The following is a 72089-nucleotide window of genomic DNA, read 5'->3' as shown; positions in this document are numbered from 1 at the left end:
GAGAATGGCGTGTTAATTTATAAACCAATTAATAATTAACTATTTATTTATTATTAATTAATGGCGATTGTTCCACGAATAATTTTTGATATTTTACGTTATTTATAAATTCAATTTTATTCAGAACGGTTTGATTGTTGTGAACACAGGTAAATTAATACAAACAAAATCCTCTTTTTAGATATGAAATCACATCGATAGCGGGATATATTTAGAGATATTAGGAAAAAAAAACAATAAAAATTTCCTGTTGTGATACTTTATCAGTTAATTATAAACAAATATGGAGTGAGAATCTCCAGCCATTTATATTCGGAACGGACTTTAGTAAGCAAAATTTATTTAAATTATTTAGGGAAATAATTTTTAAAGAAATAAAAAGTATTTAAGAAAAAGAGAAAATGAATGAAAAGTTTGATATAAATAAAAGAAAAACATTTGAGTAGAAAAAAATGCACGGATAATTCGATTTAACGCGTAGAAGACGGGAAATGAAGCTGAAGATCATTTCCTTATCATAATGGATTATTTTTAAACAAACCTACATCAGCTTGTGTTCCGAATAAACACTAACCTATTATTATTTTAGCAGCGTTCCATTAATATATCATTAGTTATAAACTGTAAAGTAGTATTTATACTAACAAAATAATATTGTTACATATAAACAAAATCCGACATATACAGTAATAAATAATAATTCCGCCGGATTTTAATCGGGCTATAATATGGCTAATTAATAATAAATATATTACGTAATCCGACATTTTTTAGTCCTTTAAATTTAACACAAGATGGCGGCTTAACCGCTTACCTTTAGTATCATATTGTATATAATAATTATATATAATTATTGTGTTTATAAATAATACAAATTTTTAAATAAAAATATTTGAGATAAATGCTACATTAATAAATTAACAATATTTAAAATACAATATTTAGATTATATATTGTTTAGTTTAGTTATAGGATGTATAATTTGTTTTATTTTGTTTAAAATTTTATAATTTTTAATTATATTAACTTTTTTATTGGTTTTTTTCATAATAATTTAGAACAAACTTCTGTATATAAAAAATGGTGGTGATTACTGAACTGAAATTGTCAATATAGAAAATTTATTTAATGTATAATTAAATAAATCCATCTCAGTAAATGATTAAACTTCAATGTTAACAAAAGCTCTTTATTAAATTCTAAATTTGTTTATAGCATTATGCTAGAAAAATTAGATCTATAAATAGAGTTAAAATTTCAAAATGAATCAAAGTATCAGTTTTCTTTATTTATAAGTAATAAAAAGTGATAAGAATTTTATTAAATATGTATCAAGATTATTTATTATGTTTAAAAAAATTAATATTTCAAAATGAACAGTAGTTAATTAAATAACAGAATTTTCAATATAAATATTTATTTATATAATATCCACACCTATTTATCATTTTATATAATTTGTAAATATGCTAAATTTTCGTATAAATACATTAATCATTTGCTGATTTGTTCTTTATAATCAAACACCGTTTATTGATATTGTATGTGATGAGTGAATGAGTAAAAAATTATCTGTACTTTGGATATTTTTTGATATATTAATTATGTATAATGTATATAATAATGTAATTTATAACTTTGATAACTTTTAAGAGTATTACTTCACATATGTTAATTAATTAAATACATTTTTACTTTATACAAAATCTTAAGGCGTTAAAATGTATTTAATTAAATTTAAATTAACAAGAGAAAAAATTGTTTACAGGTATTAATTTGTGTATTTTTTAAAAGAATATGAAAGCAGAAATGCTTATTTTATAAAGAATTATTGTTGTAGCCTATCAGGAAAATAATCTGCAATTGTCAGATAAGTTATTAGATTTTTTTCGTGCTGTTCGCCTCCCGTTTTCTTCCCCCCTCGTGGCGCACTCGAACAAGAGATTTAGAAGTAGAATTTTGCATACCAATCAGATGTTGGAATCGACCACCTGGCTAAAGGATGTAGTAGCCCCGAAGGCACGGGTTGTTGTGGCAGTGAGCCTGCTGCAGGATTTGATTAAAGGTCCATTCAATTAGATGGGCCGACCGGAGGAAAGAATAACAACTGGAGGGTCATTGTGGTTCCCGTTCTGCCAATTCTGGAGCTGTCCATCATGTCAGGCGAGCTGCCAATATTTTGGTTACGGGGAGGGTGCGAAAACTAGAGGAGAAGGGGCGATCCGGGAGACAGTGGCGCCGTTAGAGTGGCTGCGTTAGAAATCTCGGTTGTGTTTATATATATTTGTACGACGTGACACTAATTTTGTTGTTCCCGCAGGACTTCCTCCTAGGCGATGCCACAAAAGCGAAAAAGAAGTTCGGTTGGTCCCCTAGGATAAAATTCGAGGTTTGTACCGGGGATTTAATCAATTTTTCTATCCGGATTAACTCACGAAATTGTGCGAATCTTAATCTGGTAACCGCAACCACTGAATTGTAATGCTCATTTTTTTCCTTTCTAAATCCCCACAGGAACTGGTACAAGAAATGGTGGACGCAGATATAGCTCTGATGAGAAAGAATCCAGCAGCTTGAGACGATCGTTTATTTATGTTTTACATTCCATTCATCGTAAGAACTGATACGGCCAGTTACCTTCGATCCATCATACAATCTAATTTTTTTGCACGAAGAGGTTTTTGGGGGTGTATTAAATCACATTGGTGAATAAAAGCTTTATAAATTTAACGTATTAGCATCATTTTCATTTTGTGTTTTCTAATTGTCTGCTGCACTAAACTGTAACTAGGAAAAACAGACTTTACAGGAGTTAACTTACTTGTTAGTACAACATACGAAGTAAATAAACATAATATTTTGGAAAATATTCAGACAAATAGAAAAACTAATGTGAAAGGTGTAACTTTTAATAAAACTTTAAGCCATTTTTACATACGAACTCGTTTATAAGATGCGAATTGCGTGTTTGAATTAAAATGTAAAATAAATAAATAAAATAAAAATGAATTTTCATTCGATTCAATGAACAAAATTACGAAGATTTTTGTCTTCGAATTAACGTACTTTAAAGGTTTTAAACGGCAAAGCACATTCTTGATATCAATGTTGTCCCATGTGGTGCTCGAAGTACTCGATTCTTTGAACGACAAAACACCGCCCAACGGTGGTTAGGGGAAATATAAATAAGCTATTGTGAGTGAAGAGCTGTGTCTGGGGACATTGGATGGCGTCCTATCCCACCGTCATTCAATGGATAAATAAACAATGTTGGTAAGACCACCCAAGTCCCGTCCTCCTCTCTCTTAACGGATATCCATCAAGGACATTGACCTTCTATCATGTGTCTTCGAAACTTTACATGTTTAAAAAAAATTAAGCGTTGGCATTAGAAGAATAATCTCAAAAGTATAATTAACGACTAACAAATGTTTAAAATCTTTATTGGATTTTAAATAAACTCGAAAAATGCTAATTGATTTCTAATTGATTCGCTTCAATTGAGTTACTCTACGAGATATAAATTTTATTTTCTCCGATGAACAGAGTTTTAATTTATATTTTATCTAATGAATGCGTATAAGTAACTTGATTACAAGTAGATATCATTGTTATCTATCTATTTTTATACACTATTTTTTTTAAATTTGCACATTGATTCTTCATACGTAAATGTTTTTCGTACCTTTCTGATGTTTCTAACATTTTAATCTAATGCAAACTGAAGGAAATTTTTCAGTTGTTTAACTTGATTTTATATTAATAAATGTTACGAAAGGAACGTCCGAATGCCTGGTCAACGTTTTACTTCCATTTCTAAAACTGACCTACTCACTGTTTCAAGCAAAGTTTAGAAAGTTTCAGTTTTATGACCGATTTCCCACACAACCAAGGACCGAACAACATATCAACTACTTGATATACAACTACTTGATATACAACTGTTTACATTCAACTCTAGTAACCTCTGTCCGAAACGTTTCATCGGCCGGACAACGCGTACAAGTGTGCATTTTGTAAACAACACGTACAACCGAGAAGTCTTCTAAAGGGCATCTATAATTAGTCACTTTTAAAGAAGACCTTGAATTTAAAATATTTAACACGATGAGCGAGATTTATTACAAAATTTTATTTCGATTACACACAAGAAAAACAAACATTTAATAAGATCAACACGGAGACGTCTTTTTATTGGCGATTCTTAAAAGATTAAACAACGAAACACGATAAGAGATGCACGGTTCTAATCAACAAAGTAATAAAAATGATATGATTTAAAGAATTATAAAATTTTGTGACTTTTATTTATGATCTTGTTCGTGAATTACAAACAAATACGAGAAGGAAGATCCGCCATCTTTTTTAAAAGTTCTTGCATTCAAATTATTAATCGGGTCGAATTTTCGTCCGTCGTCTTTCTCGGGTTTTTGTTTTTGTTTTTATAGTTTATTTTTTGGGTTACTTAGAACAGGATTAGGACAGGAACGATGACAGAATGACAATTTATCAAAGTCAGGAAAATTGACGAACTCCAGACTAGAATGAATTACAGTGTATTTTGTGTAATGTTATCTTTAAGATAGACAAACTTCTTTTTATATTTTATTGTATTTTGACGAAGTTTAAACGTGATTTAAAAGCATTTTATAAGAAAAAGTCGTAAAAATCGAAATTTGATAAATTACAACCGTATTTTTCTTCTCTAAATGTACACAATTTAGCGCTTCATCTTAATATAAAGTATAACAATTTCCCATCAGTCTAGTAAATTATCTCGTGTAATAAAACACAATTAAAACTGATACATACAGTATTAGTTTTACTTTTTTTTTTATTAAATCGGTTTAATAATTTTATTACAACAAAATTATCTTGTTTAATATTCATTTGATTCTAATAATCCCTATACCTAAACAACTGGCATTTTAAAGTATCAAAGGGCAATTATTAGAGCCTATCCCTTGCCCCCTTTCTATCTTCAGTATTTTTCATCATAAACAGGTTGTTTTCAATTGGGAAAGATCTACTGTTATCTAATGTAAACAAAAATGGCAAATGGTATTATCGAAATTAATGTCATGCAGCGTAGATTAGCCTGACTCTTATGTCAACATTCAACTATAACTTCCTTTTCTGTTAAATCAGCAAATTTGTTTTAAAATTGATTGCTAGAATCAAGGATCTTTTTTTCTTTTTTAAGCGAAAATTATTCCGGAGAATGTATTTTTTGTTTATTTTCTAGAATAATTCTATATACGAATGTATCCTGCAAGAAACTAACATCAAACCTTAGTTGGCTTTGGACATAATGGTGTGGTGATGATGGTTACTTGTATTTTAAATACGTCCGGAATAAAAAGATGATATAAAATACGATAAATTATTATTTTAAAATCGACTCGAGAAAAATAAATATCTTTATAACTGTAGGCGTTTTTATCGTTAACTGATAGCTTAAAAGATCTTGTCGAAACGTAAACATGTGAAGAGGCAAGTTTTTAACTCTGTAATGAATCTGTATAAACAAATACTAAACTTTCTCTAGCGAGTGTTATAAAATTCTATTTTATAGAATAAAGTGGGGGAAAATTATTTTAATAATTAAAAACAAAACAGGCCTTTTATCTTTCATCAACAAACGATTTTTTCTAGATAATGGTGATCTATTTGATTAGACTTATCAGTTTTAAAACTAAAAAAAGATGTTTGGAGAATTTTATAAAGGTTATCCATTTAGAGGTTATAACGAAGCTTTGTCCGTGTTAAACGGGTTGCTATCGTTTATAAAGTTTCACCTTTTGAATGTTCACGTGTCCTTTCTAGGTTTTTCGTGCTCTTACAGGTGTTTGAGGTTCGTATATATATTTTATTCGAAATTTAAACCCGAAGTCAGAATTTTTGGAGTGTCAAATAGGTCTTTCCCTCTTAAACTCCCGACACTTAGCCACTACTTTCACACGAACTTTTTAACCTCGAGACATTCATCAAGGAAAGCTGTCGATGATACAATACCATTAAGTTTATGTAAAAGAAAACAATATTAAAAAAAATGACATAGGCGTGATTGACAATAAACAAAATGCCGCCGCCGTTGATGATATAAATAGCTAAGATTAAACTGTCTGTCTATCTCGTTTTAGAAAATGGTTTTTGTTTTGACAGACACCATCTGAAGTGTAGAATTATGATAAAGTGGTTGTGTGTGAGAAATGTCCTCTTAGAGAGGTTCCATTAACATTGGCTCCCACAGCACAACAGACAATACACACGACGTTAATGGAAATGTTAAAGGACTGTTTGGACGTTTGTAATTATCAATTTTTCCCCCTCTCTTATTTATTTAAATTTTAAAATCCCACGCTGCAGAGTTTTCTAATTGAGTGTAACAGTTTGCTTCTGATTGGACTTTGCTACATTGCAACAACCATCGAGTGCTAAACAAACATGCCATATCTCTTGAACTTAGATATTATTGTATTTTATTCTTACTGAGATAATTTTTTTAATGTTTAGTTTTCTAGAATGGCTTTGAATAATTAAAAAATGTTAATCTATATAATTTTTTACAGTCAATGGCATTCTGTACTGTACTGAAAATCTTAAATTAATTTAATTCACTGTCTTTACACTTTACACACAAAACAAGCATAAAATACTCCTTATATATATAATGCAAACTGAAGGAAATTTTTCAGTTGTTTAACTTGATTTTATATTAATAAATGTTACGAAAGGAACGTCCGAATGCCTGGTCAACGTTTTACTTCCATTTCTAAAACTGACCTACTCACNTAAACATGTGATTTCTATTTAAAAAAAAAGTTATTAAAATATTTATAAATATTTTTATAAAAATAATCATAAGCAGTTATCGATATAGATAGAGTCGAGGGTGGAGTAAAGTATGTCTGTAGTGTTTGTACCAGTGACATGTGCATGACGAATGCATGATCAAGATATTAAGGTTGTCGTTTCAGTCTAGTTGACCTTGGCCTTCTAGATTATTCTTCGCCTTAATATAATATTTGTAAGCGATAATATGAAATTAGACACTTTTATCTACCATTATTATAATATTTATTATTAGAATGTAATAAATATTATAATTTTTAAATTTAATCTATAGAATTTGTATATTATTTAATAGAGTGAGCTTATGCGGTTGTACTCAATATTTTATATAATTAATATAGAGTGAAATGTAAAAATTATAAGAGAAGATGGTGTAAAGTTTATAATATATTTTCTACTTTGGTGAGTAGCCTATATGAAGTGGAATATTATGTAAATTTTATATAATGCTAATAGGCCCTTTGCAAATTAAATGATAAGATAAGAATGTTTAAAGACAGGAAATCAATTATCAAAATACATTGTTACCTTTATCGATAAGTATAGATATGAAAATAACAAATATATTAATCACTCGGGTGTAACCATAAATATAAAGATGGCGATCGCTCCGATAAATTACATTAGAATTTTTTTTTTCTAGTGAGAAATTTAACACCTACACTCGGAGGTTTTAAATGGTGTGGGTATTAAAGGTAGCCGTTTTTTTCCTTCGAAGAGAGTTGATTTATAAGATGCAATAGGAAAGGCGAGGCTCTCTTTTAAATAATTGGTTAGGTTGAACATATATCTTATAGAATCAACAGTTTTATCAGTTGTGTGTTATATTTACAGTATCTTATTTAGTTTGCCATAACACACCCCGTTGAGTTAATGTCAACAATTAGTTTTGTTTTGAGCTTCGACTTCGTCGGGACGTCTCCCTCTCTCCTCCCACTTGTGGTGAGTTTCAATTTGTTTTTGACTTTTAATCCTGCTACAACGTAACTCAATTTTATAAACGTTTAATTACTTTTTTAATTAAATAATTCTTAAATTAATGCTTAAATTTAAATATCATTCGAGGCGGTATGAAACTTTTGCTGGATCTAAAGCCACTAAAAACTTGACGATTTAATTAAGAGGGTTAGAATATTTATGAAGTTTACAAGCTTATTTTAAACAAAAGTTTGAACTTTGACTCGAATTCTTCGAAGATCTCTTATGCTTTATTTGTAATTAATAGACAGATGCCGAAACTCGGAGAAAAACAAAGGATTTTTTAGCATCAATGTGATAAAATAATTGGGGCATTTACATAAAATAAAATTCATTTCTGGAAGTTTTTGGCTTAGTTTCAATTTTAAGTACAAAAGAATTGCACGTGTTTTGCTTACGAAAAGATTTGGAAGTATATTTAATTATTTTAAAATGTCTACGATAATATTTTGAAGAAATTTCAATCTAAATATTTTAAAAACTCGGTATTTTTCATTCATTTGGGACTATGGGGTGGTCTTCTCCACACTCAAAAAAAAAAGAAAAAGAAAAAAAAACTAACTGGGATTGTAAAAACAAACTTGGACGTCTTGGGTGGGCCTAACCAGATAATCAGCTTCGGTTCATTTATAAATAAACTCAAAGGACGTGATTGGACGAAGGATTGGTCGTCATGACAACGCTGTATTTAATTGACATTTCGTAGAAGCTAAGAGAGGCTTTGGATCCAGCATAATTTGCGACGTGTTGATGTTAAAAAACAATCAAAAACATTAACATTCAATAAAAATTGTATTGTATATAATGCAAGCCAGGACCTATATCTGCTTAGTCGAGCCTTTAATATTGCTTGGTTTGTTTCTGTAGGTACTGTGAGACGACAGCAGTCTGGTGGAAGCAGTAAATACTGTGGTCTAGACATTCCGTGAGCGTCGCAATTTCAAAGACTACTTGAAAACTTGTGGAATAACAGTCGACTGACTTTGTCTTCGGTGTTGAGTACGAACACTCCTTTGCCTTTTGTAGACTGATTTGTGAGACAATACATTAATGCCCAAGTCAATTTCTTGAATGTCGACAAGGGATACCTACCTGTAAGTACTGTGGACAGATTTTCGTAATTTTTATCAAGTAGAGAGTCGAACAACTTAGTTTGTTGTGTAGTGCTAACTAGTGTAAGATCTACATGCATTTGTTTCGATGATGTCATCAACCGGTAATGATTATTACGGTCACTTAACTTCTACTCCAGTTATGTACCCGACAAATATAAATTTCGGAACTTATCCCGAGAAAATTAGATATAGACAGATTAGTAGTTACGAAGTAACTAACAATAGAAGCTTGGAGAATAGAGTACAGAGTGACAAAACGGCTCAGAAACCACCCTTCTCCTACATAGCTCTGATAGCCATGGCTATCAGGCACGCACCCGATCATAAAATCACACTGAACGGCATTTATAAATTTATCATGGATCGCTTTCCATATTATCACGATAATAAGCAGGGGTGGCAGAATTCTATACGTCACAATTTAAGTCTGAATGACTGTTTTCTGAAAGTACCTAGGGAGAAAGGAAAACCAGGTAAAGGTAACTACTGGACTTTGGATCCGAATTCTGAAGAAATGTTCGAAAATGGTAATTTTAGGAGGAGGAAGAAGCGCATTAAAGGTACTACTTGTAAACTTCATAGAAACAATAATGACGACATTAGCAACGAGAAAAATTCGGAAAGATCGGATTCGAATCGGCAGAATTCGTGCCATACTAAAGGTACCTCTTTCACCATCGAAAGACTGATAGGTAGTGATAAAGATCGTGACGAGAAGGCCAAGCATCCGGTCGACTTGCCTCCACTACAGAACGTTCAACCCGCTCGAGGTTTGTTGGGATTCGAACTAGTTCCCTACCATCTCAGAATACCTCCGGGCAAATTTCAGTATTACAGTTGGCCCACCTGGAATTTAACATCTGCACCTGTTTGGTATACAAGTTCCACTTCCGAACTTTTACATAGGTGATTTTTACAAAGTAGCAAACAGGTTTCGAGACTCGATTCTTTTAAAGTAAATATCATCTTGTGTTTATTCTTTCAGTCAACTGTCCATAATTCACAAAGTGACGTTTTATAACGCTGTAAATACGGTTTTTTCAATAGTTACTTGTACTTTGGTAGTGTTTTGTATTGTACGTGAATGTGATAAATAAATATTAGGATTCTGTAACCTTTTTTGTTGTTATGATTTAGATACACAAAAGTTCAATATTTTGATTACTTTTTTTAAACATAAAATAAACTAGATCTAAGCAAAACTATGCATTTCTTTTAATTTTCATTTCGAAGAATTAAAGCTAGCTAAATTAAATGACCGAATCTAAACAAAATAAAAGTATATTTATTGATGTTAAACTTATCAGTAAATCTAACAGGATGAGAATAAATGTGATATTATGAGTTATCGCTTGTATTTATAACAAACTTGTTTACAATTTAAGCCATCTGCTTATATTTTGAAGGCCAACACGGAGAAGGATTACGTTACTTCTAGGCGCAGAACTCAATGTGGTCACTTAAAATAAACATTAAACGAATATATACCCGAGGGTAACGGTCAAGAATTTATAAATAAACATACTTGTTATGAATTTTGCTTAAATAAATAATGAAAAGCATTAATTATTTTTTCTCTAGTATTTAAAGAATAAATTACTGCTTTATGTTAATATCTGTCGTTGATAATTTATCTAAAGTCCACTGTTATGACAACATTATAAGAGAACACACGTGCAAGATTATTAGCTACTGTTCTGTACAGTTCTCACGCGCTTTTATTACATCCCACGATTCGGAATTTATTTAAAAATACCGGGAATTTATATATAAAAATAATTGTAATATTTACCTATTAAAAATTTGCCATTAATACAAATACTAACGCTGTAAAAATCAAGATTGTAAGCGTTTCGTCGCTTTAGAAACGCGCTATTATTGTGAAAACAAAATTAGCTTTGCATCTTATCTCTTGTAAAGATATTCCAAATATAAATATTGGGTCTGCCAAGCTTTATCAAATCAAATCATGTGAATCATATACGATCTTATATTTTATAAACAAATTTTTATGATTCTTATCGACAGATTATGTTTATTGGAAGATATTTAATAGCTTATAAAACTCGAAAATGATCTTAAAATTAAACCAGTCTCGTTCGAATTACCTACATCTTGGTCTTAAGTAGTGTAAAATTCATGTGAATACATTCAAAGCCTTTCCTTATGTTCATAGGTATCGAGAGAATGGCGTGTTAATTTATAAACCAATTAATAATTAACTATTTATTTATTATTAATTAATGGCGATTGTTCCACGAATAATTTTTGATATTTTACGTTATTTATAAATTCAATTTTATTCAGAACGGTTTGATTGTTGTGAACACAGGTAAATTAATACAAACAAAATCCTCTTTTTAGATATGAAATCACATCGATAGCGGGATATATTTAGAGATATTAGGAAAAAAAAACAATAAAAATTTCCTGTTGTGATACTTTATCAGTTAATTATAAACAAATATGGAGTGAGAATCTCCAGCCATTTATATTCGGAACGGACTTTAGTAAGCAAAATTTATTTAAATTATTTAGGGAAATAATTTTTAAAGAAATAAAAAGTATTTAAGAAAAAGAGAAAATGAATGAAAAGTTTGATATAAATAAAAGAAAAACATTTGAGTAGAAAAAAATGCACGGATAATTCGATTTAACGCGTAGAAGACGGGAAATGAAGCTGAAGATCATTTCCTTATCATAATGGATTATTTTTAAACAAACCTACATCAGCTTGTGTTCCGAATAAACACTAACCTATTATTATTTTAGCAGCGTTCCATTAATATATCATTAGTTATAAACTGTAAAGTAGTATTTATACTAACAAAATAATATTGTTACATATAAACAAAATCCGACATATACAGTAATAAATAATAATTCCGCCGGATTTTAATCGGGCTATAATATGGCTAATTAATAATAAATATATTACGTAATCCGACATTTTTTAGTCCTTTAAATTTAACACAAGATGGCGGCTTAACCGCTTACCTTTAGTCCAAATTATTGAATATCGTTATAATTAATTAGCCACATTATAGCCCGATCGAAATTTGACAATATCGTTTATTCTATTTACTTTTTAAATATCTTATGCAAAAGTATTAAAATAAAATAAATCTTTATATAATTTCGAAAATTTAAATAATAAGACATGAATAATTTTATTACTCGTGTCTCACTACACCGCTCTATGCTTCGGTATAATATTCATATCTCAATATACCGTATTCTTACGTCACTGTAGTTCGATATATTGGAAGTAATATACTTTATATCTTCTGTATAAATAATATACCCCATTCATACTTCATTATATTGAGTAATTAATTCATAACTTTACACGAATTAGCCATAAAGGACTTTAATGAGAATTTTTAATTGTTTGATACAAACAAAGCTTCGGTCAAAGATTTTGAATATATTTATTCGAATTTATCTTTTATATTTACTTTTTATTATTAAAGAAAAATATTTTGCAAGTAAAGTCATTCGTGCGTTTCTTGATTTATTTCTCTCGAATCAAATTGCTATAAAAATTGAAGCGAATAATTTAAAAATATTCTAGATTGATATTTACTTTGTTATTATTCATTTACTTACTGTTTACATAAATAATATACGATTTGTAATTGTGCCGTGTTACATTATCGCTTTAAAATTGAATAATCAAAATCTCAACTTTATAAATTAAAAAAAATAAATCTAAATATACAGTATTCAATTGACAAAATAATAACTTTAAATAAATAATGTAAACATTAATTTTTATACATAATTTCTAGGATTTTTAATGGATAATTAAGAGACCTCCATCATTCTTTGTATCCTAATTAAATATATGAAGCATTATTCAAGGGAGAGACTGTTTAATTTTAATTCTTTCCTTCTTATTTTCAAATCATAAATAATTTTATAAAATAAATTTTATACATAAGAACAAATAACAAAATAAATTCCGTTTTAAAATAAAGTTGTTCGAAGTCTATTCGCCAGATGGAGCCAAAGTTAAAATTCCGTTGAATGTATTTTACGCTTCAAGGTTAAAATTAAGAAAAATCGTTTAATGTCGCCCTCTAGTTTTAAAAAATTTAAACTGTACAAATAATCACTGTATTATATTAAAATCAATTTTATTATTATTATTATTATTAATTTTAATTCGTTTAAAATAAAAATTATTTTAGAATATTAAGAATTTTATATACATCATAATTATATTTAGATACTAAGATGAGATCTTATAATTTGAAAAAAAAAAAACGCCGCTAGCCCGTTAAGAACTGTATAGTTGGCTCACATAGGAAAAAATATTCGATATACTAAAACAAGAATTAGCAGATGATGAATGAATTTCTTCTAGGATAGAATGACAATAATCCTGTTTTATTATAGAAAGATTGAAGAATTAGGAGACAGTAAAGCATTGTTCCTGCCTACAGACATTTCCAAGATGGCGAGCGCTTGTTTTTTCTGGAAAACAAAAACCTTAGTATACACATTGAGATAATAGTCTTCATTTTTTTTTATCATCTCTTTTTTTCCGACCGAGATCGAATTACGGATAATAAATCAATTTTTACAGCAGCCATTTAATGTTTAGCGTAGAGTGAGATGTTGTTATCACTGCAAAACAAGAAAATTGTAACCAACTCTTCTTCATAATTTTCTTTTCTAAATAAAAAAGAAAGAAAGAAAGAAAAGAAAAGTTCTTCCCTGCTTTGAGAATTATTCAAATGAAAGGATAAAAGATGGAAGCTTTTTTTTTACGCCGAAAAATAAACAAAATAAATCTGTTTAATATTCTGTAAGAGTATCTTTCTCACACGTGATCAGGCTTCTCAAATTTGCTTCGAATTTTGAAGTTTTTATTATAAACAATCAATAGAAAGAAATATCGAGATTAGGTAAAATATATAACTATTCTATAGTGGTATGAACGATTTATAAAGATTCGAATAAGCGAAAAAATTCAAATGAAAAAGGATCTGGAAAAATATAAAGTCAACATAAAATGGGTTTATAAGCTTACTACAGAGGAAGGTAACTTTTAGATCCCTTAGAATTTCATTAAATATTACCAAAATTCAAGCCAAGAAAACATTTATCATAGAAAAAAAAATGTTTCTTAACATCGAATCCATTTTAAGTATATTTTTATTAATTTGTATAGGCCTACTATATATATATATATATTATTCTGTTATTTTTCCAATTGTTTTCTTCTTGTCACGCTTTCAAATATTAAAGATAAATACGAGAAATTAACAGAATAAATGAAGATAAGGGCCTAGTACACAATTACACAATAGTAAGTTTCTTAATTAAAATGTCTCTAGCATATTGTTATTTTTTCTATAATTTTAAGATATATTTTTAAATTTTTTAACAAATTGCAAGCATTAAAAACTTTCCAATTTGTAAAAGAAAAAAAAATAATAATATAATTTACACAGAATTAAAGATATTTGAGGAAAATGTTATTTTAAACCATGTATTATAGTAAAATACTATATTGATTGATTATATTTAAGCTATCAAGTTTCTTTCTATAATATAAATCGATGTATAAATAAACACAAGTTCTTCTGTTATGTATTTATTATTCATTCGTGGATTGAGATTTATATTATTATTTTTATTTTATTTTATTTTTAAATCGGTGTCTCCATCTGTTGTATTAAAGATGAAATTTATTTTAAAGCAGTTAAGTATCGAATGCAAAATATTATATCGAAAAATAAAGTATATATTTATCTTAATTAACTATTTTAATACATGTCTAGTTTAGATGGATTTATCAATTGATTTTACCAACGTTTCCATCTATTTATATAGTATGAAAATATTGATCGGCTACTATTAAATTTGCTAGTACGTTTCAATTGTCTATAATGGGGGGAGTCTGCAGAATATTTTCCCGGGGAGGAAAGCTTGGAGACAAATAATTACATTAATAAATTATTATTTAATTTGTGGAAATTTTTACTCGATTCCAAGAGGGAAGTGTCCCGTTTTCCCCCCTGAAACACTCTTCCACCTCTTAATACAATATTTTGATATTTAAATATTTTAATTAATTTCTTTAACATGTCGATTTCTACATTAATTTTTCAATTGTTTTCTTTAAATTGTTTATAAACACATACTTAAATCTGAAAACAGTAGGCCTATTCGTTATATATTCTGCTTGGCTCATTACTACAAGACTAAGCATCACTCGAATTTTTAAAACATTTTATATAAGATACATTACAGTATATAAATAGTTTATAAGATCAAGGTTTAAAAAGGGGTAATTCATTTCATTAGGCCTGTACAAGGGGCCTGTAAAATTAGAAAATAGGGGCCTATGCCAGTAGCCGAATATAACAGGTTTATATGAATATTAACCTATATTTAATGAGTATTTTTCGGATACATTACAAAATTTGAAGTATCATTTGTACTAATTCTGATAGGCCTATTGCGAGTCGAAAGTTTTTTAGGTTTTTTTTTCCATAAATCTGGACGACTTTCGAGAGACGAATTATATAGGCCTATATTTTAAATTGTTGATAAATCTGTTACTGTTTTAATTAAAATAAATAAATGATTAAATTCATTAGGAGTAAAAATAAATCATTTGAAAGTATTGGATCAATTAGCAGGGTTTAAGATGGCAGATAAGGAACGAAGTGGAAAAATCTTTGGAAAGTTTGAGAGTAAGCAGGCAGCGATCAGATTTTCACAGCGTGGGGCTGTCACCGAGAAATCCCAAAAAAGGTAATTTGGGGCCTATTGGCATTTAGATATAATGTTACTTCATTACAAAGACTTTACTTTTGTTTCCAGTCGAGTAGGGAAGACTTACGATGTTATAATTTCTCTTAGGTATGTCTCCATGCCATATGGACAATATCCTTTCTGTCACCCTCGGCTCCTTGTTATACATCTTATTACACTACTTAAATTTTGTTTATTAATACATAAATTTGATATTAATCGCTATAAACGTTACGGCTTCAAACAGAGAATATAAATTTTATCGAGTGCCAAATTTTCTCGCGCTTTACGTAACCATTACGCAAGTTTACAGTCTACACAAGGGGGAAAAATAAATAAATAAACGATAATAAACTTAACACTTAAAAAAATAAATTTATAATATTTTAAAATGTTATTTTTTTTTATCCGGTAAAAGCGAAATTTTCGGGTAAATTGGCGTAGAATATTATTAATCTGTCCAAACAAACAAGAAGGGAATTGTGCAAAGTACGCACCAGATGGCGACAGATGACTGTGGCACATGCAATTAGCTAAGCGTTAATAAGGTTTAAAGGTTGTCACCTAATTAAATTTCGCATGTGTTACAGGGGATCGACTAATTATCATCTTTAATTAACAGTTTTAATTAAAGTTTTCCAAGGCGCGCTCACACGCACGCGGATGCATTGACATCTTCAGAGAAATTTTTTTAAAGGGGATTAGCCACGTAATGAAGTTTTAAACCGCAAAAAGTCTTTAATTGAAATTCTTAAAATTAATTTTACTAATTTATTTTTGACTCGAAGAGATTAATTTCTTAAGAGTTGAAAAATACTTAAATTTATTTTTCTCCCTTAATATCTAATTGGAGATGTTTATGTTGCACGAAACTTTTAAAGAATTAATATTTTTAATAAAAAAAAAGAGCGGATATTAATAAAATTAATTCTTTTTTTACATTCCTTTTAAGTTAATATTAAGTATTATTTTTTATCCAGATTAATTTGATACGGAAACTGTTTTTTTAATGATTTTTTTCCATAGAAACGTAGTTAAACTGGACTTTTCGGTGTAGATTTTCGTATAATTTAACTCTTCTAGTACAATTTTAATAGCATAGTTTAGAGTAAAGCATGATTTAATGGCGAAAAATACAAGCGTTTTATAGAGTAATTTATGTCTAGAATCGTCTTTAAATTTGTTGAAAATGTAGAGCCGCTTACAAGAGGATGGAAGAGTTTTTGTCTCTAGAAACAGCTCGATGATGGAGTGAGGCAATTCGCTAACATATCTACGCGTAATACCTCCTGTCTTCGCTGGAATTCTGTGACGAGGCGGGAGACCTAAAGTAACAAGCCATAACAAATCGTCTACGAGGTTGTTTTCTCGGGATCTTGTCCAAACGACGTGCCAAGAAATCTTAGATTTCCTCCCTCCCCTCTCCGTTTTTTTCTACTCGCCAATGGTTAAAACATTCATAACTTTCTTTTTTTCTTGTTTAAATATTCGTTAATTCTCACAAGTGTATCATAAAATTCAAACGAAAGGGCATACCAGATTGAAATATATGATATTTTTTATTTCCAATAATGATACTACACAGAACATTTACATTAATGATGTGGTAGTAGTTAACACGTCACTGGCACAAAGACACAAAATTTACGGCATTTTGAAGCTAATTTTTTTGAAAAATAATTGGAATGGCAAAAATTTTCTTGGAAAGTCTACAATATGTCCAAACGTCGTCTAATTCTCCAGATGTCTTTATAACACTGCAAAGGAGAAGAAACAAAAGAATTAGTTATAATATATTATATAAAGGTTAGTATACTATTAAAAATTTAGTATGTATATAACAGAATAACGTCAGTAGACAGTGAAATACGATTGCATTCACATAGTCATCCGTCATTTCTGTCCAGAATGTCGCATTGGAGCTCCCGTACAGTCAGCACATCTGGTGTCAGTGATAGATCTCTTGCACGGTGCTGGATTATGTCATTCCATTACAAACCCGAGTAAATAACTTTATATACTGTTGCAAACCATGTTTTAACATCGTCGTAATTCAAAATGGAAACATTAGCTACCGTTCTAGTCTCTCGATTTAGCTTAAGAGAATCTCGTACTCATATAAATCAATTTCTAAATAATAATTATAATACAAGAAAACAAGATGGCGTTTCGGGTAGTTGTTTATGCCAATGAGTTTGTTTTTTAATTCGATTTTTTTATAATGAATATATATATAAATAAGTTATTTGATAAATGCCTAAGACGAGATTAGTTTTCTAACTTTAGACCGGGCTGGAGCTCGTGACAAATTGACTTTTTCTGTCTGTCCTGGGGCGTCGACGAAACACTCTGTCACTTCATCTTCGGCATTTACCGTAAACTTCAAAATCGGTTTACTGTACAACTTTTAACTATGGAGGCTTTTTTTTTTATTATTTTTTTGTAAGGAGTAGCTGGGTAAAATTCTATAATCTGTGTGGCCTAATATAAAGGAGACTAAACTGTATTAATTTGTACATTTTTTAATACTTCCAATTTAAAAAAAAAATGGAGGAAGGAATATAGAAAAGCCTGTAAGATTATAGATTTTAAGAATTCTCTAAAAAACTGTCAGATTTTCGGGCATTTTAAAGACTTGACAAGCGATTGGGGGAGTGATTTCTGCATTTAAAAGTTAAGCGGAATTAAAGTAATATGTCAAAGAAAAGAAAAATTAAATCTGATTAGATTTATTTATATTTTAAGAATCTGAAAAAATTGGGTCTGTTTAAAGTGGAAGTAATTTACGATTACAGCGGTTTTAAACAGCTTTACTCATTGTTTCCTACACAAAATTCTCCAACAAGCAATTAAAAGAGGCAACAGATGTTTCAGACCACTAAATAGCTTGCTTAGCCGAAAACAAGAAACGACGATTGGACTCAGCTACAAACATTAAAAAGTTATATATAGTTAGTTATGAGTAAGTCGTAAACACCTTGAATATCAAGCGAGTTTCCAACTATTTTTAATTGTTTTTCTTATAACCGAAAAATGACCTTGCTTTTTGGCAAAAATGATGTTAGAACGTCAGAAATTTCCTCTCCCGGGTCCTACCCTAAAATAGTCGAATATACAAGCGAGACACAGGTGAAGTGGACATTTATAGATTGGCATGCTTTACCCCCTTACTCACGACGTGGCTAAGTTAAACGACTCACAATGTTAGCAGGAAGTAGTAAACTTGTCGACAGACACAGAAACAATAGCTTTTTCTACTGTCGTCGACTAACAATTACAATCTGCATTCAATTTATCACGTCCTTTCTCGATAATGATCCTTTCCAGAAACGTTTTCTCCAATTCTAAAGAAAGAATTTCTGTTAAGTTAATGAACGTTTGTAGACTTTTTTTATTTTCTTTAATAAAAAAAAACATTCTAAATATTATTTTATTCGTAATTTATCATCGTATACCGAGACAAAGAGACGAGATGAAGCATGAACTAGTCATAAATGGGGCCTGACCTTTTCCGAAAGCCATAAAGAAGTATGAATAAAAATCAATAGAACAGGTTTTTTTTAACACGTGGTATNTAATATTTTTTTTATAAAAGATTAAATTTTTGAGGCCTCTGTGCGTCTAAGGCCTGAGCTAAATGCCCTACTGAAGGGCCTAATTGTATTTTATTTTTCTGTAGTTTTCTTTACTTTTTTTATAATATAAATTATAAAAGAAGTAAAGAAATTTTCTATAATTTAAATATAATAATTAATCACTTAATTAATTTTAATAGACATTTTATAATTAAAATTGCGACATTTCTAGTATATTTGTTTAAAATTTTATTTTAAGAATTTACATTATTTTAATAATAATCATTACATTAATTATATTAACTTTATATTTATCTTTAAAACTTTTAATTAATGTAAATTAACTTTAAAATTTTCTCTTTAATTTCATTATTATAGTTGGATTCAATACTCATTAAGAATATTAGAAAGTTAATTAAGCTCCTAATCAGATTTATCATTATAATAATTTTTCTTTATAGATTAATCATAGGGCCTTTATAAATTATTCATAGATTAGGATAAATTTTATATTAAATTCTGTAGATGATAAGAAGGGAGAAGGCCATCTTCTTACGTGGATCCCCCCCAAAATAGGGTTTGGGGTAGGACAAGGTGAGCGTCAGCTCGATGTTAGTTCACAGCTAGTTAAGATAACAGCACGAACGACATGACAAATTTACCGGAGCGTGTTAACACCACATTTCTCGCTTCTGATCTTTATGACAAAGATTTTCTGAAAGATTTAGCGCCCCTCGTTTCCAAGATGGAAGATTTTGGCTTAGCGTTATACACGGGAATTAAGAGAAGACGACTTAATTTTCCTCGGTTTCCCTACCTTCTCACGGTGAATTTGTGTCCACTATTTATAGATAAGAGGGAATATCTTAAATGTAAAGAAGGAAGTTAAAGTAAAAAGCTAGGATTTAGAAACGAGAAAGTTGATGGCCGATCCATCATATGGTATTTTAAAGCGCCTTTTCCTTTTGGTAGTTCAGATCGATGCTGGTGTCAAAGGTCGGCCACGTGCATGCCACACTTCATACAATTGACGTGTTTTTTTTAGACACCTCCGTTAGAGGGCGTATTGTCAGACAAGGACTTTTATTCATATGAATCTACCAATAGGCTGCACCTTAACGAAGTGGACGACTTGTCACCAGTCCGCTAGAGCTAAGCCCATAATTGATAACTATTGAGTAAGACGTTGCAACCACTGCTGACAGATGACGTCACGATGCAGGGATGTGGTATCTGGTCACGTGACGGTTCAGACCACTCCCTTATCGGCGAACAAGGAACACTTGTCAGACTTCCATTGCATTATCGCTCGGCTTGAAGCGCAAGGACCCAAAAAAAGTTTGCCTTATAATCCGCAATTTCTTTTAAGAAAGATTGCCAAATTTAGTGAAATTAATAGAAAAATATATTTAAAAAATAATAATAAAAGTAAGTTGCAAAATATATTTCAAAAAGTTACGAAAAGTAAATAAACAGCGAAGTAAAAGATAAATTATAATTACGATAAACTTTTGCAAGTTACAAAATTTTCTTCAGTTTGTTGTAATGTTTCGGGTTGCATAAACATGTGTACTGCTAGTCTGAAAATTCACTTAACTTTAATGTAAACAATATTCATTAAAATATTACATGCAACAATAATTAATTAAAATTGTCACCCAGCTTTGCTGTAAAATAATAATGTCTCGAGGAAGAGACGTAACTACAGGGGTTAAGCTAACTCGTTCCGTCTTTAACAAAGTTTTAAAATTAATTTTTCTATCAGAAAATATAGAAAATTTAATATAATTTCAATCTATAAATTAATTACATTCATTTAATAAGGTTATAAAAGATAAAAATCAATTAATTTGAATGCATTTTTTAGTATAAAAAGAAGAATGTTTATAAGGTAAAACGTTTTAAAATATTCAATAAAAACGAATATAATGCGATATTTATAATTCAGAGAAGGAGCTATTTACATAAAATGATTTATATCTTAAAGATTAAAAATGCGATTGTTCAACAAGTTGTTTGTACTTAGTTTTAGTATATTTTTTTGTTTATGGAATATGCAGATTTTAAAAATTGTTTATAGAAAAGATTTAAAATGAATTACTTGTTTCCATTTATCAAGAAAACAAAATATTTTCCTTTCGATATACATCAAATAAAAGCACTTAAACAGATGTAAGCAAGATATTTTCATCCTTACTTTTATTTTAAAACTATTAAATCGTGGAGTAAGGTAAAGGATTAAGAGATTTCGTTCATTTTTATTAAAATTTCCTTTAAAATTTACGTCAATTTTAAAGATAATATTGTGTTAATTATTTTTAAAAAAACAACACTAATTAAAGAGTAATAAATATTCTCATTGCTTTTATCAGAAATTAAGTTAAAAATTCAATTTCTTAGAATTAATTAAAAAGTTTCTACTCTTCCGATACTTGTTTTAATTATTTCTGTAATATAATAATAAGGAATAAAGCTTGATGAATTAAAAATTCATTAAGCTTTTTTTACTTAAAAGTATTAAAGGCCTAATGATTTTTATAAATGTGTTAAACACAGCTTATAAAAGTCTCCATTTTCTAGACTTTTAGAGAGAATTTAATAAATAAAATGAATATAAAACTTTTATAAATGTTTAAATTAATAAAAATTTAATTATTTTTGTTTCAGGCAGGCTCGAAGTGTTCAACTAACGAGTGAATTTCGGATCAGATCTACCGAACACACTGAGAAAGTCAGTAGAAAATCTTATATACAGTAGATGTAACTCAGTAGTTGGTCTTTTAAACATTAAATTGTTTCAAATTTCACTCTAGAAGCGTAAAGAAACGATAGATGCGATTGGAAATTGACAGTTAGACCGGGTGTCAATTTTCCATCCACTCCGAATTTCTATTGTGTATGGGTTTAACGAAGATTTAGCGGGGCCACAACCGAGTTATTGTATCAGTTATTGAACCCAAAGCAAACATGGGACCCAGTCTCCACTTGACCACAAGGGTTTGCTCCCAACAGCCCTTTTGTGCAGCAGGTGTGAGATCTTTTTTCCACGCAGCTTTTTTAACTCGAACAATTTACAATAGAGGAGTGGTCAGGAATGTTAATGCTAAAGAAGGGCCTCGATTTAAAGCTACCAACCGTCTGAATGACGTTTCCCACATAATTTGTGTATAAAAAGGAAATTTAGAATGACAATATGATTAGCCGTGTTTGGTAGTTTTGGATTAACTCTATAGAGAATTGCATGTGATACAAACTACCTTTCTTATATATCTGTTGTTGACAGGAAATTGGGGGTCTTACTTACATTAAGATAGGACTTGTTTCGTTAGAAACGGAGAAATCACTCCCGTGTTATTCACCTACCCTTTTGAAGGCTCAGTGTTGAGTCTTTTAAGTTTTCTTTCAATAAAATGAATAGCTGTTCCCTTTCGGATATGGGTGTTCTGTCTCATCATAAAATAATTCTGTTTAAATTCGGGGCAAGCTCGAGTTAATTTTCAATTTTAGATAGAAAAAATCGTCAATTTTTTATCGATAAATCTTGAATTTTTTCAAAAATTTATAAAGATGTACGGCCTAATAGAGCCATAAACAGAGACAATTGAGAAAACTGCAAATTTTACACGTTAATGAGTTTACTATCATATTTTAAAATATTACGGCAGTTATTTAACGTTATAGATATATCTCCTATTCTAGAATCAACTTAATAATCAATTCTATCAATTTAATTTCTTAAAATATGTCTATACTTTCCTCCCATAGCGCTGTGGTGGATGCTATCGAAAGGTTAGGAGCGTAGCCTAAAATCTAAGGTTTATCAAATAAAAACTGGAAGAATATTTATGAGACCTTTTTCGCATATTTAACAATATATAATTCAGCCAATCCCACACAAATTACCATAAAATTTGATAAAATTATCAATAGACTTTAGTAAACCTCTATAACAAGGTATCCGATCGGATTCATTCCAGAATATGGAAGAGAATTATTATATTTTTATTAATGTAAAAACAATAAAGATAAGTTAATTTAGTTCTAGAAGCTGTAATTTAATTATATTTAATTTTTGTTTTAGGATATGTTTAATTTAAAAGTTAGAAATTCGTTACTTTCTAGCAAAGAATCTGAGTACTTTGCGATACTTCTACTGAACGTCTCATACATTTTTTTCATATTTTATATGTTTTATATATTATATTATATAAGGCATAAAATTTCTATTTATTAACCAATTATAAACTGTTAATAATAATAATATACAGACAAATTATATCAGAAGTTAAAACAACATCCGAGTTTAAGTGTACTTTAAGATTACTGCTGGAGCTTATTTACGCTGTAAACTTTTAAAAAATCTTCTAAATTCATTTTTAAATATTAAACATTAAAATATAATAGGAATTTTCGTTTTTTAATTATCTAAATATACATTCAAACTCGCAAACAACGGCCACTGACCATTGTTCGGAGGTGGCCGTTATTTAAAGGTTATTTTTATATGCACTTTTGTTAAGAAAGGTTCCTGAAAAGTGGAGGTGGCCGTTATAGGAAGGTTACTGTGTTAAAATACCTTTGATCCTATACTTTAATTATGTTAAATACCGGTGAAATATTTTATATAAATGATGAATTATACGAAGATATTAGCAATTAATGATTTAAATTTAAATAAAAACTGGTTTACTTACAATACTAAAACTAAAATAAAGATTAAAAAAAAATAATCAAATATCATCATAAATTTCATAATAAAATGTAAGTTTTTAAAATATTTAATTTATTAGATATAATTAGTTCATTAAATAGAGTTTGAATCAAAAATATGAATACAATTCAATTTGCAACGCAAGTATTCTAATTTATTATGCTACGAGTCATAATATATTTATTTTTTCATAAATGTATATTAATTTAAAATAAAAATTAATTTAACATTCTTTAGTAATACTGTTAGAATAAATAGAGAAGAATAAAGACAAAAGAAAAAAGATAAGGAAAGGATGAAGAAAGATGTCATCCGAGATGAGGAAAAGTGAATAAATGCGATCTGAAATGAGGAAAAGAGAAAAAATATGGTCTGAAATGAGGAATGAACAAAATGATGTGTTAGAAGATGAGGAAAAGAGAAAAAAGATGTGGTCGGAGATGAGGAAATGGAATAAATTGTGATCTGAAATGAGGAAAGGAAAAAGGCTCTGGCTTAAGATGAGGAAAGGAAAAAGGCTCTGGCTTAAGATGAGGAAAGGAAAAAGGCTCTGATTAAGACGAGGAAAGGAAAAAGGCTCTGATTAAGATGAGGAAAGGAAAAAGGCTCTGATTAAGATGGGGAAAGGAAAAGGGCTCTGGCTTAAGATGAGAAAAGGAAAAAGGCTCTGGTTTAAGATGAAGAAAGGATAAAAGATGTGGTATAACATAAGTAAATGGAAAAGATGTAATCTGAAATGAGGGAAAAAAGAAAAATCAAGGAAAATATTCAATATTTTACCTAATCAAATAACTTTCTGTTAAAGTCATAGCATTAAAACATTGAAAATTTTGATTATAAAGAAACATTCCAAAAAAATACTGAAAAAGTAATTAATGTAAGCTTTTATATTTATTAGAAGTTAACGAAGATTAAAATTTAAAAAATTTCTATTTTTAAAATTCATTTTTAATCTACAGTACTATAATAAAGAAATTATTATACAGTAAAACCTGTGTGTAAACCGGAATCGCGGGTTAGCGGATTCTTTTCGTTTCATTCAGGTTCCATTTTAGACAAGTTTTACTGTAATTTTAATTTATAATAATAATAATAATAATTTAATTTAATTTATTGGAAAGTTTGCCATAGAGTTTCATTGACTTTATATTCATTGTATAAGATGAAAAATATTTTGATAAGAAAAATTTTTATGAAATTATCCATTGAAACGATTATAATTTATAGGCCTCGACTAAAGAGAAGTGCTGTGTAGAATGATTTAAATCGTAAATATTTAAATAATTATGAGGATATAAATAAATAAGAGTTTGTAAATAATTATTTTTTTTGAATTAATATAAGAGGATAGAGAGTTAGTGAACGAGGAGAGGGGGTGCGAATTTGTGTATAGAAGTAAATGGATAAAATATGGTACTTCATCAATACATAAAGTAAATAAATATTGAACATTTGGAACGAGAAGAGACGAAAAGCAGACCGAAATCAATAGAAATTTTGATAAGAAGATTGGAAAAAATTAGAGGAAAAAAGTAATTTCTGTAATCAAATCTGTTTACACGTCAGAATTTAGTCCGTCTGTTAACATCACAACCTTCCGAAAAAGTCATAAACCAAAGTCTTAAAACAGGCCGCTGTCATCATTTCTTCCGACCTAGGCAGCAGCTGGGCCTTTCGTCAAATGCTACTTTCCCAGGACCATTGTCTGTTCTTTGAGGAAAATCGCGCTTAAGACTATTGATAAGTATTTGGTGGCGTTCAAAATAGGTTGGAATCTCCTGGAACACCTTCTATATATAGGTTTTTGGGTTAAAACTCCGTCCCTCTTCTATGGGTAATGTTAACGCAGTCCGCTAGACTATGTGCAAAGCTGCAAATGCGTTCGTAAGACTTCATTGACATAAAATAAGATAGGGGTGCCCATTATGGCCCATCAAGTTTGGATTGTTCCAAAGCCTACACAAAGTTATCACCTAAAGCCTAAGTGTAGGTTTGAAATAGTGGGCCATAATGGGCTTTCGTACAATATTAAATAAGGTAAACAAGCCCTTTATGGCCCACCAAGTTTGGACTATTTCAAGCTATCACCTAGGCTATTGGTGATAGCTTGGTTTAGGCTTTGGAATAGTTCAAACTTGGTGGGCCTTAATGGACTACCCTATCCCATTTGATATTCTTATAACCCGAAAACTAAATAAACAATAATATAATTATTAAAACCCGATTTACTCGATGAATTGAATGATATCGGCCTATACGAATAGGCCTACTCTTTGTTTTCCTACACCAAATTTTACGAAATAAACACTATAAAATATTATTATATAAATATTTAAATTGCTAGGATGAAATATAGAGTAATCGTAGTTTATTCATTATCTTTTCACATAAGAAAAGTGAAATTTCCGATTATCTGTTCTATGTTTAATTCATCAAAACCTAGAATAAAGTGCATTTACATTAAAGTACTGGATGTTTTTAGCAATTTAAATTCGAAATTTATAATCTATAATGCCGAATAAAGTTAATATACTTATAGAAGAATCAAATCACATCCGTATTGTTTTCAATTGCTTAATTTTAAACCTATAAAGCAATAGTTTCAATTGGAAGTTTAAGGTCAATTGAGAACGATTCTACACAGGGAAACAGATTCTAAGAGGCAAATTTTTTTAAAAAAAACCTTGTTGATTATGCATATTTTTGATTTGGAGAGAATTAGAGAGAAATATTTTCGAATTTCCTCGTTGTATCTCAGCTTGTTTTCTCGTTTTCTCGTTTCTGTTGCTACCTATTTACTCAAAATTTGCTTATCTGTTCATCTCTTTCTTTGAATCGCTTTGTTTTCGTTTAGTTTTAAATGGCGAATTCAGCTCGTTATTTGAATTACTATATTTATTTGATGAATTATACAATAAGTTCTTCACCTCTTAACTTCTTTGTTTTTTCCTGCTTTAAACTCTTTTCTTCGAATTGCGTTTAATTTATCTCCTGTCAAAAGACTTATTTTCAAAAATTAAAGGAATAATTATCCAATTTCTAACATTTCTATGCAATTTTTAGTAAACTAAACGTTGTTTTACACAATATAATTTCTCTATAACTTCAAATCGAAGTAAACAATACGTTTCTAGTTTAAGGAGATTTAATATGCTTCTAACATTAAAAAATCTTGTAAATTTACACGTAAAGACACGATAACTAAGGCCTACGCATAACGATGCCCGTTAACAGTAAAATATTCGAATTTATTACGTTTAAATAGCATTTTTTTAAAGTTTAAAAGTCGCTATTTTGGCAAAAGATCAAAACCAAGCGTTTATATGGTCCTAGAGAAAACTCATATTTCTAATCTGTAGTCGGACTCGTTAATCAAATTTAAAAAAAGCTTAGTGGCATCTGGAAAGAGACGATGGCTTTCCTTTAACAATATTGAAGCATTAACTTCCTTAAGATGCTTTACTTATCTACCTTCAGCAAGGCTTTTGTTGAGCGCCAAATGCTTAATCTCCTTTCTATATTTAGAAGCAGTCATAATCCGCCAGCTTTTTATCACTATTTATATTAAAAAAAAAGTCGTAGTTTGTCCCAAATTTAAAAAGAAAAAAACAATTTTTGCTTACAATCTTCTAAAGCTCTTCAATCTAAACTCTGTTAAGAAAGAATTATTACTTATCGCCAAATCCCAATATTAAATAAAGATTTCTAGTTTGGATATTTTAATAAAACAAATTTCGAATTTAAGTATATCTAAGAGCATCTACAGGCCTGTAGATTTTAATATTTTAACATTTTATAGTTTATTTTTAAAGGATAAGAAGGAAGATTTTGTCCATCGAGCAGCGCTTCTTAATTCTAAAGCGTATTTGTGGAGGATGATATCATATTCCTCCAGTCTTCAGGAATAAAATTTAAACTAAATAATCATTTTAAACAATAAATTTAATCGAATTGTAATGATATCTTTTGTTTATAAATAAACAGTTTAATTTTTCTTCATTTTGATTGTACTTTTGCAGAACGCCACTGTTAAACTTGAATATAACTGTATGGGATTTTTATTTTAAACAGTTGAATCGTTGGCAGGCCATCAAGATATATTAATTTCTACTAAATCTTAAGATCTAAACTATAAACGGAAAAGTTCTGTTTATAGTTTAGAACAGTTACGCGTTTGACTTGGTATTATTTTCGCTGTTTTCTTCCAATTTTGGCTCCATTGTTCGCATCAAGACAAAAGAACGAATGTATTTTTGTGTAGGAAGACAGAATCAATGTCGAATTTTCAAGAGTTTCAAATGAAATTCTTAAAAATAACTGTTAAAAAAGAAAGAAAAGAAAAGAAAAACGCTAGGATAATCCATAATAGATTGATAAGTGCAACTATTATGAGAAATAAAGAATTTTGTAATAGGATCGGACGGAATGAAATGCAGATCGACAAGTCAAAGTGTTACAAATTGGTTGTTTGCCTTATATCGAGTTACAACTAATGTGAATGACATCATCACGTGTCGTTGTTCTGTTTGATAAGATGGATTGCGTTTGGCCCAGTTTAAATAAGAAAAGTTGACACTTTGATATTTTATAATTAAGACTTAAATTGTACGCAATCTGATTCTTTATGATTTATTTTACGTTTACTTTTTTTTACGTTACACCAAAGAAAAACTATAAATTTTCATAGCAAACTGCTTGTTTGCTGGTCCCATTTCTTATCCTAATAACAATAAGGATATGACGAAAATTCAGTGTTAAATTATGATATTATTAACCAATGAAATTTAATAAGCCAAAAATTTTTAAATTTCTCAACTCATAACTTATATATTTTTAAAAATTAAAATTTCTAATTAAGTTTACAAGAAGTCAAACAGTGCCATTTACATTAACGCAATATAAACTTGTAAATAACCCAGAGATGACTTCATATTATTTTAGATAATTATAAATATTTTTTGCATATATTCAGATTCTACTCGTAGAATATTGCTATATTGCTTTATTATAAGAGGCCATGGAAACTAAGTTTAGGCCTGCGAAAAGTAATAAAAAAAATAAAACAGTTCTTGTAAAACTGTATTACGATTTTTGCTCTTGATGTTTTTAGATTAAGAAGAAAGATTAGGGCAGATGGGAATTCTTATAGATAGACGATATTCTATAAAGGGAACTTATGTTTATCAGTATGTCTGGTAAGGAAATTCTATTCTATTTATTTTATGTCAGTTGAGGGAACCGTGTTTACTTTTTCATTCGCACATTAATCGGTTGGGACAGTATACATTGAATTTGCGGTGTTCTAACCTCAAAAACACGTTGAAATTCTTTAGAAAAGGCTTAATAACATCATAAACATATTTAAAAATATGTAAGAAAGGCATTTTTAATAAAATCTGTAAAAATTTATCTCAAAAAATTATCATAATCTTGTTGAAAGGAGTCGGTTTTCATACTGAATCACTAGGAAATTTATGATTTATAGTGATATAATGTATGATATTTCTATAATAAATTAAAAAAATTGAAAGCCGTATGTAGTTTTTATGGTTTCGAATGCGATAAAGTTAAATTTATTTAGTAATAAATTTAAGAAAAATGATTGAATGATTCTTTATTAATGCAAAATTATCGAAAGCGGAACGTAAACAATGGTACAAGGACATCCAGATGTTCCGGAATCCTCCATGTTGGAGAATATGGTTGGCAGAATGTCTTGTTTATAATAGTATAACTTACTACCGATGGGATAATAAAATTTGTAAATTTCTTTTTTATAAAACTATACCCTTTGCTCTTGATACTTACGCAGCAGTTTTCGAACGAGTTATGTTTCTGGGAACATCTGTTAAGACATCCTCTGTAATACGGGAAATACTGTTTTAGATAAGGAAAACATTGTTTAAATTAACGCTATGCTTGAATGGTTCTTCCGGTTACCCCATGTAAGCCTTCTAATAATAATTAATAGAAAAAGGGGGTTAAAAGCTTCTTCGTCCAGCGTGTATATTGTAAAAATCTCTTTCTAAGTATCAAAAAACTAGCATTGATACTTCGAAAGTTTCAAGTAATATATAATTTTAATAGTTTGCGATTAAAAGATAATGTTTAAAGATGTATTTTATCTATTTCTCTTTTAAAATAAACAAGAAATTATATGATTGATGATCTGAAATGATGAGAAACACACTCGTAACATACGATACTATGAAGTTCTTAATTAAAAAGTACTAAGAAACTACGATTTCGATGGGGTAGGCCTATAAAAACAAAGAAAATTTCACCAATTACAAATGAAATTTTAATTAAATAGATGTTATTTTAAAATTTAATTAGATTATTAAGAAAATCGAATTTCAAAATAAAATTTTTGTAAGATTTCTTACAGTAGGAATGAACGGATCGTTGGGTCAAGTCTAATTTCGACAAGAAAACTGCAGCGTATAGTTTGATAATTAATCTAGAATCAGATTAAAAGATTTTTTAAAAATGTAATTAAATTATTCACGATTAATAGAAAAAAATCTACTTCGAAATGGTAAAAATTTAAGAAGAAAATCAGGCCATGGATGGCGTTAGAAAGATTCGCAAGATCAACACTACGCAAGCAGCATTTCCAAAACACGAAATCCTCCTTAAGAAGAATCTTGTTGCACTTGAAAGTACATCCTAAATCCTAAGATTTATCTAAGGATCAACCTTCCTACAAGTTAGGAAGTCTTCTTTACCTTCTATGATCTTTTCCTGTAAAATCTCCAGAGAGAAACGATTTTGCTAAGCGCAGATTCGGATAATCAAACACCAAGATTCTCAAGAAAAGAGGGATAAAATTGATTCGATAACATAGAAAACCAAGCTATTAATAGCCTCTTCAACGAATAGACGATTCATCATTTGATTAAGATTATTAGAAATCACTGAATTCGTTGGAAGTTCGAAAAACGTATTTTAGAAATGGCGTAAACCGCTTTCTAAGAAACCTTAAAATTAACATCTGTGCGTCATTTTACACGGATACAGTAAGTTTAACGATACGTAACGACTCTTACAACACTTAAATAATCATGGAAACCCATTTTTAGCTACCTTTTTTATTCATATTTTTAATCCAAACAACTTCATTGCCTAATAATTATGGTGAGCCGACATATTTGTTTCCATAGTTCTTAGATAGAATTCGATAGCGTCTTTAAATAGATTGATTGAAAAGAAAATACAGAATGGTTTATTTAGAAGCTGTTTTATTTGTTTAAAATGTAAAGAAACTGCTTTATTTTATTAATCTGGATGATAAGACCCTACCCCAGTCAGATTTATACGCTGAAAACTTTCATTTTACTGACCTTTATAAAATGGACTTATATAGATATTTTTATGAAAAAAAAAAACTACCTTCTGCACTTATTTCCCCTATTTAAACACGTATAATTAACCTTATAAATTAGAAGGGAAAAAAACAAGAATTAGAAATGAGTAATCTGTCAAACGTAATCAACTTTAGCAATGAGTAGAGAGGATCATAAGTTAGTAATTTGCTATTTCTAAGTTTGATGCGATGATATTCTTGGGAATGGCATTCTTAAAATAGAATTTCTCTTTTTTTTTGGACGCGTACAAAAAAAGTATTCATCATTTAATTAAGTTTGAAAAATGCGACATTTAATTTTGAAGTGAAATTTTATTTTAAAATTAGCTTATTTTATAAAATCCATTATTTAAAATTAATTATTAATTATTTAAGTTAAGAATTCAGATAAGTTTTATACAATTCCTGCCATTATTTACACGGTACGAATTGTAGAAATTTTCGATTTTAACATCCGAATAAGGTTGTAAATTATATAGCCTATATTTTTTTAAAATTAATAACTAAATTAACCTTTAATTATTTAAATTTTAAACATTTTTACTTCAGATTTTCACAACAAAAATAAGCGCTTAAATATTCGTTCGAGTGTAGGCCTTAGTCTAAATTAACTTAAGCACACAAGAGTATAGTGTATTAATTAAAGAATTAAATTTCAGTAGAAGAAATGCGAGTAAAATGAATGAAAAATTCTTATTTTTCTTGTTTTAATTGCCAAATTTTCAACCGAAACTAAGTTGATAAAAATTAATCTTAGATGATGTAGAAGGCTTCCATCATCATATTTAACCAACTATAACAGATGATTAAGAAAGGTAGAAGTAAATTATTTATTAAAATCGATCAAAATTCTTAATAGAAGTTATGTAGTTGTGCAAACATTGTTGATTGCTGATCAAATATTTGACAATGGTCTGATGTAGTAAAGCCGATCCAAACGGTTATTTAACTTTTAAGTTATCACATCCAAAGTCGATTAGCACGTTTCTGATTACAGGCAACATATCACATTCCAATAAACTGATGCTGTAATATTATCTTAGTTTACAAGCGTTAAAATAAGAAACAGGATAGTATGAATGCACTCTTACGAATTCTTAACCTATATTAACCATATTAACCAACAGAATTCATCGCTATTATAAGGTATAATATAATACAATTGATATTCTACACCAGTTATTATGTTATACCTGCCACTATTTACATTTATTATACTGTATCTGGTTCTTTAAATTGCGAGGAATCGAACATTGAAATGCCTTCAATTGTTTCTGTTTTTCGTAGCCAATCACCTTACATAATCTATGTTTATATCGTTAATTCTCTCGCTATTTATATACGTTTTTAAAATGATAAATATTTAAAAGCTGTTAAATACTTTTATTTAATTTTAAAGTTCGGTACGGGAGGGATTTAATTGGTTATTTTGGTATTAGAAACTCGTACGTGATACGTATTATTATTGTTTTCAGTATCTGGGACGGTTAAGCGTACACACGTTATGAAAACGACTATAATTAGACTAGATGACAGCTGATATTCTGTTATTATCTTAATTTTTCCGAGTTCAGGTTACATGTTAATGTATTCATCAAGCCTTAGTCTAATTTAACTACATGCAGTCAAGGATAAAAGACACAATTAGTGCGCAAGATTAATTGATATAACAAAGTACTGTACTCCTATTTACATTCATAACTTTTTATTATGGTTGTTATTATTATGATGTTATCCCAGCTCATGCATACAAATCCTACCGAGACCTACTACAATTTCCATTTTAAAACTGTGTAGAATAGATTTAAACTAACAGGACACATAAAATTTACTTACATAATAAATTTAAGATCGTCTCTCTCACATCCATCATCTTGATTGTCCATACATGTCTATCCTTATTTTTTTTATGTATAATTATTACACGATACATCAACTTAGATGATTATTCTTTTCACAAGAAACATCGAAGAACTGTTTCCTCAAATTCAGTTTATTTTGTTCAGCTACAGGAACAAATTGGAATCAAAGGCAAAATAAGGCATTGTTAATGAATTAAATTAAACAAAAATGGCCATCGAAGGAGCCCAAGAGACGTCTCTAGGGGAATGAAGCTTTAATATCTATTTGAATCGTAAGCATAGTATGAAGTTTGTGCCCTATAAGTATCGCTTCCCATCTGACAACTGGAAGTGACTGTTACTGCAGAGGAAGGTGAGATCAAACGTTGAGACTCGAACATTTCTCTGATGCACGGAAAAACGTTATCTGTGTTCAGGTTTCCGTTACTTTCCTGGGGAAGAGCGTACCAGGATTGTCTATTGTTATACTGTTGACCCAAAACGGCATTAGCAAGACATGTTTGGTTGTCCGTCTGTCTCTCTCCACCGTATAAACAGTTAATATCGAGTGGCGATGAAGAACAGGAAGATAAAGGACTAGAACAAGCAGGTAGGTTACAGGTATACATACCATTGCCCGGTCGTACGTAAGAGCTTCCACATACACTGTCGTTGATGACACCCAAAGCGGGCGAGTCCGGTCTAGTAGACACTAACGTATCTACTGTGAAATTAGTAATGGTTGCCGGTTCTAAATTAGTATCATTTATAGGTGTGGAGAGTATTGAATTAGTTGTAGTAGTCGAGAGAAGGTTGGGTGCTAACGAAGCGGCCGCCGGACTTGTCTTGCATTCGTATTTGCAGTCAGTAGTCGACACTTGCATGCAAGGTGCTAAAGTAGGAGGATCACTGGGTTCTAGTTTTGTAACCACGCTGCAAGGTGTATGGGAGGTTCCATTTGTTTTAACATAAACCTTTTCCTTTCTTTGGCAAGATTTGACGTTATCCGATCCTTCTTTCTTCTTGTTTTCGTCTTCCTTATCTCGATTAGTATCCTTTTTCTTAAATCTCCTCCTCCTACGTAAATAGCTTCCATTGTCGAACATATTAAGACTATCGGGATCCAGAGCCCAATAACTACCTTTACCTGGCTTTTTATCGTCCCTTGGCACCTTCACAAAACACTCGTTTAGGCTGAGATTGTGACGTATCGAATTCTGCCAACCTTGCTTATTTTCACGATAGAATGGAAATCTATCCATAATAAACTGATAAATGCCATTTAAGGTGATTTTCTTATCCGGAGCATTCTGTATAGCCATAGCGATAAGTGCTATATAACTATAAGGTGGCTTTACCATGTCTTTAGCAGGAGGTTGAGATCCCTGAGCTGGTAGAGCGTTGTAAGGTGGTCCGCAGGGCGACGGTCTGACAATTCGGTTGTTGTGGCCATACTGGTTGTAAGCCTGACTATACGCAGGTAATACGTTATTCGTACTATTCATGCCGACCGCCGAATATCCCGTGTATCTGTAGTAGTTTTGATGATCTCCGTAAAGGGGATGCATCTCGAACCGCTCGTTTAACTCTCAAATATACATAAACAGCCAGCAATTCTTTCGGTATCACCTCAGACGAGCTGTGAATATCCAGAACGAACGTTCGACTGCCGGCTTAGGCTTAACACTAGGCCTAACGACAGTCGCTTCCTTTGACTGGCTATAGTAGACCACCTTGTGCAGCTCTCCACCCAACTCTGCTCTGGGTCATGTGCAGCGACCAATCATCGTTCACAACGTTTCCCAGACGTCCGACCAAATGACGGTACAAGAAGATGTGACAAGTCGATATATGATGTGACAGCGTCACAAATAGTTCTAGCTGTCGGCACTGGTCCTCAAACTTCCTGGTAGGTGCGATTTTTTTCCCTTTTTTTTTTTATTTCTCCCTCCTCGCTAGCAGGTGGCAATATTTTTTTATTCTCCTAAATATTCTATAGAAAATTGAGCTTTAAAGTCTTTCCATCTTTAATTAAGTTCGATAGAAATAAAAATTCATATTTAAATAATTAATTAAATATTTATTTTTTTAATTTACTCTTAATTCATTTTTATATAGGATAGGCCTACTTCAATTTCTTATTTATTTATTTTTTAATTAAAGGAAAGTACTATAAAGTTACGTTATTTTTTAAGAAATATTTTCTCTATTTTTTATAACAAAAATACAAATTTTATTTAAAAAAGTCGAACGTATTTGCGACAATTGACCTTCTAAATTTAGCAGCGAGTTGTTTAAAGGGGGATCCACAAACCATCTGGACAAAGTATGGGAACTGACATTCGCAAACTGCTACTTGTATACACAACCGTCAGATTTTCTACTGTTTATTGGTATTTATTCGATGCTAATTAGAATAGAAAAACTTTTCTTACATAAGCGCACGTTTCGGATAGAAAATTACACACAAATAGATGGATTACGTTCAAAAATTCCAAATATACTCCTCGACTATCGCAAGTTTCGCTTAAAATTTGCATACGATTTATTATTTTAACACGATCCTATATAATATTTATTCGTGCCTTAGACTCTAAAATGAAAGCAGCCAAGCTTATTTTAACCGAATACTTTAATTATACTACCGTAGACTTACTTAAACCATTGATAGTCGGGATAACAATATAGGAATTGTCACTAAGACTTGGCTTGTAATAACGTGTCAGTCGGTAGTTTAAATTCTTTTAAGCTTCGCCGTGTTAATTTTTATATAAATTAAAGTAGAAATAATTATTTAGGCCAGTTATTAAGCTACACGGTAATACTACAACGCACTCATTAGCGTATCATTTGAACTGTTCTAGTCTCATCAACGTCTCCACAAATAGGGAGACATTTTTAGGACCTGAGTTATACTACAAATTTAACTTTACTCTTTCGATCTTTGCCTTTCTAAACTGTTAATGTCAGTTTACTAAGCTCTATTCTAATTTATTCGCCGATAAAAGTGCGGCTCGTTAAGGAAGAAGGAATGGCGTGGACGAAAATATCTTTACAGTTCTATAGCGTTTGTAATGAAGCGAATCGGGCACCCAGTGCCCCACATACAGTTTATTTATAGTTAAGCCAAAATTCCCAAAAGGTTGATGCTGAAATGGAGGAAAAAATCATCCTGTCACTTTCTCTGGCTTCTATCAAGTATATTGGAATCGGTTGCTGAGAATTAATGATGAAAATGTCATACCTGTGATAGATTAGAAGCGTACTGGATGAAGGCCAACTTATCTTGGATGCACAGAGCTTGGCTGAAAAGAGATATTTTTTAAGTTTCTTCTGTGTGTATGTGTGTGTGTATAGCTTATATATAAACTTATTTTAATTCGAATTTCTCTTAATAATATTTATTAAATTACCTTTACGAAATTTTAATTAAAATTTTGCAAAAAAATATCAAATTAGATTATTTGAAGGATGTAAAAATCGGTAAAAATGTCATGGAAACGTCGAATTGTAAGGCGTGTCTGTTGACAACCAATCATACGATGCTTTATGTCGAGGGATGGGTCTTTGTATTGAGCGGTTATAACATAGAATAACAGAAGTTCTCCCTTTTTTTTTTAAAATTATAACTTAATAATTTACGTAAGTTTACGTAGACTATCTTCTAGTACTAATACTAATTCAGTCTTTCCTGTCTTACTTAACTGCATTGTTGTATTGCCAATCCTTGCATAATTCGCCCAGCAACGTGAACTATTGTGTCTCATTTTAGATAATTATATCAAATTTTACTTATTTTAAACAAATTTTTCTAGTAATTCATCATTAAATGATAATAGAATGTACGAAAACTAAATTAAAATACAAAGAACGAGTTAGGATTTTTATGTTGATCATTTGCCAACTTTTGTATTCTTGTTCAATCAAATATATAATTTACAAAGTTNGCTGCCCTACTATAATAAATATGCCTCAAAGAGCTACAAGTCTTGGAGACGTTCCAGATGAATTCTTCTAATTTGCTAGAAGGATAATTAGTAGCAGTGGTTTGGCTGTAACGAGACTCTTCATTAATCTTATCCGGTAAGAAAAAAACCAACAATTAATAGCTTTTAAACGAATATTTCCATCTTAAAAATTCCATCTTCTCGATAAAACTGTCCACTATCATCTTAAATATCATTTCGTAAGACAGAAACTAATGACAATTATGGAATTTCGATTTATATATCTTAGAAGAAAGTCCAATTTTATATAGGCTAGGCATTTTTCTTGACTTCCATATTTTAGTTTTAGTTGTTTTTTGGCACTTATAGAATGTTTTTCAATTTCTAAAAACTTTCTCACAGTTGTCAAACGATGATTAACCCAATAGGGGTTATTTGACAGGAGGCAAAGTAAAGGATGTACACAGGTCGCTCGACCTCTCCTCTTATCATCCTCACACCGTCCAATATGGCAGCTCCACCTCCTTCGCCAAAGACTTTGTTGTGTTCAACTTATCAGCATATCTGTCACCGATAGATATCGTTGTTATATACAAAACATAAATAGCGACTAGTTAGCCTTCTCGCTACACAACTTGTGAATTTTTTCCTCTTTTTATATAACTATAATTTCAAAATTTCCGAATCTAAAATTTAGTTTTTCCGTTTCAGGTAATGAATATCAAATCCTTCAAGCAGAAATTTCTAGGTAAGATTTTGTTTATTGTTGCTTCAAAAATTCAAAATTTACATTACGTTAGAGTTTATTCTAGAATTTTTTTAAAAGAAAATTCAAGCTTTAATTCATTAAATTTAATACAATAAGTCCAGTAATTTAGTAAGTAAAAGAAGCGAATTGCTCTCGAAATAGTCTAAATAATATTACTTAAAAAGTCGTAAAATTTATATAAATTACAGTTATAGATAATATTATTTATATTTAGATTTATTTCTTTTTCTCTTCCTTTTTTTTATTCGTGTAAATTCGATAAATTAGATCACTCGTCTAATGCTCAAAAGTATTATAGGCCTAAGCTTTTTAACCTTAATAACCTTCATGTTTAGTAGAAAGTATATATCCTTTATTAGTTAGAAAATATCTTAAATAAAAGAAAAAAAGGGAAGAAAAACAAAGACAGTTCTTTTTCTTAACTTTAAATTCCATATGAGATAGAATTTGGAAGTTTCCAAGATAAAAGAGCTGAGCTAAAGACAAGAAAGAAAGTGTGAAAATTTATTTGTGCATTGAAGCTTTCAAGCTCAACTTGTCAAATGTCCGATCCAGCTGCCGTTCGAAGTATTAATCCATTCCCACTGTCTTCTGTCAATCCTTGTTAGACTTTTGTCTTAGCCCCACCCAATCCAGCTGGGACCTTGGCCACTTTGGATTCGTATTACACGAAACGCCTCCATGTCACGTGGCGGGTGGTCTTCGGGTTGCAAGAACTAAACTATTACCCATGGGTCAGATCATACTCTCTTTCGTACTGTTAGATGGGAAACTTCGATGCTACATATAGCCTTTGTTCCAATTTTACTCTTTTTTCACACAGGCTGCATTTGTACAGATCTGAAATTTGGCCTATTTACTTAATAAAATTCGATATTTTAAAATATAAAAATATTGTTTAATTTAAGCATTTTTCATATTTTCGATTTAATAAATAAATTTATAATTTAATAAATTAAAATTAATGCGAGAAACCTACCAAGTGAACAGTTCAAGAACTGAAAGATTAAGCATGCTTTGAGTTAAAACACGGAAAACTCAAAGATTATTATTACAAAAGAAAAAATAATAATAACAATAAAATATTTTATGATTTTTTAACTGAAATTTTCAGAATATTTTAATATTTAAGGAAGATTTTTTAAATTTCTTTAATAAGACAAGCCTATAAAAATAAGTTACACTAGTCATTTGATAGGCCTTTACAATTGTTTAGCATTTGCTAAGCAATAGCTGTATATAACTCGAATTTTTTGCATACAAATTTTAAAATCAAGCATTAAAAAATGCAGTTGTTAAATAGAATAATTAAACTCTACAAAGTTATCTTCTAGCCTAATAAAAATAAATTATAATGTACTAGTGGAATTTTATATTTTAAAATAATTTTAATTTATATTTACAGAAATATATACATATAAAATAACAGTTAATTAGGCCTACATTAATTTAATTAATGATGTACTGTACATAATAAGCCGATTAAACTTAAATTTATGTTTATAACATAAATATTTAGTAACACATAACTCTAACATTAAGAGTAAAGTCGAGTATTTTAAATAAATATCCATTAGCTAATGTGAAATAAATACAGGATAGATGATAATGTAGGAAAAGTTGGCCTAACCGCTGCCCTACTATAATAAATATGCCTCAAAGAGCTACAAGTCTTGGAGACGTTCCAGATGAATTCTTCTAATTTGCTAGAAGGATAATTAGTAGCAGTGGTTTGGCTGTAACGAGACTCTTCATTAATCTTATCCGGTAAGAAAAAAACCAACAATTAATAGCTTTTAAACGAATATTTCCATCTTAAAAATTCCATCTTCTCGATAAAACTGTCCACTATCAAGTACTAAACATCATTGTAATTAGTATTAGTAGATTAATTTGTCGTAGATTTTAAAATTTAGTGAGAAATTTTAAACAAAATTCTTTTTTTTTTGCTGAATCAAATATCGATTTTTAACCAAGAAAGTCCCACTTTCTTTTCTGTTTACAGTTGAGACAGAGTGGCGAGCTGAGTCACGATCGACCCCCGAGGACTATTCTTTGACGTCATCAGCAGGATTTGAAGTTTCAATTAATTGCAGCAAATGACATTTTCCGAGTAATCTTTCGAACAGAAATAGCAATAAATTTTGAGCAGATTGATCTAACATTTTTTTTTTTTAAATTTATTTTTTAATATAAGAAGCAAAACTCATATAACATTTATTGCAATGGGGTGAACAACATAAGACATTTAATTACAATTAATAAATATGTATTGAGAATAATTAAGTTATTTTTTTTATATAACATTCTATAAAGGATATTTGACTAAATCAATACTCTTTATAACACTTTTACCATGAATTTTGCTAATTCAGTTAGTTATAGATGATTAAATTACATTAAAACATAAATTAATTATGTTTAAGCATATTTTTTATGGTTTTAAAATGATTTAAAATATATATCTATATATACAGACTTAAATCCTATATTAAAAGATTTATAGATGTATACAATTTATTTATTTTTCATCCTATTTGTGTTACATATTTAAATATGAATTTTTAAAGATTTTGTTACAATAATTTTGAAATTTGAATTTAATAAAATAAATATAAACATTAGGCTATTATATTTATATTTAAAGTAATTTTAGTATGTATAAATCATCTCTCAACATTTATTTTAAAGATTACAAAATGACTTTTTTGTTTTTTTTTTTTTTGTTTTTATGAATGGAAAAATTCAATAACTATTGATTTTTCATTAAATTATATAAGCCCTGATGAAATCTGAATAAATTTAAATGTAAATAAAATACAATTTAAACAATTTTTTTATATAATTTCAAAAGTACAATTGAAACATGAGAGATTCTATTATTGAAAGGAAGTTTTTTAAATTGTTATACATTGAATAGTATATTTATCTATATTAAAAGTTGAATTAGATGAATAAAGAAGAATTGAATAATTGAATTTTAAAAATATTTTTGTAATTTATGAAAAAATAACATTTATAAAAAGAATTTTTATTAATTTTTCTATTTTTTTAAACTAAATAAATCTCTCATTTCTTGTTGTGTAATCATCATTCTTTAAAGAATTTCTTATAATTAATCTTTCATGCAGATACTAGGAAATGTTCATTTATTTTTATTTTAAACTGTGATATTATGTAAGAAAATTAAATAATGATTTATCATTTATAATAATTTATATGATAAAATACATTTTTCCTTCTCCTTTTTGGGTTTTTTTTTTAATAAGGAATTTTAGATGATGAAGCAAATCACAGCTTGAAAAACTAAAATAAACAATAAAAATGGTTTAAAAATGAGAAAGATTTATGAACATAATTAAAATGAATGTAAAATATTTTCATTTTAAATTCAACATTAAGTAATATTTATATGTAATAAATTATGGATGTATGCTTTTAAATTGAGAACAGAAGTGAGAATATTGTTTACATCATCAAAAATTATTAATTTTAATATTATATTTAATTAAAATTTAAGAAAATAAGATTTAAGATGNTAAAAATTATGAGACTTAAAATATAATTTTATTAATTTAATTTTCAATAAAAAATAATAATTGCATTCATATTAAAAACAATTCAATTAAATAGCAAATTTGAAGTCTCTAGTTCTTAAATATATTAATATTTTTCACATAAAACAATAATTCATATTATTTTTTTTTTTTGCTCTCATTAATGGCAGTAGATTAATAAGAGCAATGTTTTATATGTAAGCAATGTGTAATGAGAAGAAAGAAGTTTATAAATAAATAAATTACACACACACTTTCAAGATATATAGGCTAAAAAACCATATTTATATCATAAACATGGACAATATTTGAAAAATTACTGATTGATAGTTTATTTATAAATTTATTGAACCATAAAATAGTTTACATTCTTGTTTGTAATCATTATTTTTCTTATATAAACAAGGAAATAATCTACCTGATCCTTCTAAACACATTGATATACGCTCACGTAACTACTGTTTTCATTTCAACCGTGCATTAAAGGGAAAAATAAATAATTCTTAATTGTTTCATACAATTCAAACACAAATTATTGTTAATGTTATCACACTAGAATAGTAATATGTCAATTGTAATTGTGTGTATTATGGAACCAATGAGAATTTAGTGGAAAAGAAGATAATCTATCTTTTATTCGTTGTTTAAAGCTTGAAAGTTTCAGTATAGAAAAGTACTGTACTTAGTATGCTATGGAGCTAACTTGGCTTTTCTCATTTGCCATACAATTATTAGAATAATTCTTCGCTTCTGTAAACAAATAAAGAAGAAATGAGAGTGGAAAGAAAGAAAGCAGTCCAACACGATCTTTACTATTCTGCACAGTATGGCGATGACAGAATGACAAAAGGAACTTTAGCTGATCAACCCCTCGGACCTCCAACAGGGAAGGGAAAGCACACGTGCTGCACAGCGCCACCTGCAGGTGCGAGAAATTAGCCGACAAAGTCTCTACACAAGATCTTAGCTGTCGTCAGAAAAACACGTCTCCCTCTTACAGACACAAGTGCTTCCAAATAAAGCCTATAGGCTAAGGCAATAAAATATATGTCTGACTTTTGACTTCTTTTTTTTTCTTGTAAATTAAATGCACAGAATATTTTAAATAAAGGAAATTCTTTATTTTGGGGGTATTAACACTCAAAATAAAATAAAAAATATAAAGATAAATGTCGCAAAACTCCCAAATTCTATAGGAGTAGGCAGGCTACTTAATGAGGAAAATGTAGTGTAATAACAGCCTTATTTCAGAGAAAAAAAGAGAGAATTTTGTGGTTAAATATGCGAAATTTTACATTAAAAAAAGTAATTTACATTTATTCCAATACTTAAATTGCTAAGTGCATAAAATAAGGCAATTTCTGTAAAGCACAACGAATATTCAGCCGAAAAAAACACGTGTAAAGGCTTAGAAAACGAGAATAATCGCAGGTTTGCAACGTCCCAGTGAAATTTGAAAATGTTCCAAACACATAATCGAAATCTAAACATGTTTCGCAGTTTACAAGAATTAATTGGTTAAAATAAAAATAAATAGCAATCAAAGAGTAATTAAATAAAACACATTTCTAAAACAATTTTGATTTGTGAGTTTGTTTATTCAGTAACGAAAATTTCCTTTTTAAGACTGTAAATCAAAGTGGACAATCTCGGAAGAACACCTGGCAAATAGGTTCTGTGACAACCTACGCCATGTTTGTGCACGTGCAAGAAGAACACCCTCTCTCTCTCTCTCGATGACGTCATCATTTATCGTATTTGCAACTTGGGTACATTCTTTAAAATTTTCACGTGTTTACTATGAAAGAACAGTGCCACAATTATACTGTACGGGGGAGAAATTTAATCGGTTGAAATGCGGCGAGTTCAGGTGTGGAAGATGGAATGGTGACAGAATCGTCAGTCGCTGTGTTGACTTTGCTCCTTCGTAACTGGACACTCCCCGAGGGAGAGGTCTCACTACCTGACACGGATATGTAAGGAAAGAAATTCCCATCCGCTATTGGAATGCCTAACATCAAATGCCATGTGAAGAAAAACATCGAAAAGACATGGCTTCAAAATAATCGAAAAAATTCTTATATATTATTATTATTGTTATTGTTTTTATTTTTTTACGTTACACGTTTCATTGTAAATAAAATACAGATGCGAAAATTACAAAAATGGGGATAAGCGCACAACGCCATCTGTTATTTAAAAATAAAAATTCCGTTTTTTTTAATGGAGTTTAATAAAATTAAATTTTTAAATATATATAAATTTTATTTTTATTTCTTATCTTATTATATATTTGTGTAAACAAAATTAAATAATTAATTATTGTTATATTATTTTATGTACAAAACAATTAATTTTTAAAACAATTGACTGTAAATATGACCGGTAGATGACAGCACACGTATGGTAAAAAATATATAAATACAGTATACATTTTATATGTCACGATTATTTAATATTATTCTGTTTTATATATTATTTATATATAAAATACGTTGATGTTTAAATTTAACTTTGTCAGAAATTTAAAAATGTATTAGTAATGTTAATTATCATATAAATATATTAAAATGTATTTATTTACTAATGTTAAATCAAGTAAAAGATGCGTAATTTTCACTAACGCAAATAATTAAATTAATATAATTCTTAATTATTCTCACTCTTAATTTAAAATTTATTAAATACTGTTTATAAAATAAACCTTCGCTAGATGGCGCCAATTAATAAAATTAACATTGTTCATTCTTCGTACAATCAGATGGCAGCACATGATTATCTCGGTTTCTATCGCATTCGATTATTGCACTAAAATTTGGTTTACATAATTTAAATGAATGTACCATAATTAATTTTCATAAATCAAGTTTAATTAATTCTCATACTATTAATTTTACATTCGTATTAATTAATTGATTTCTATCATTTTAATTATAAACAAGAAAACAAATGGCATAACAGTGCCAGATATTAATGTATTCAGGAAAATAGTTTAATAAAAATTGCAAATATTATGTATTTTTTAAAAAATTAAATATTAGTGATTCAGGCCAAATGGTATTGCCTCTGGATTCATGCGTAAAAATTTATTTGGTTTCCAATATAAATGTCATTTAAATACTTAAATCAAATCTCTAAACAACGACCACTTACGGAACATAAATATGTTTGGAAATTACTTTTTATGATTTTAAAAAGAAGCGTTCGTGAAAAATGGTCGTTGTTGGAAGGTGGCCGTCATTGGAGGTTCAATTTATATGTTCGAGTCTTTTGTATATTTGTTTACATCATAATAGCCCTATAAGTTATAGGAAGTAAGTCGAGAGGAAGGGACTATTTCTAAGCCCAGGAACCGAACAAGAGCCCGTATCGGAATCTATAAAAATAATTTCAGTTAAGAAATGTACTGTACATAATATATTTATGTAATTTTAAGTGTATAAGAAATATATGACAACCTATTACGTCAGAAGGTATGGAGAGGCCCTCGAGATTTTAACCTTAGGGCCCGTGATCTCTTTCCTTAGAATCTCGTGTCCATATTGGTCTAACTAAATTCTACAAATGTATTTAAATTTAATAAAATAATTTAATTACTTTAAAACGTAAATCGTGTTTATGTGCTCAATCAATTTACAAATTTAAGCAAATAAATATATGATGTTTACAGTAAAACACCCCCGTAAATTATTATACACTCATAACTTACACATATAACTTAAGTCTGTAATATGTATAAATATTTCATATTATGTAATATCTTTATTATAATATAATATAAATTATAATATGTGTATAAATATATTTAAAGACGTATTCGAGAGGGAAGAGGAAACAGGAGAGGACATTAAAGTTATTTATTTACTATCGATGACCTGAATGCTTGAATTTCTTTAGAAAAGATTTAAATAAATTAATTTTATTTGCCTCAATCTTACAATTAGCAAATATTAAACAGTATATGTCGAACCTTCAATAACGGCCACCTCTAAATGGCGGCCATATTTTCAGGTATGCTCCTTTTAAATGCATACAGAATAATCTATAAATAAGGGTAATTTTTTATGTTGTCGTCAGTGCCGTTGTTCAGATGTTTGACTATGTTTACATTAAATTCTGTTTATACGGCCTAATTGGTCGTTAAGCGGGCAGTCGTAAAGCGAGCCATGCTATATCTTAAAGTTTGTATCTTAAATTGAGATCGTGTTCGTTTTTAAGAGGATTAAATCAAGCGATTCATATATTAAAATCACAGAATACAACTTACAGGGCCTTAAAACAGAAAAAAAAAAAATCCGGTAAGATACAAAAGAAAATGTATCGAATTTGAATTTAACAACAGTATGATGGTGGTTTAATTTAATTTATGTTGAATTCTGATAATAATATTGATTTACAGAGAAATTATAAATAAATTTTAATTAGTAGATCCCGCAGAATGAATGAATGGTGACTAGTCGCGTGGACAGATAATCGCATAAAGAAATAATTGTAACTACAATATAATAAAAGATTTCTTTGTATTCAATTGTTAAATAAATCGATTATTTCGAACTGTATTTATAAATACAATTTGAATTTCAAAAGTCTCTTTATATAAATTCTAATTTTAATACAGCCCTATGTAGACTCCCTGTGTTGTGTATTTGTGTTGTGTTTTGTGTGTGTGTGTGTGTGTTGTGTATAAATACAAAATTCCAGCTTTTTGAATTAGAAAACAATTAAGTTTTATTGTATTTTACTATCCTACAACATTTTAATGCGGCTTGAGTGTTTATACAAGTGTTTTCTAAGCATTTTTAGTTGGCAATGTGTGTTTTATGTTGGAAAAATGTCACATTAATTCGCGATTTACTAATAAAAGTATACTAATAACATTCGACATCTATATTAATAATTCTATTAATTCTTTTTTTTATTAAGCCAATAAATAACTTATATTTTAAAATGTCTAGAACTTATACATAAGATGCGTTTCAGTATTTAGGCCCTATCATATATATACTGTACAGTACTGTAAACAGTAGCGTAACTAAAACCGATATCGGGTGGCCGAATTAGAACGTGAAAACCTATATTTATTCCTGTACCACTGGATATAGCCACTAATGCTGTGGATAGAGTATAAACTCTGAAATATTGTACGTACATACATGCAGTGCAGGCCCGAGGAAAGCTTTAGGATGGAGCGAGATCCTATTATGGCGCCCCCTTGGTTGCCCCTAATTTGTACCATTTAATTTTCTTTACCACTAGGCGCCCCCTAGGACTTAGCGCCTGGAACGGCTGCTCCGTTCGCCCTATGGTAGGGCCGGCTCTGCATACATGTATAGCCTATAAGTACGTTTATCACATTCATATTCAAATAAGTATAGGAAAAAGATATGAATGTTTATTTATTTACAAATGTAAAGAAACACGGGCCCTCTAGGCCCTTCTTGGATATATTACTGTATGTACAGTACAGTACAAGACTGCTTTTGTACGTATTTTTAATCATATTATAGGGCCTAAATACAGTAACTACGCTTCGAGATAATAAAATCCACAGTTTTTATATGTGAAAGTTCACAAAAACATTTACAGGAAGCCGAGAAGATGGAGAAAATCGATTGGTTGACAGATAATTTCATCAGTTTTTTTTGTTTTTGTTGTTGACAGCGATTTGTTCTTTATCTAGCCAGCGGTCAGAATATACATCTGAGAACTTGTTAAGAACAAAGGAAACTTGATAGAACTGATAAATACCAAGGATAGATAGATCCGAAAGAAAGGAGGATAAAACATCCCTACAGAAGTCACTATTCTGATAAAATATCCCTGATATCGCTATTCTGATGGACTTCTGGAGGGATATTTTTTATCCTTTCTTTCTAGCATTCTTAAATTCGTAAATGTTAAGAAAATATAAAATATCAACAATTGATAGAAAGTAATCAGACATTGTATCACAGATTTGGAGTTATATAAAATACAATAAATTTTAAGTTCTCTAAAGATATTTTAGAGCAATAATTGATAAGATTTAAATTAATTTTTATTATTAAATTTGATGCGTTGGTCTTAACAATTAGAATATAAAATTTAATTAATTTAACACACGTAACACCAAACCTTATTCAAGGAGCCCATTTAAGGTTTGGTGTTGGACTTGGAAGTCTTAGATTTTAAGGATTTTTCTTCATTCTGATTGTACTTTTTAGATCATCCCCTCAATCATCTCATAGCAAAACCTTATTTATGCAACTGTTATCGAAAGTCCCGGTTGGTTTTTCATTCTTTTATCCGTATAGATCAACAATAAAATAAATACTTAATGTATAAAAAAAATTAATTAAGATTTAAATTTGTATCTTTTAATAACTTATAGCAGAATATAATACATATTTAATTATGTACGTATATTGTATGCGGTCCTGCTCGTGTGCATATAATTTTAATTATATGTATACGAGCAGGATTGCATTAGTGCTATTGCCTACCTTATTATGGGTGGGTGCTTTACTTTCTTTGGGGCTTTATCTTACTGCCCATTACTACTATTTTCGTTTTACGTGTCTATATTACTTTGGGCAGAGATCTAAAAAGTGAATAAAGTGACCCTATATACGATTACGTACAGAATTACTTAGGTTACGTTAAAAATAACCATAACATAGTAAATGTTATATTAAATAATATTAATATTTAAAAAAATAACACTAGAAAAGTAAGTCGGGCAGATGGTCGCGTGGTAAAGCATTAGGATACCGCCATGGGGAATTTGATCCGGACCAACGTCATTTATCGTTCCTCGTCTCTCACTAATAAGTCTGTTCGATCGAGTCTGGCCCATACCAAAAATGAGTAAACATTAAAGCCGGCTTTACAGCCCGTAATGTAAGTTGGAGAACGTCAAACATCAAAATTGAACAGCTTAAAACTATGTCTACACATTTACATGTAAATTAGTTTTAAATATTTATTATTTTTAAGTTATATCTTTTTTTCATCTATAAATATAAAATTCTGTCTGTTCGTTTGTTCGAGTATCACGGCTGTATTTGTATGAAACTTTGTACTGTACAGTACATTACAGTACATATTGAATAAATATGCAGTACAAGGAGCTTGCTAACAGAAAAAGTATGATGTACAGGGGCAAGCCACTGCTAATTTGAGGTGGATAGCATATATTTAATTAAAAATATATGCTCTCCACCTCAAATTAGTAGTATTTTGTCTCTTTATATTATACTTTTCCTGTTAGCAATAGAGTCGTGCCAGTCATCTACCTAACATCAATCGGGGCCTCCTGCCCCTATGGTTTCCATATACTGTATAGTCTCGTCTTCTATCTAACTCCATTCTCGAGATTAAGGAAAGACAGACAGACGGACGAGAGTGGGAATTTATAGGTCTACAATTTTTTCAAATTGCAGCCCAATAACTGTTAATTTAAACTGAGTAAGGCCTATAAATTTAAAATATGTGTGTTAATCGTTGGCATATTTGGCTGCAACGTAATCATTCTTACTTTTTTCACATGTTTCAGATTGGCAAATAAGGCAAACATAAGGATTATTGTTGGTATAGTTCACGTAAGTCTAATAGCATCAGTATATTAGACGTTTATGAACAACGAACACGTTTAAAGTGTTTTAGGAAAAGCAAAAATCTGATGCTGTTATCCAGCCACTTGGATTAGCACTTCCTATGCAACTTGAGGGTCCATCACGTATAAAGCACTTTTTGTAGAACTATTGAACATAGAAGATATGAAATTACTTAATGAGTTCATCGCACAAACCATAGTGATAACACAATATCTATAATGTCAAAAAAAGGGTTGTTACATTTTGCCTGTTGAAACCGGTGCTTCTGCTTAAACTTGTAGGCTCAAGTACTTTCAAAGATGTTTTTGTGGTATTTCTTGAAAGCAATGAACCAAATTCTTCTTGCAGATCTGTTCTCCTTAAAGCTCATAGGAAATGTAATATTATTGGCTGATGCAAACTCAAACGATTTTAACTCACGGGGGCTATTCCTAAAAAATATCTCGTAAGCTCTCACTACATAATTCTTCTTGAAATTTTGTAAATACCATAAGCAGCTTGTTGTATCCCAGTTTTGCAGCCATTTCTGATTTGGTTTTATTCTTTATAGATCAAAGTAGAGACATTCTACAGACATTGAAGGATTCATCTTCCTAACTCTACTTCTTTAGCCGCTTTTTTATAGTCTTGTAGATTGTAAGATTTCTTTTACTCTCTCCATTTTCTTCTTGTAATTACGTACCATCTCTGAAGAAGAAGAATATAAAATAAACTTAAGATCAACGGGGTAAGTTGTGGCATTGTCACAGTGTTTCCCCCATCACAAAAATAAAAATAAATAGAAAATAGAAACGGCGGTACCGGAAATCGATCAATCGTCACGATATTTTCTTTACGAATAGTGGAATAAGAGGGCAAAGCTACCCTCTTATTTCACTATTCGTATATTAAGGCTTAAGTGCTGTATGTAGGCATACTATAATTAGATTTTTTTAAAGTGGTAAATTATTATGTAAATTTTCTGTAAATAATTCTAGTAGATTTACACTTATTTTAAAAAACAAAAATAGCTAGGAATGTGTAAGTGATGCATAAAGTAGCCCCATCCAACAAGTACGGTTTTTGATTTCATGTTTTACTAACTAAATAAACAATCGTGTTTTTTATCAATAAATTTCAAAATCACGTGTAAATACTTTATTTATTTATTTAACCTGTGCGTACGCTCATTACGTCCAAACCAATTAAAATGTATGTTGATGAATAGACATCAGCATACATTCATTGACTGTGTGCAAATTATTAAATAGAAAAAAAGTCAAAATTTAAATTTGGGCTTTAATTATTTACGTAAATTCAAGAAAATTGAATTATAAAAGAAATTAAAACAGTACAGGGTGGTCCAAAAGTCAGCTAACTGCATTATAGTATTATGTACTGTACAGTACTATACCTACCTACGTTTAAAATTATATTTTGATGCTCTAAATTTTAGTTTTTTTAATATATAAATTCAATATTCAGTTAGGAGAAGTACAAGAAAATAAATAATAAAACTTTTAAAATATTTTATAAATTAAAAGAAAAAAATATTTGTGACGATTGAAAAATATTTTTTTTAGTAAACTTGTGAATGGTGCAAATTATTGTTAAATTTCTTATTTAATTACAAATAAGCATAAGAAATTTAGAAAATATTTCGGAATGTTTTATCCTTAAAATTCCAGAATCTATTTTTTGACTCGTTTGACTCATCTTGTATAATTTTCCTTGCACCAAATGAATTCGAGTTTATAAACAAATTTAAAATTCGTCAAATTCCTAAAATTTTCTTTAAATAAACAACATGTAGCGGGCATAAAACCATATTAAATTGATAAAAGATTCTAGGTTATCTCAATATGCCTTTGTGATATAAGTTTAATTCAATTTAGACAGTTTTAAAAATAAAATAACTGATTTAAAGTGAATTTATAGCGAATAAAATTGAATAAAATTCAATAATGTTTGCATTAATTTAGAAAAAACAACATAATCTATAACAGAGATGACAAGCCTATTGCTTAACACGTAAGCTATCACACTACTTTTGCCTATTTTTACTGTAAATATTCTTATAAATCGATTAAAAATTATAGAATTTAATTAATCAAAACTAGAACATATAATTTACACCAAGAATATTTAAATAATTCACTTTAATTTATTAAATAATACTACTGCCTATTTAGGTGAGAAATTAGCCGACAAAGTCTCTACACAAGATCTTAGCTGTCGTCAGAAAAACACGTCTCCCTCTTACAGACACAAGTGCTTCCAAATAAAGCCTATAGGCTAAGGCAATAAAATATATGTCTGACTTTTGACTTCTTTTTTTTTCTTGTAAATTAAATGCACAGAATATTTTAAATAAAGGAAATTCTTTATTTTGGGGGTATTAACACTCAAAATAAAATAAAAAATATAAAGATAAATGTCGCAAAACTCCCAAATTCTATAGGAGTAGGCAGGCTACTTAATGAGGAAAATGTAGTGTAATAACAGCCTTATTTCAGAGAAAAAAAGAGAGAATTTTGTGGTTAAATATGCGAAATTTTACATTAAAAAAAGTAATTTACATTTATTCCAATACTTAAATTGCTAAGTGCATAAAATAAGGCAATTTCTGTAAAGCACAACGAATATTCAGCNTATTTTCTCAGACTTAATTACTGTAATAGGATATGCATGAAATTCAGCTAGAATTTATAATGAAAAATATTTTATAAATAGCTGTAAATAGTGATAAAATAAAGGAAATACACGGACAAGAAATAAATTGAGATATTTCATTTTAATTAATAATTTTAATCAATAAGGAATGGTTATTTTAGATATTTTCCTTTAAAAGTCTTAGTCCATAGAAAATTTCTTTAAATTATTTATAACTAATTGTGTAGGCAAAAAGGCTTATCAGATTATTTTCTCTTACCTTGAAATAAACTGGTTAAAATATTGTTTCTTAATCCGAAATACAGCAAGCAGAGAAAGAAAATGATAGATTATCTTCGGGCCTCCTTCCGATCATTGAAACGTTTTATTTAGTCTTTCTTTATTTAATTCCTTGTCTAATATTTATGAGGTCAATGTGTCTAGAAGTCGTAATACATAGAAAAATTTAACACATTAGAAAAATGTGATTTTATTTATAAAATTACCTGTACAGTACAGTACATATTGGCCATTTCTGCCTAAACACATATAAATGCATCCATTAGGGGATCCGGAATTCCTTAGAGTGAAGTGCAGAAAGGGATATATACCTTACAAAATTTTTTACTACCTGAAATGCTTGTTTTTACTGGAGAAAACACCCAAAAAAGAAGTTCAAATGCGCCCTATGTACTCGCTTAAATCCGTTCCTTGATGTGTTTCTTCTACTCAAGCTAAACTCGTGTTAACGCAACAGATGTTATGCACCTAACTGAACTTTGAAAGCGCTCCTTTAAGTCATATATGTTTTGAATCTTTTCCTGATATACTAAAGCCTTCAACTGATAAAATTTAACAGATCTCAGAGATCAATTCGTAGAACCATAACAATTAATCTATGAAGCTGAAAACTGATGATCTAATTTTCCTATATATTGCGACTTTTAGGACACCCTGTAGATTTATTCATTAACAATTTATCCTATATAAATAACCGGCAAACACAAGAAAATTGTTTTTCTAATTATAAAAGTTAAATAAATAAATGAATAAAGAAAACTTATTCAAATAGGCCTATATAAAATTACTTCTCAGGACGTGTAAGAATAGCTAAATTTGAAGGTAAGCATTGCAAATAGGACATTTATATATACAGAAAATATAAAAATATAAGTGGAAAGAAGGAATATGTGGCTTATCGGATGCAATCAAGCTATTGCTTTGTAAATAAATGATCAAGACAAGATCTTTGAAGAAGCATTAAAGATTTAGTTAAGCATATCAAACTTTAAATAAAATCGTTTACGCTTTCATTTATTATAATTTAACTGAGGCAGAGTTAGTTTTGTTAGTTTTAAATTGTATATAATCATTTTTTTTGATAAACTTACTCTTGATCTGTAAGCAAATTGTTCCTATGGTTTTACACTTGTAAAGAGACTAATCTTCTTTATTTTCTAAGTATAATTACGATTTATCATATATGATTTTAAATTTATTAGATTCTGTATTTTGTAGCTTATTATGCATTTTTTAAAAATACGAATTTAGAATAATATAATAGATTCTAAACTTGTATAACCCATTACTCGCGTGCCTATAGCATAACCATTAAGAAGATAGAAATAATCAAGTAAAGTTAAAAAAATTACTGAAAATTTAAGCTTAATTAAGTATTGCGAATATAGAATATAGAATTTTTTAATATACCATTAAAAATTCGATTATATTTTATTATAAATAATAGAGAGATCAATGAGATTGAGTAAACCTTAAAATGTTTTTCTCTATGAACAAAATTTATCCAAGGCTAACGTAACCTCAATTTATGTTTAATAATTTCGTTTTATAATAAAAAAAATATAAAATGCTATTCAATAGATCCTGTTCTATTTATAAATTTTTAAATTGTCTCTGGAGTGAGGTCATCGAAGATAAAAGTGAAGTGTTTCACGTAATCAAGTTATCTACTACACACTTCGTTAAGAGTTATAATAGTCTCTTTATAGTTATAATTTTTATATAATATAAAGTCGATTATTCGGAAAATTCTCCACGAGATTATAATTAAAGATCGTTAAATAATTTTAATAAAAATAATGTTTATTTTAACAGTAATTTCTTTATAACTTATTGGGTTTCGAGTTCGATATAAAATGCTTATAAATTAGCTGAGATTTATTAAATGAATAGAGATAAAGCTTGCTTATTATATCCTATTTTCTTTCTTTAAAATATTATTTTTAATGATATAATTCTATATTTAAGTTTACTTGATTGTTTACTACTTCTTCCTACTGAATTAAATATCGAGATGATTTTCTTAATATATAATTATCAATTAATTAATTAACAAATATAATTTTATAGTCGTTAAATTGATAAATATCGTATTAAAATAGAATTTTTAATTATATATTTTTCAAAAATTCCATTGGTATATTATAACAATTATAAAGATATTTGGAATGATTTGTTATTTTTAACCGATCGAAACGTTTAATGTAGCAAAGTGACATATTTGGGTCAGAGTTTTCGTGTGAAAATCTCCTTCCATTAGGCAATCCATTCATTTCTCACCTTCTACAGACTGGTTGACGAGAGTGTGACGTCAATGCCCGAACGAAACGATTGGACCCGAGTGAAGCACGAGCTGTGGCGAGTATAACATGTGACAAGTGAAGTTGTCTCTTCACTGGACTTTAATTGCTGCATGGCGATCAGGTTAGTGCCTTATACAATAATTATTACACACTTTATTCCTACTTATCAATGTTTGATCTCTCGGATAAATAAACACATACAATTCGATTTTCTTTTAGTTTTTAATTATAAAAACACATTTAATCCTTAATAGTTTATTCGGATAATAAAAATTCGATTTATAAGCTAATTATTTATTTATTTTTTACTCCGTTTCCATTATTTAACTTAATGGAGACGTAGAGTCTGCATTAAATTGGCCTAAAAATACAAGTTTAGTCTGAGAAGAAAAAAAAAACATGTATTTACATAAGAAGTGGGTGGAAGAGGTTGCAGAATTGTTAAATTTATTCTGTAAAATTAATTATTTTCTATTTAATTTATTAATTAGATATTTGAAAAAATGAAGATCGAAACAGAAAGCGAAGAGACGAGAAAATCGGCAAATTCTCGAAGACACGAGAAACCTCCCTATTCTTACATAGCATTGATAGTGATGGCCATTCAGAATTCGCCAAACAAGAGATTAACTCTGAGTGAGATCTATCACTTTCTTCAACAGCGTTTTACCTTTTTCAGAGGTAGTTACCAAGGTTGGAAGAACTCCATACGTCATAATCTTTCTCTTAACGAATGCTTCGTGAAGTTACCTAAAGGTTTAGGAAGACCAGGTAAAGGACATTACTGGACTATAAATCCTTCCAGCGAAATATTATTCGAGGAAGGTTCCTATCGAAGAAGACCCCGAGGATTTCGAAGAAAATGCCTCAAACCTTATCCTTCGTCTCAAATGAACTTCAATTCTGCACCCGTTCAAGCCGTCAACGGTGCACAGAATTGTTATCAGTCTCATTCTTTTTATGATTCCAAGCAGAAAGAAGATGTGAATTATTATTCCGTCCAAGAATATTATCCGGAATCCAATATATATCCAATTGGAAGCCAGAATTCGGATGTGACTTGGCAAAATTATGCTCCTTTAGAAGCGACTGGATATCAGGCAGAAATTGTAGGACAATACAACGGAGAGGACTATATCAGTGGTAAGAATGTCGCAGTGAATTCGCTAATTAACAATATTAAATTATATTTTAGTGGCCTTATATGCTTTATTGTCTACGAAATATTTTTCTTAAATTTCAAGCTAATGCCTTTCTCCCGTATATCCTATTTGATAAACTGTACAACGATAATTAGAGCATCAAAAATTAATTAAAATGGAAAACATAATCTTACCGACTGTTAAATTTAGCAGAGAATTTTCTACTAAACTTACTTTTAGATAAATTATAGAAGAGTGAATTATTACAGAGTATGAGTATAGTATTTATCGTTAACAGTTTAAAATGGCGGTGATAATGGACTCAAATCTAAAATATAGAGGAAATAAATTACCTAAATTTGATGTTTTCACAGTTAATCCATAAGTTAGTCGAAGCAGACTTCACTTAGATAGTTCTAGCCAAAATGCACGCTTATGTCTAATTTACAACGGTAAATACTGACAGACAATACTTGTGTGGGCGGTCATGTAATTGCGATATGCGATCTTCTGTTTACTCGAATACAAAATTATTCAGTTTCTACTTTCTAACTAAACTTTAAACTGTAATGGAGGACTAAAATAGATTCCGTTACATTGTCTTTCTTCGTTATATCCCGTTTCACTCTTGAGAATTTTAATCTTTGTTAAAGATAGAACGAGAAATATTAAATTATCTTCTATATTTTTGCGATTTTTTTCGTCGAAATTTATTTTATTTTTCGATTATTTAAAATAAGTTTGAAGAGATGGAAAAAAACCTCTCATCTACGCGCAAATTTTGTAAATATTTGAAGTACTTTAAACATATTAAAAACTTCTTGTTGTTAAGAAGTTTTTGAAATTATCAACCAGACCTCCTTCTTAGAAATTCTTATCCTGGTGTTTGTCAACCTTCCTGACAATCGTTCGATGACCTGACAGAGTTTTGTACAAAATCCCAACTTACTCAAAAATCTTTTTTTTTTTTAACTTCTAAAACATCGCTCGAAAATACTCAAGAGGGGATTAAAAACAATATTTAACTGTTTAAATTAAGTAGTCAAAGTTGCCGAGAAGATTTAAATCCCATTGTGTAAGACATAGAAGTCATTTGACTTCAAATAGTAAAATGTATTTGCTTCACAGAATGAATTGTCTGAACGACTTTTAAAAGAAAAAAATAAAAAGTATCTTCATAGCAACGTTGGCTTCGAGTTTAGTTATGCTTCTATAAGTTAAAATTTCCCATAAAATATGTTATATCCTGACATAATTTACAATAAGTACACGCCGAAGACGGGTTATATTTAGTTTTGAGGAAGGAAAAGTGGAGAAAAAATTTTTTTCGAATACAATGTTGCACTGGAGCCAGAGCTGTGTTGTGTTTCACATACATCCGGTTTTTAAGTAAAGCAAAAGAGAGTAAGCTAAAACGGAGACAGTATGAGAAATGAGAGAGAACTTTTAAAGCGACTACTAGCTACTGTAAGCTTATATCTTTCAGACTTAAGCCATACATCTTTCCTTTATGACTTCCATTTTCAGTCTATGACAAATTAATAACACAGCTGCAACCCCTTATTACTCCGAAATTTGGGGACTTTACCCATTGAATCATAACAAATTAGTTCCAATAACATTTACTTTCTTTCCAATTCTCATAGCCTGCTTTTATATATATAAACTTACATCTAATCATAACAAAGAATTTAAGAAAAAAATCTTATATTTTTATTCTCTTCCAGAGTCTATATTTTATTTTATTAAATATTATTTTTGAAAAATAAATTTTTTTTATATCTTAATTGTTTTTTTTCTTTGTTTAATACTGGAAAAAAAGGGTGGAAATATAAATATTTGCATTAAAATACTCATTTTTTTAAAGTAGGAACGACGTTTGCACTTAAGTTAATTTACGCTTACGCATTTAAATATTTAAGTGCGGATTGATTTAATTTCCAGAATTAATTTAGGAAATTGTTATCTGAGTATTTTTTGGCAAAGATTTCTGATGACAATTTAAAATTCGGCAAACCTTTCGTCACTTGTGTAGGCAGTTCTTACCACTCGATGTGTTCCTTCCTCTTTATTCATTACAAACAATCATTCGGGAGCAAAAAAAATCCGCATATTTAATCGAATTTAAATATATTTTAACCATAAAAAAATTCAAATTTCGATTGAACAATCCGTTCTGTCCGACAGAAGCTAGGAAATTTTGACTTTTTTATAAAAATTCTGGCTTAAATTTTAACTTTCTACTGGCTTCTAAAAGTGGATAAATGAATTCTTGCCCTTGATTCTTTTTTTATAATCAAGAAACTGCTTACTTTTAACATTATAAAGTTGTTTAGTGGTGCTAGCAAAAATACACACTTGGCCCTTGGGTGGTCTGACTTTCCTAATTAAAAACAATTTTTTTTTTTAATAAAATAGTAGTAATATTTACTTATTTAAAAATAGAATTTGTTAATTAGTCTTTCACACGGAAGCATTTTGGCATTGTTTTCTCCCTTCTCGATATCAGCTATCCATCAAATGATTTAACACTGTCAGTCTTATTAGAACTATTAGCAGAAGTATTATCGCTGGGAAACTATCCAACTGACATTTTGTAATGTGATCTTTACCAAACTCCACACTCCAACTGGATACTCCAATTACAACATTGCTTCGCAAATAACATAATAGATAGATGCCCCCAACCTTACATTATAATTTCTTGCCAGAAAAGTGCGATTAATTTTGTTACATCTCATTTATACGTCTATCAATTATTTTGTCACACTTAAAGTCTGTAAAAACTTTATGTAGAATATCGAAAATAATATTTTTAACTATCGAGGAATTTGATAATTAACTTCAGTTTTCAGATTCCTCTCTTGTGGTTTTCAGAAAATAAGTCGTTTATATTTAAAATTTTACGTGAAAAATTCGAAGAAATGCTTTCTTTTAAGTATAAGACATGTTTTTTATCCGATTATTCTTTAATCATTGATGGGTAACACATGCGGTAGCGCGTTATAGCTTAATAGGGCCCAAGCAGATTTGAATTAGGGGGACATTATGTACAGTACGGTGTTGACTTCAGACATTTCTCTTCAAGGGAATTTTTTGGGGAAATTATCTTCTTATGAAAGATTGTATTGAGGTTTCCTGTTGTGGTGCCCCGGGCAACTTTGCTTTTTGCCCATAGGATAACGCGCCACTGAACATATGGGCGATCTCCCAAGGGAAGGATGGCTTTAGGAAGCACTTCCTATGTGAACTGGTTCCTGTTTAGGTGTTAGACACGTGCAGAAAGCCGGAAAACTCTACCGTTGGTCGGGTACGAACCCACGACCGCTGCTCGGTAGTGTTATCCATTCGGCTCCAGTAATTGAGAAGTAGATCATTGGCAAGTCTATAAAATCTTATAATCTTTTAATACTTTTAATTAATTAATTATAATTTATCTTTCAGGTGTTTGTCAACCTTCCTGACAATCGTTCGATGACCTGACAGAGTTTTGTCCAAAATCCCAACTTTCTCAAAAATCTTTTTTTTTTTTTAACTTCTAAAACATCGCTCGAAAATACTCAAGAGGGGATTAAAAACAATATTTAACTGTTTAAATTAAGTAGTCAAAGTTGCCGAGAAGATNCAATTTTTCATAAACATGCGACAATAAAATAAAAAATAATTACTTTTCTAATATAATTACATATAAATGAATTTTTTACACGAAAAAAACGGATCTTAATACTTTTATGCATATTCAATAATTATTAAAATATTTTATAAGAATTTAGTAAACTTATTTAACAAGCAAAAGCGCTTTTTAATACTCTTTTTGGACACTAACGGGGCCTTTTTTCCAAACCCATGGTGAGTTAGGCAGGCCCACAATAGAGAAGTAGTAGGCCCAACATCCGAGATCCATGAAAAATTCTAGAGAGTTGCTGGCCGGATTTGATTTCGGGTCCCCAAAATAGTGGGTTTTTCTCTTTAATACCTTCTGTCATACGGTCGTCAACAAAAATATAACTTATATAGGTTAACTTGTTTATAAGGTGAATAATAAGGTGAAAATGATGTATAAATCCTAGACTTTTTTTATGCAATCAACTGCTAGAGTGAGTCTTCTTGTAGCTAAATTTTCATATTGTTTCCATCATAATAAAAAATATTCTTTAGTTTTTAAGGAATAATCTCTCGCGTATCTCTTATATAAGTTAATAAAATATCTTAAATTTTGTAATTTATTTTTTAAAACTTATTTTAATTTATAAATCGATTAAATTGAATTAAAAATGGCGGAATATTTATTAATCAACGTTATTTTCTTGATCTAAATTATGTTAATTAGACTATATATTAATTTAATTATAATTAAAATTTTTAATGGCTTACAGTGATTAAAATATTTTTAAGATATTGTAAATTTGTATTAGAATCCTTTAAAATCGAAGGCAGATTTCTTGAAGGATTCTTACGACACATTTAAGAGTATGTTTTACATTTTGAGAAAACAGTAGGAGGTGGAACTTGTTATCGATGTGAGAGCACATTGTTCGAATTATATTCGGTGTGACTATCTGAAATAACTCGGCCACTACACCAAAGATCGTGTTACTCGATAACAATGCTCTTCAGTTCTCTACCTGTATTAAGCTTTGTTGAACTCTTTCTATGTATCATTTTCCTTCAACAGCACGCTGCTGCTGTTGTAACCATCAGCATTTATGGCGTAAGTTTCATACACAATTTATCAAAAATATCCGACAACATAAGTTATTTTATAGCTGCCACGCTGGTTATTTTGTCTTCCACGTGAAATTTTAGTGTTTGAAAGAAAAAAGCTCGCCTAAATTTAACAATTACTTGGTCTTAAATGCGCTTTTTTTTTTCTCCCTTAGTAAAACAGCGTGTATTTCAATGAAAAGAATTTATTTCCGGTGTTACTTGAAAGAATCCGTGGTAGAGTTTGTAAGGAACTGTTTGATAGAAAAACTTATTCCCCTCTGCTTCAATCAAAAGACAGATGGTTAAGGAAAAAATAATTTACGGGCCCATTTCAAGCATATCGTGTGTCAAACGTGTTTTTTAACTTAGTTTTTTTCAGAAAGATTTCTTTCATCTTTTAACTTATCTTGTTCTGATCTCAATAAAAAGTAGATAAAACTTGACGAATATGTTGATAGAAAATTATTTTATACACCTGTCTTTCCTGTTTTCCAATTTAAGACGGTAAGAAAAACAAAGCGCCATTTTTCTTCCATTTTCAATGATGTAATTCACAATTGTTACGTAAATTTATACTCGTTAACTTCATTAATTATAAACGTTTTTGTTCTGTTTGAAAAATTATATTTTAATTGCTGTAGTAAAATTTAATATTGTTAAAACTGAATACATCTTTGATTAGACAGCATTATACACGTATATAAAGGCCTTAACTTCTCATACAAAGCCTGCAAATGTGAGAAAATATAGAGATATTAAACTATCTTTATTCATATAAATCTATATAGAAGGCTTTATATGTGATTTATAAGAATGGAGAGTGTATAATTTTATTAAGATTTAATTATAATATTTTATAAATTAAAAAAACAATTTACACTTTTTCAGGTCCTTCATGGCAAGGGAATCGAATGATGCACAATGCTGGAAACAGAAATACCAACACAACTTCGTTCGCTACTCCTCTGACGTCACCGACAGTGCCGTTTTACGATCTGAGATATGCATCATGACCTCATAAAATTCGTGTACAGATTAAGTTGAAGTTTTTATCTTTGGTGTAGAGGATATGTCTAGATTTGAGGGCTCGTGTAGTTCTAGTCAGTTAAGCACCCGTATTTATTTTCTGTAGATATAGTAGTATCTATATGATTAAAAAAGAAACAGCATTATCTGATAAATAAATGGTGGTTTAGTTCTGTTTAATTTAAATAAATTTAAGAAATGGTTGGGATAAATAGTGTTGTCGTTCTGCTATCTGCCTCTAAGTTGCGGTCCATTACCTAGGCTACTACTGTGTCGCTTCTCGTGTATCTTCACCTTCTTTCTGTCTGAACAACGATTAATGCGCATGATCCGAATATAGTGATGTAATTCATCCCATCTGTTCCTTCTCCACCACGTGATCTACACAGGAAGTGAATTTTTTTTCTTATTTTAATTTTTTCTTTCTTTCTTTGTCAACTTTAATTTTTGTACCGACCCCTTAAAAAGGGCTCAAAATAAATAAACACTTGAAGTTCATAAGTGCTTATGTGATTCAATTCTGTTAAAACACAAACTTTTCATTTTTATATTCTCAATAGGAATGTTCTAATACAAGTCTATTTTTAGACATTAAAAATCGGTGTTTAGAATACTTCCTAAAGCATATAATTGTAGAAAATAAATAATAAATCGCTATTACTTCTATTAAAACGTGTAAAAAAAATAAAATTTTACGGTTTATTTTTTAAGGTAAATCCATAAAATATTTGCTAATTACTATCAAATATAAGAAGCGAATTGGACAAGGCACATTCACTTGTATTAATTCGCTACATTAATAGAAATTTCATAAATAAAATATATATTTTTTAGTATATATATCGTTGCTTAAAAACCTGGATTTTCCAATGGGGTTTGGTATTGATCCCTTTAAGGTTCGATGAAGCTTTCAATATAAAAATTTATTTAAAAATATTAAAAGTTTGCATGTTTTTTGCTCTTAAATTACTTAGAGATTATAACATTAATTAATTAATATTGTATAAAATATAGTAACTTATATGGGGGTCGATACATGAAAGAGGTTGGAATCCCCTACTCTTTATGTATTAATTAAATATTAAATTATAAATGCTCAAAAATAAGTTATAAATTCACAAAAGGTTTGCAATAAGTTATAAGGAATTGTGATACAAATTAAGCAAACTATTACACAATATACATTCATTCGGTCTTTTTAAATCTCCGTTCTAGGAAAATAACCTATTAAAATTCATTGTTACTAAATCTAGAAATTATGAAATTAGTTCCGGTCATTGCGTTGGAATTTTTAAGTAGTTTTACTAGAAAACTGTTAACAGATTCTTAATAATAAGTTTGTCCCGTTTTCATCTCGACTCTCTTGATAAGAGACAGATATAATTACTGGAAAAGTGTAGGTGTAAGCAATCTATATTTTTAAACATAAATGTCAGAAATAATATATATATAAGGAGCCGTGGTGATTGTGTGCCCAAGGTTAATACAAGGTCCATTCATAATTACCGCTTTAACAACTGAAAATAAATGTGGCGTACATAATCGTTTATTAAATCCCGTGGTGCTAATATTGGAAACAGTCTGACTGAACTTAATAACAGTTCCGTGCCGAAAGTATCGCTTTTCCATTACAAAAAGAGCCTAAGATACTATAGACATCGCTGACTCTCCACTTTACAATGATAAATAATCGCGTGACATAATGTTCGCTTACGTTTTTTTTTATCCGAGTTCTATGCTTAGAATAACACTAATTTTGGAATAAACTGATGAATTTATTCCATGAGTTTCACATGGAATAAACTCATCAGTTTTCATTTTCATTTTTAAGGGGTCTTCCATTAATTGCGTGTACAGTTTAAGGGAGGGAGGAGTCACGAAAAGTGCTTACGGATGGGTAGGGAAGTTGTCCAGGCACTTTTTAAATGGTATTAGTGGCATACGACTTTGTTCTTACAAGCCTACTTACTACTCGTGTGAATAAATTACTATAAAAGATTTGTAGAACTGTTTTAAGTTAATTTTTCAATGTTGGAGGACCCACGAACTACCGTATACCTAATTGGGGTGGGGCTTGTCTAAAGTACATCATTATACAGTACACGACACGGAGGGAGGGGCCAAAAATGATTCAAAAAGTGCACACGTAATTAATGAACGGCCCCTATTTTCTAAATGCAGAAAATGTTTCTGTATAAATGCGCAATATTTTTTAAAAGAGCACCATTTTTAACGTGATATTTTTGTATTAAATTTAATTTTGTCAAAATTTAACAAATCAATTTTGTTCAAATTCTGTCAGGAATAAAATTAATCGTGATAATCCGAAGCATTACGAGATTATCTACTTTAAAAACCATTTATTGTTACATTACAAAAGCCGAAATGTTTTAATACTTTTTAAGTAAAAGAACAATAATTAAAATACTGTAGAACAAAAATGAATTTTTAATTCTTATTTATTTTTATAATGTGTTACACACATACACATTTATAAACGACTGATTTAAACTAAATAATAAATTGGCGTTTGAATAATTGAGTTAGAACCCATAGAAACTTCATCTTGAATTATCTGAAAATAATATTAAAATTTAATTCCAATAAATAATGAATAAAATGTAATAAACATAAGTACAATGCTATATCAAGTTGAAACGTTTAATATAAGACTTATATAATATTAAATATGCCGATAAGGATTTATACCTTAATTAATGAACTTATACAAGAATTTCCATTAGATTTTCTGTTACTTTAGCTTATCTACATAAATTAGGATGCATAAATATTCTGAAAATTAATATTTTTCAATGCAATTATCATTTACATATTATAATGTGTGAATTTCAAGAGATTTTTACTTACCTGAGTGGCAAGGAATTCTTCAGGATAGAAAGAAGAATAGCACCATAATTGTCAAGAAGGATTGGTAATTTTCGTAGAACAAAAATAACATGCGTTAGAACAAAATTGTCCAAAAGTAAACTGTTCGTCCACCTTACATTCGTCTTGCTGCTTTGGCTTGAGAAGATTTTCTATAGAAAATGGATTGTCATTCATTTTCGATGTTTTGGATTTACGATAATTTTTCTCTTTCTTTTTGCCATCCTTTCTTCCCTTACGCCTGCAGAAAATTCCATTTTCGATTGCAAAATCCGAAGTGTGATTTAAAGTCCAATAGTTGTCTTTGCCCCAAGGTCTCTGAGGATCTTTGAGGATCTTGCGAAAACAATCGTTTAGAGATAGATTATGTCTTATCGAGTTCTTCCATCCGGTATATTCTCCTTGAAAAAATGAAAATTTAGTCTTCAAGTACTCATTTATTTCGGCTAAGGTAAGTTTTCCGCTAGGAGAATCTCTGATGGCCATGGCTATCAAAGTTATGTAAGAATAGGGAGGCTTTCCTCTTCTATGGTAATTCCTCTTTTCCTCTTGAGAAGTCGATTCTGATATCTGCACAGTCGACATATTAAGTGAAGAAAAATCTGCTTAAACCCTCTTTTATATAACTCCATCTTTAAACGTTTACTTAGCATCTGGCGCTAATGGTACCTATAATCTTTCCACCCCAATGGCGGGTAAAATGATACTGTTTGCACCATCTTTTGTACCCTCAACTGGTTTGTCTAAGCAAATGGATTCTGTGTTGACATGTACGCAGGTGCTGCACCGATAGCTGCATTAGTACATCATTCCATGCATGTCTGGACCTGTCAACTATTAATGGTTTCAGGTTTCTCCATGACGTTTCTCTTTAAGAAAATGGATTCTGGCAATGCTCTCTAAATTAAACTTTCGTGTAAATTTTAAATTTAAATACATTAAACTATACAATTCCTCGATTAAATTTGGAATTTGAGAACATTTACTAGAATTTGGGCCAACTTCAAATTATAACTAACAGATGGCGCCACGTCGGAATTTAATACTTTCTTGATGTATTATTTAATCTATTAGTTATTATTTTAAATTAAATGTAAAATATATGTAACTTCGATGTAATTAGTATATATTCAAAACGAATATGAAAATAATGCAAAATTTAAAAAAATAAATAAAAATAACAATTAACTGATAAATTTTATTGATAAAACGTTTTTAAACCTTTTAAACAAAATTAATATTTTAATAATTCATTTATAAATGATCGTATAATTAAAATAAATAAAAATATTCAATTAAACAATAATACTCATTTTTGTAAATAAAAAAATAGTATCATTTTTTATCTACAGATGGCGAGAATTTCTATAATCAAAACGAGAATTTCGAACGAAACGAGATATGCCGTTAACAAAGATGAGAAAGTCACGCCATCTAATGACGAAAATCACAACAACACATAACGAAAATAATTTAATCAAGTTATAAAAGCATTAAAAGTTAATAATTAACTACATAAATGTAAAAAAGAAAATCAAATAAAAATTTAATAATTTTCTTAAATAAAAAAAATTAAAAAAAAAAATAAAAATGTTATACTTTTCGCATAATCGCTCTCTTCATCAAATAAAGGAGCTCGTTTTAATTCTGGAAAGAAGTCGGATATCGAGTGGGCATCTTCAGTCATTGAACTCATCAGTTGCATCATTGCCGAGTGTTGATATGACAGTACGAGCGCGCCTTGAATCTCAAATTACGGAATAGCATTAGCTGAATTTATTACCTTAAAGAAACCTCCTACCGATAGCTAGTCATTATTAACAGGTTCTGCACGCCACACCTGTTGAAAGTCTCACATCATCCTCGTATCGAAAAGTTACCACCCGAAATCCCATCGCCTGAATTCTGATGTACTGTACTTTTCTAACACTTCAAGGCATCGCTTGTAGCATTTAACTTTTCAATTGATAATATTTCTAACAGTTTTCTTTTTAATCGCCAGATGGCGAAACTAGTCTCGAATGAAAGTTACATTTCCGCCATTTTTTTTTCCTGTAAAATGTCTTCTTAAAAAATATATAAATGATACTTAAGTAGTAACAGGAATCGTGGAAAAAATACATTAACTTATCTTAATGTTTTCTATTTTTTTTTAATGAAAAAATAACGTTTTTAGTTACTCATATAACTTATATCTTTTTTTTCAATAAAATTTAATGAAAGTAATGTGTTTCTGTATGGCTACAATTGATATCATTCAATTATTTTTGTATTATCTTATTGTCCAGATTACAGATTTAAACAAATCAAACGTAAAAAACAATAACCACATTTTAAATGTAATTTTTTTGAATATTTTTTTAAAGGTACCAAATTTACTCACGCAGACACGATTTTATTGATGTAACACAGCAATAAGTTTGTTGTAAGATGGAAAATATTAAGATCATTTTATACAAAATTAACATTTTATGAGTTTTGATCTAGGATATTTAACGGCATTTCTTATTGTATCCTGTGGGAAAAAAAATAAAAACAATAATAATAATAACTTCCTTTAACCAGATAACAGTTGATTTTCGGAAGCAGAATTAACCACTGTTAAGCGCAATCTGATAAAGGAGAGATCCCAATAACAAACGTCGATTCTTTATGTTGCATGAAAGTTCCAGCTAACTAGATTCGAAAATGAATTTCCTAGTTAACAAGGAAATTTATTCTTCCAACGTCCCTCAAATACAGTGTCCATTTCAGTAAGCAATTACGAATGGCAGAGACCTTAACTTGCAAAAGAACTGGAGAGTGATTTGTACTGTTCGATGATGACTTGTTCCAGCGCATTATGATGAAGGAACTAAACCAGAAGGTTTCTCAACACTCTTTAAGACCTGTGAAAATAAAAAACCAACATTCCAGCAGAGACACTCCGGTTTGAACGGAGCTGGGACACCCATGGTGGGTGTTAATGAGGGGCAGTCATTCCTTCAAGCAGACCTGTCGTCCGTCATGTTCTGAAACAACTGTGATTAAGCCAATGATTTACTGGTCTGTAAATCTCCACGGCCACCGCCACCATCTAAATCAAGATGGCGCAGTTCAGATGTCTGCTTGTAAGTGGAGAGTGATTTGTAAGTGGAGGGGTGTGGATGGCAGGCACGTCCTATAATGTCCCGTTTGGAAATACGATTAACTAACTATTCTTTATTTCTAAAAACTCTTTAATTAGACAAATTATTTTAAATATATCTACTTAATAGCATAATTATTTTCTATTAAATTATTTCTGCAATAAGATCAAACTGCCACGGAATATCCTCCAGAGAATACAGATAAGAAAAGATTAAATTTCTTATTGAAAGCATATTTTCATGAAGATAGATAATGGAAGTTGGAATTTTTAAATATAATTAACATTTTTAAAGCTTATAAAACATTGTAATGTTTTCAATAATAAGTTGATTACCGCAAATTTCATAAAAATTTCTGTACTATTCAAATAAATTTCATACCATTATCGAATTTTAATAAAAATATATTTACTAATAAACCAAAACTATAACTCTACATTTATTTTTAAGCAATAATAAAAAGCACAAAAATTCCTTCCTCATTAAATAATTTGAGTATCATTATTCTACCATTTTCTTTTCTTTTTCTCTTTCATTTTTCATTTCTAGAGAGTTTGAGAGCGTGTGATTATTGCTGTATTTCAAGAACTGTAATTTATCAAACGACAAATGTGTCGCGTGATTTTTCTAACTCTGACTCAGTTTTTGTTTCCTTGACACTGGAAAAAATATATATAAAACTCGACAGTTTACGACATAAAAATCATTCCAGGCCTATAAATTGTTTAATAACAGATAACATTTTTCGATTTTTGATTAACTTATATATTACTTATTGAGAATTTTTATGTTTTGAAAATGAAGAATGAAAACCTAAATCAAAAGAGGTTAAGAAACTTTCATAAATTTTGTTTCATACACGAAATGGAATGGTTAATGACTTTCTCAGCGTGAAAATTTCCCAATTAATAGAAGATTGCGTGAGAGAACAACATTTATTCTGACTTAATAGAATGCCCCCGGTTGATGCCAAGGGCATTTTACATCATGTTTCCTTTGATTCTTGTTTGTAAATATTATCATAAGTGAAAGATGTTGCAAAGTTTCAACGAATTCATATGTAAATGATCGCAATAATTAAATTTATTTTATTATAGTTTCACACCTGACTATTTTATCAAACGGGATTTATTAATATGGCGTCAAGCTTACTCGAATTAATTGATTTCCAGATAAGAATCGAATACATCTGTAAATTTTTTACATGAAGTCATTTTTTATAAATCTGTGAAAAACAGAATTTAATAAAGATGAATTCGCCTATAAATGGAACCATTAGATATTTGATGACTTGAGGAATTTACTGCATCTAAGTGATTTGGATTACATATACAAACTGTACGGTAATTTCGGAAACTAGGCATATACTAATGCGAGATCGGAGGAAAAATATGCGTTTTGGGAAGTGCAATCACCTCGCTCTAGGGTAAAATGGGCAGGGTGCCAATTTAACTCAAATTATTGATTTGGAACCTCGAAGCATATAAAAAAAAAACAACATCAGCATCTTAGAAAAAATAATTTCACATTTAACAGGTCTTTGTAAGCTTATCAATCGATTGAGAATTACGATAAATATTTAGAGAATAATTGCAAATTGGTGATGTTTTCTTATTTAAAAAATATTAGTTATTATCGTTCACAATAAATTACAGTTTTTCTTATTATTCGAACAGGACTTTTCAGTTGTCAGATGTGTTCGAAATTCTTCGGTTCGTAAGCAGTAGCGTAACTAGTATTGGTATTAAATTAGAAACTGCAAACCTACATTCATCCTTGTATCACTGTGGATGTATCAATAGCGCCGTGAATGAAAAAATATAAAATCTTAGATATTGTATATACATAAGTATAAGTGTGTTTGCCACATTCAAATATTTTTCCTTTACTTATTTTTTCTTCAAGTTCTTCAAGATTTATAAAAGTAAGAAGCCCCGGACACCCGACATCCTCTGGTTACCCTGCTGTTTATGAATGTAATTAAGATCAAATTCTTTAATTCTTTTCACGAAAAGCTGGTGACGTAAATAAGGATTGTTATAATTATTATACTGATTTCAAAATTAAAAAGAAGTTATTCCTTTCTTAGTGTCTTTCAATGTTGTTTATTGTTTACTCAGATCTAATATAATAAACTTAATTTACGTATAAACATGGAAACGATACATAATTCATTTGAAAAATTCTGTTAAAGTTCTAACCACAATAAAAGTCGACATAATAAATGACATTTTAAGACCTATTTTTCAAATTTTATTTATTTTTCCCCCCTCTTTAATTGTCATTTAATTATAAATATCGATGAGATAATATTCGTTTATTCAGAATAATGCTATAAATACGATAAAAGATAAAAAGGATATGCTTTTATATCAAATTTCATATTCTTATTTGTTGGCTCTTGTAAATTTATTAAAGTTTAGAAACAAAAATTTCTTCACATGGCATCTCTTTTAATATCTAGACTTTAGAAGAATTTGGTGTGTGGTTCAGAGAAGAAGAGGCGGGAGTAACTGAGTGTCATCACTCACAGCACTCTTCTTGTTCACTTGGCTAGGTTATAATTGAATCAAATCTCTCCTGTAATCAGCTAAATAACGTATAATTATTGCAGGTTTCTACAATAAATCACTGGAGGGACTCGTTGACTGGGTAACACCTACCTTTACTCACAGGTAGGTTGACTTGAATGCAGGTGGCTTAACTCGTGACACATATTAATGGAGAGGGCCTATACACAGTTTTGATTCTATCTATATTAATACTATGCATCAAGACTATCCGTACCCAACTGGTCAGTCACCATATTTTAGTTCTTTTCAGGTACGTGCCTTATGTTAGTCTCACTTCTGCTACTTTCAATACTTTTTCCATTATTTTATTTTGAAAGATTAACGTTTGCCTATTGCTCGAGAACTTTCTTTATAATTAACAAATTAATTACATTATTTTTCATTCCATCCTGAACTTTTACTATACTAAAAACTGAAAATTTTTGTCCTATCAAATGAATGATTTTAAATGGATTCGTCCTTCTCATCCGGGAAATCTGTAATTCCCTGTAATTATCGTATTAATATAAATGAATTTAAGTGAAATAAACCAGTTAAGGGCGTTATAATTTATTAATAAGAACTGTATCCGCTTGGTATTGGTATCCATTTCAATTATCTCAGATTGGCATTCTGTAGTGATCCTTTCACGATCTCTGACTTCGGAGAAGTACTCCCTTTCATATGACACATTCCAGATCAGAAAGGGCAAGAATTTGTCGAAGATCCGAGGTCCGAGAAGACTGGGATTGTTAAAGAACAATATAATCAACCAAGCGATGATATCGGTGCGTGATAGATAGGCACAGTAGGTACCCAATCCTTTGGTCAACCTATCTATCTAGTTGACACTTTCCTGCAACTTCTATCTATCACTTCCAAAAAGTCTGTCCGGAAAGACTATTGTAAGTCCAGTGGACCTCCCGCTTACCCAGTGGGTCGCCCTCGACTAACTAGAATCTGCACTGTCCACAGTACTTGACATCCATGTCCGAGTTAATCCTATTAAGTGATTATAGAGCAACACCCATTGAGACTACACTATTCACAGTTAGTAGTCAGTTGCTGCAGTTGTTTGGTTATGAACAGCACTGTGTGCTGTCTCAGTGGGCGATTGGCGCCTCCTTACTTCTATACCTATTGTTGCAGTACTGCCCGCTTCATCTTTTGTTCCCAAATGACAGATAGGGTGGTCTTAAGTGCCGTATAATATTTTGAGAATCGACTGTTACAAAATGTAGCAATTGGTAGCCCTACTTAATTTATCATTTGGTCTTTTCTTTTATCTTTTTTTCCTTTCCGGTTAGTCCGGATTCAAGCTAAATTAGGCATAGGAGATAGATAACACCCTCATTTAAAGAATGCTATTAATAGACAATATAAATTAATTAAATAGCTTTATCTAAATATAAATTTTTCATTTATATGATAACGTTATTTATCACTTACATAACTTAAGGAGAGTTAAACGCATATTAACTTAATTTTCCTCTATAAATTTTTAACATTGGCTCTATGCGAAATTTAGATAATTATGAGAGCAATAATGGAACAATTTTATATGATAATGGAGGAAAAGTCATCTCCATTGTTAAGATTTCAATAAACATTTCTTTGCTTTTTACTTCACCTTCTGCAAATTATGGATGCTATTTTATGCTTTAGAATTATTTTTTATTTGCTTGTAACTGATAATAAATTATAATATGGATACAGAAAAGATTTCTTACAAAACGAAAACATTCATACACACATTCTCTATTTTTGTATGCTGTTTTAAGTGAAGCCACGTTTTAGAGTAAATGACCTTAAAAACAGTATTGTTTGATAGAAATCAGATTGGGCAGGGAACACGTAGAATAACTAGATGAAGGAGATTTGCATAAAATTTAATCATTCTTACATGTTTGGATTATCAAATAGCAAAACATTCCTTTCGGGGCTACGTCATTCCATCATATTATCTCTGTTATCAGCAGAAACTTAACTTATATCGCCTTAGTTTTATCATATCTTTTACTCTCGATTTTAAAAATTCTTTAAGAGTTTTTTTGTGTTTTAATTTAAAAAGAAATTAAAATATATTATTAAGAAAAAAATGTATTTAGAGTATGAGAAAATTATTCAAATTATTAAAAAAAAATTGAAGAATTTTTAACATTATCATTTAAATAATTACTTTAATCTGTTTTCATTTTTTAAACTGTCATTAATTTTAGGAATTCTGACTAAAAAAAGAGTAATAAATGATAGCAATAAAGATTATTACATATAATAGGACTATTAAGAACACAAATTAATATATCAAAAAGTATAGCATTGTGAAATCTTTAA

General features: G+C 29.6%; 4 protein-coding genes and 2 long non-coding RNA genes across 7 annotated transcripts; 4 read left to right on the top strand and 2 right to left on the bottom strand.

Annotated features, from left to right (window-relative positions):
- Positions 1 to 1763: 1763 nt before the first annotated feature.
- On the top strand, positions 1764 to 2730 carry LOC111614498. Its single transcript, XR_002754943.1, has 2 exons — positions 1764 to 2389; positions 2515 to 2730. It is a non-coding gene; the product is annotated as an uncharacterized LOC111614498 (long non-coding RNA).
- A 4717-nt stretch (positions 2731 to 7447) lies between these two features.
- On the top strand, positions 7448 to 10066 carry LOC111614480 (forkhead box protein C1-B-like). Its single transcript, XM_023355858.1, has 2 exons — positions 7448 to 7797; positions 8701 to 10066. Exon 2 carries the CDS (start codon positions 9034 to 9036, stop codon positions 9856 to 9858), a length of 825 nt encoding a protein of 274 aa, XP_023211626.1. The 5' UTR covers positions 7448 to 7797; positions 8701 to 9033; the 3' UTR covers positions 9859 to 10066.
- A 7193-nt stretch (positions 10067 to 17259) lies between these two features.
- LOC111614449 (forkhead box protein C2-like) lies at positions 17260 to 34967 on the bottom strand. Its single transcript, XM_023355828.1, has 2 exons — positions 33208 to 34967; positions 17260 to 17476 (listed from the first exon to the last, which is right to left on the bottom strand). The coding sequence occupies exon 1, from the start codon at positions 34778 to 34780 to the stop codon at positions 33488 to 33490; it is 1293 nt and encodes a 430-aa protein (XP_023211596.1). The 5' UTR covers positions 34781 to 34967; the 3' UTR covers positions 17260 to 17476; positions 33208 to 33487.
- Positions 34954 to 40284, top strand: LOC111614471. The gene is made up of 3 exons (XR_002754936.1): positions 34954 to 35121; positions 37871 to 37907; positions 39934 to 40284. It is a non-coding gene; the product is annotated as an uncharacterized LOC111614471 (long non-coding RNA).
- Positions 40285 to 54194: 13910 nt separating this feature from the next.
- Positions 54195 to 61676, top strand: LOC111614459 (forkhead box protein F1-like). Of its 2 annotated transcripts, XM_023355840.1 has the most exons (3): positions 54195 to 54435; positions 54806 to 55457; positions 61052 to 61676. In XM_023355840.1, exons 2-3 carry the CDS (start codon positions 54818 to 54820, stop codon positions 61174 to 61176), a joined length of 765 nt encoding a protein of 254 aa, XP_023211608.1. In that variant the 5' UTR covers positions 54195 to 54435; positions 54806 to 54817; the 3' UTR covers positions 61177 to 61676. The 2 variants fall into 2 exon arrangements, with proteins under 2 accessions (XP_023211608.1, XP_023211615.1); XM_023355847.1 differs by lacking the exon at positions 54195 to 54435 and having other exon boundaries at positions 54454 to 55457.
- A 1965-nt stretch (positions 61677 to 63641) lies between these two features.
- Positions 63642 to 64897, bottom strand: LOC111614229 (forkhead box protein Q1-like). The gene is made up of 2 exons (XM_023355614.1): positions 64058 to 64897; positions 63642 to 63764 (listed from the first exon to the last, which is right to left on the bottom strand). The coding sequence occupies exon 1, from the start codon at positions 64658 to 64660 to the stop codon at positions 64109 to 64111; it is 552 nt and encodes a 183-aa protein (XP_023211382.1). The 5' UTR covers positions 64661 to 64897; the 3' UTR covers positions 63642 to 63764; positions 64058 to 64108.
- Between the last annotated feature and the right edge of the window lie 7192 nt (positions 64898 to 72089).

Source organism: Centruroides sculpturatus, unplaced genomic scaffold (assembly GCF_000671375.1).
Source record: "Centruroides sculpturatus isolate CEXI.00-Female unplaced genomic scaffold, Cexi_2.0 scaffold139, whole genome shotgun sequence".
Classification (NCBI taxonomy): Eukaryota; Metazoa; Arthropoda; class Arachnida; order Scorpiones; family Buthidae; genus Centruroides; species Centruroides sculpturatus.
The sequence above is the reverse complement of the archived record's forward strand: the minus strand, read 5'-3'. Positions and strand labels throughout refer to the sequence as shown.

Bases quoted from the DNA above. Each gene is read 5' to 3' on its own strand.
- LOC111614229 (XM_023355614.1), bottom strand. From the start codon at position 64,660: ATGTCGACTGTGCAGATATCAGAATCGACTTCTCAAGAGGAAAAGAGG.
- LOC111614459 (XM_023355840.1), top strand. From the start codon at position 54,818: ATGAAGATCGAAACAGAAAGCGAAGAGACGAGAAAATCGGCAAATTCT. The intron at 55,458-61,051 runs GTAAGAATGTCG...ACACTTTTTCAG, and splicing joins CGGAGAGGACTATATCAGTG to GTCCTTCATGGCAAGGGAAT.
- LOC111614449 (XM_023355828.1), bottom strand. From the start codon at position 34,780: ATGCATCCCCTTTACGGAGATCATCAAAACTACTACAGATACACGGGA.
- LOC111614480 (XM_023355858.1), top strand. From the start codon at position 9,034: ATGATGTCATCAACCGGTAATGATTATTACGGTCACTTAACTTCTACT.